Source organism: Triticum urartu, chromosome 4, assembly GCF_003073215.2.
Source record: "Triticum urartu cultivar G1812 chromosome 4, Tu2.1, whole genome shotgun sequence".
NCBI classification, from domain to species: domain Eukaryota; kingdom Viridiplantae; phylum Streptophyta; class Magnoliopsida; order Poales; family Poaceae; genus Triticum; species Triticum urartu.
Window position 1 is genome coordinate 225,851,247 of NC_053025.1, and position 72,089 is coordinate 225,923,335.

Consider the following 72,089-nt stretch of genomic DNA (forward strand, 5'->3'; position numbering starts at 1 on the left):
TTACTCCACTCAATAATTTATTATAAAATTTCTATAAGGACACTTTTCACTGGACTAAGGGAGTAAGTACAAGACCAACCTACATGGAGGGAGTATATATATTTGTGGGACAACCAAGCTTATATATGGAGTATTCAAAATTGAGCATTACTACATGTCACGAGTTCAAAATGAGAAAGTGGAACAAGTACAACACGCCTGTGCCATTTGCGTCGCAACCCACACTTTCATTCCGGCCTGCCACTCAACACGCATTGGCTTGGCATTTTCTATCTACAAGTTAAAAATGTAGAGACTACCTTGGCATTTTCTATCTACAAGTTATAAAGGTAAAGACTGCCGCGTTCGCCTTGCACCCCCACACGGTCTGTCGAGCACGCCGCTCATGCTAGGGAATGCTTGTTGTCTTAGCAGTTTCACTCTCACGTGGGGCCGTAGTTGAGCAAACTGACTATCGGCAAATCCCCACCCCACCTACCACGCGTCGGCTGAGTTAGAACTAGAAGAGAGAAACGAGGGACAAGAGGTAGCTATAGCACGGACGTTGTTTTCCGATGCCACTCGTGTTGACAGAATAGGAGTACCAAGTACTCGTATGTCTAGTACCACTAGTTGGGTGCGTGCAACCTATACATGTCATCACTTTAGGTCTCCTTTTCGAACCGCAGCTACGCTTCATAGTACATATTTTCTCATGCATTTTTCCTCCTATATGTACTCCTAGGCTATTTCGACGTGATTCCTTTCGCCGACATGTGAGACATAGAGCATCTGGGTCGTTGGGCATGCATGACTTGGGATCATATGCAACCATGTCATCGTACTTTACATTTCAGACCTCACGAATTACATGCAAACCCCTTGTAGAAGAATAAATAAATAAATGAATTACTACATGCAAACCGGATTATTTTCATAGAAACGGGAGCACGTTCACTAAAAATACTAGACCTAAACCAGTCTAAGGGCCTCTTTGATTCGCAGGATACTGAAAACACAGGAATGGGGAAACTAGGATGGCGATGCACCAAGAGGAGGAGGAAGAGGACTAGTACTGTACTTACATGCTAGAGACTGGACTGTAGTAGGAGTACATTGTCTTTTATGGCCATATCACCACATTATTTTCTATGGTCACCATTGTAGTTTGTGCCAAATTTTGACCAAATATTTAGCTAACAAAATGCTAATGCATGTAAAAAAATAAGTCGTTGGATTCATATTTGAACATAGTTTTGAATGATATAATTTTTGCTAACATGCATGAACATTTTGTTAGTTCAATCCATAGTCAAAATTTGACACGAAATACAATGGGGACCAATATACCACATGATTCTTTGCTCCTTCTTACGTCACCGACATGTGGGAGACCTAGCACCCGGGTCGATGTGTCATGCACAAGATTAGAGTGGGGAACGAAAGGGGACTCACCCTAGTCGTAGGGTCGCAGTAATAATGACTATAATTAGCAGTCCTATCACAAGACCCCATCTTTCCAGCAGTAACGAGCCGTCAAATCACACAGCAATGCCTTTCCATTAGTAAGTTGAATCCACTAGTCCCTCACTCTCCTCGCCTCACTGTCAAACCGGCTATGTGAAAGCTACCGCATGTACTACTCGGGAAAAGCCCCGGCCTCAACTTTTAAATACTCCTAGTATAATTTTGTATCGACGAATTGCGCCATGGAGTAGAAAACCAAAATAAAAATGTGGTACATATAAACAAATACAGTTCAAGATCTAGCTAGTAATTCGTGATGTAAACCATGCATGTGTTTATACATATAGGTTACTTTAAACTACCGAGTCCATTGATGCAATGTGGTCAAACTATACCGTCGATATCTGAAAGCCAAAATAGTTCGAGCTTGTTTGTTCTATATGTACTAGTACTATATGTTTATTCACCCGCGGGGTTGCTCAATGAATGGATGGTCGGGGATCACAAGTGAACAATATAATACTAGTAGTACTAGTAACTAGAACTAGTACGTACAGTACAAAGTGCGACGTGCAATTAGTCACGTTAAATATAGAGTTTCTTTTCTTTAATGCCACCTATACAAATTGAAACGCTTGTTGTGGAGAGAAAAATATAATCACTCCACTATATATATAGACAGGAGCCTGAGCGCTAGCTTTACTAGAGTTGCTATCTTCATTCTCTCATCCTCTCCAGATCTAAAGAAGACAACGGTAGGGACTCTCTCTCTCTACTCACCGCCGGTCACAGATCCGGCTGGATCCCTTCGGTTGGGTTGTGTAGGGGACTAGGTATATCATTCACGCAGTCATCACCGCTCAGGGAGGAAACCCACAGCTTCCTGTGGGTCCTGATGCTCTGCCCGTGGTGTTCTCTTCGACACAACGCCAGCTCGGGAGGTCCTCGGACCGCTTCTTCCTCCCTGTCGTATTGTGAGCAGATCCAACCTCCTGCCGCCCTCCTGGCCACATCCCGATGACCCTGAGGTATAAGTTCCTTCGAAATGGCCTTGCTCTACTGCTCGAGCACCCCACGAGGCTGTATGTGGATCTTTTTCTACTTCCATCACCTCTTGCAAAGCCACCTAAGTTTTTAGTATTAATAGAGGCAAAGCTACTTCATGTAGTCGAGTCTAGGACTTGGTTCAAATAGCTAAGGGGGGAAAGTTGTAGCATGAATATAGGACTTGATTCAAAGAGGAAATAGCAAGGGGAAAGTAGTAGAGACTTGATACCCGACCGGTCTCTTGGTTGAAAAGGGAAATAAAGGGAAAAGGGAGTACAGAATGGATAAGGAATATATCTATTATTGGTTGAAAAAAAGATAGAAACTGCCGACTGGTGGACAAGTCAACAGAGTATGTCCAGGATTAGATTTGCTGACCTCACATAGTAAAAGATCTCCATGATTAGATTTGCTGCCCTCACAGAGTATGAAGAAACTCGGCATCACCACTTTATGCCTCCCTGTAGGTACATTGTGTTGATGAGTCCACAGTCGCATGTCCTTATACCAACTTTTTGCTGTTGGTAATGTAAGGCAGCATGTAAAATGAAGCAATCACACTGTTACCATAAGGACATGTCTATCCAATGTTAATGTTAATCCAATGCGTCCAGTTATATGATGCAATTAAACTGTGTAACAAATGGTACTCCTGCTATTTTCCCAGTATGATAAGTAAGTTGCTTCTTTACGCTGTTGAATATCCTGGTGTCCCCACTGTCCCATGGCCTAAAACCAACTCTTTAGCTATTGTTGATCTACCGTATCTGCTAAACAAGCAATGCCACCATTAAAGTAATCCCATATTTTACGAATGTCATTGTTGATCGTAATGTTTCTAGTAACGTGAAGCAATGCTACCGTTTTAATATTTCTACTGTCCTTGAGTGATTGCCATGAACATAATCAAGATGCTTCTTTTCATTTCTTGTATGTTTCCTATCTTATTATTGACCAGTAACTATTTTCTTTCTATCTTTTTGTGCGGATAGGGTAATCCGTTTCACCTCGTTGCTATTGTGACCTTTTGGTGAACTTCACAAAACACCTTTTTTGGAATGAGTGTCTTGTGCAGTTCAACTAAAATGTCACGTGGGCAACGTCTCTCAATTTTGGTGGAACTGCACGAAATATTGATTGGAGTTTCCAAAATCTTCATCAAACTTTGATGGTAATCTCATGCAACATTTTCTTAGCCTTTGCAAGATGAGCCGTCACTGTCACCACAATGGCACTTTATTTTAGAGGAACTGCACAAAAGGATAAGAAAATTATAGTTCCACATTGCATGATCAGGACAAACAACCTTAATGTTGCTCAATTTTAGTGCAACTACTAAAGAAGAACATGCCAGCTCATGAGAGCAACTACTTCTTGCTAGCCGAATGATGCAATATTTGCATCATTTAAGGTGAACTGCAGAAAAAGTCGCATGAATTGAATCATCAAGTGGATCTGCAGGTTGACCACATCGAGTCGTGGCGGCATAGAGGACCATCTCTCAGTTATGCTTCCCATGATCGGGTATGTTCCTTTTTGGTTGATTTTGACTCTGCATCTAGCTAGTGATCTTGTGCTACTGTTTTGGAACTACTACTGCCAAAGATAAAATGAAGTAATAATACATTTAAAATAGAGCTATTGTCTTAGATACCATTTCATTTCCAATGTAGATATCTTGCAGAAGACCTATCCGGCAGAATCAAGTCCATGTGCACTGCATCAATCACATAGCTGCATTGAACTAGTTGAGTCCATCCCGACTACTGTTGAGGTGGCATGGGCCCTCTCTAACTGGAGGGCGCCATAATTTTAGTGGAACTGCACAAAAAAACTGATTGAAATGATTCGACACTCCTCCTTCTTATGCCACACTGAGGTGTTAATGGATGTCAATGAATCACCTTCATGGCAAGATACGGGGACATGAAGAATAACTTGATCTCCCAAAGTCATCTCACAAAGGTTAGTACTGTCCATTTATCAACATGATTGTGCTTTGTCATACTGTGCTAATGTAGTATTTTTTAAATAAAGCTATTCTATCACAATCTTTTCTCGTTTTCTAAATAAAGTTTGCTTCAACTAGTGTCACTATTATAGTAATCATGCTCTTTCTTATCTGTGTATATAAGAATACTCAACTACAGATGTTGTGATGGTCAAGAGCATCCACCAAATTCTTGGGTTGTATGACATGGCTAGCCAAGATGGCTTTAATCCCGAGATTCACTTTATCCAAAGGCTCTAATGGGTTGGTTCTGAATCTTGCAAGATGGGAATCAGTGAGATGTGTAGGAATCTTTCTTGTACTTATTATTTGAATCTTATTTGTTGGTTCTGAATCTTGCAAGATGGGAAACATGGCATGATGATGCAGAGGACAACAACCATAACAAGTTGTTCAAAGTTGGTAGTATTGTCTGTGTAAAAGTGCGGCAAATGTGGTGATCATGTGCATCCTAAGGATAATAATTCTAATTGATTTGCATGTTGATCCTGTGGCACTGATAGAACGAGGCAATGCTTGGCTTGTTTTAAGAATAAATTTTAATTAAAGCTAATTAAATTTAAGTAAAGTGAGAACTAACACTTGTTATTACAGTACTAATATAGACCCGCTCATGAACCGACGCGTGGCCGGAATAGGTTTCTTAATGGAGGAGTTTGAATGCGCCGAGGGTGCATGTTCTGCCGAGCGTGCAACGGGCGAGGCAGGGGTAGTAACTGTTCTCGCCTGTACACACTCAGTTTACTGTTGAATGCAGTTCCCCAAGAGCTGAAAAACGAAGTGCTGCAGCCGCCTGCCCACTCGTTCACTTGAAGAGACTGCAATGGCTATCCGAGGGGTGAGCCTGCTGGATATGAAATTCAACAAGAAGTTCACCTTTGAGTTTGCCGTTCAGACCCATGGAAGCACCAAGTTGAATGTGATGTACACCAACAATCCAGACTCGGTAAAGCTCTGCCTCGCCAAGTTCATGATGAAGACATCAATACCATTGTTACACCCATAGCCCCTGCTGCTATACATACTGGACCAATTACTAGAGCTCGCGCACGCCAATTGAATTATCAGGTACTTTCGTTTCTTGGTAACAATTCTAATGTTCATGAGAATATGATGCTGCCTAAATTGGATACATTTGTTTTGCTTAGAAATGAAGTGCCTAGCTTGGACAAGAAAGATGAACCTTGGAGCAAGTTCAAGCATGGAGATGATGGCATGCGCAAGGGGATCAAGAACGGAGTTACAAGTGATGATTTCAGGACTTTGAAGCCACCATAAGGAGTGCATGAAGCCTTGGACGAAATATACAAGATGCCACTTCATAAATTTCATCTCGAGGCTATTCTAGGGGCTGCGTCACCTTATTATTGGGCCAGGCCCATGTATTTTCGAAATACTTAAGTATATGCTATTTTTAGAGTCTGTATGTGTGGGGAAACAAAAGTTAGGGTTGGTTTCGGACCCCTCATCCAAGGGCCACGAAATGCCTCCCTCTTCCTCCATATATACAGGCCTTAGGGCATCGTTTAGACTTTGGGTTTTGTTTAGATTAAAAGTCCGCCATAGCTGCAACTTCGCGTACTTCGTTTGTGTCCAACGACCAGACCAAGACGTCACAGAACCCCACCTTCATTAATAAAGCTTTCCTCTTTTATTCACAATATCCAGATTGCAATCTCAGTTTCTTGTTTGTTCTTCGTTTGCTCGCAGGAAATAGACTCTCGTGGTCAGGTTGATCGTGCTCCGGCGTGGTCAATAACCCTCGGAAGTTGGTTTAGCGATTGCTAAGGCGCGATGTCTTCACACGTTCGTAGTTGGATCGTCAAAGTCGACTCCCACAGAAAACGATATCTATCTCATCGAAACATTTGGACACTTTCGCCTCTATCATGTGGTATCAGATTTCCAGGTTGCTCGGTGAGATTTTACAGTTTTTCGTAGTTTAGATCGAGTCTGTTCTTCATACCTACAGTCCATGAAAAAAAATTCAAACGAAAAATTAGGGTTAGTTCATCATATCCGAACCAATCTGAGCCTTTGCATAGTCTTTTCAGTATTTTGCTTTGTTGAATTTGTGGTTGCATCGTCGTGTCTAGTTGCTGGTCTTAGAGTCTAGTCTCTTAGAGTTTCGAGTTCTGGTCATAAGTTGTCACGCCGCCGCCGCACCATCATCATCGCCCGTGCCGTCTACCACCACCGCTTATCCGCCATCGATCCGTCTCCATATACAATCACCAATTTGTATCCATATACCACCACCAATCCGTATCCATATACCACCACCGCTGCCATATCCTACCACCATATATCCACCACTAATCCGAGTTCCTTTCATATTAGGTTTGTTTTCCAGGTCCGTCTAATTTTCGATTCGTGTTTCCTTGCCTGAGTAGGTTTCGGAATAAAAAAGTCTGGAGACCCCCGGGCAGTTTTTAGGCCAAAATTTTCATAGGCAATTTTTTTCCCTATCCTATATTTTTGGCTTTTCTGAGTCTTTTGAGCACATGCCATCATAGTGATTTTTTGTCACACTTTTTCGTCGTCGCTACCCTGATTTCCGAAAAAAGTCAAAAAAAATTCGTGCCCATCTTGTCAGTTTAACGAGGGAAAAGTTTTGAGACACTTGCCATTATAGTGATTTTTCACAAAAAAAACAAAAAGAGGAGCGCCAAAAAAATTAGAGCGAAAAAAGGTCCCAGAGTGTGCGTTTCCCTTGTTTACGTGTAGAGCCGTGATTTTGTTAGTGTTCTAGGCTCGCATCTCTAGCACGGTCTAGCCTAGGACCAGCACAGTACTGTCGTTGAGCGTTTATTCAACTTTGCATCTCTGAATAGATTATTGCTGACCCTTTTTGCTACCATATTATAAGCCTTCCCAGCTTCACATACATCGACATCGTGCGATTGATTTGCCCTGGTAATCGCTCTATCCAAGCGTTGAGAGTTTTGAGTACGACGGTTGCCGATCACCGCCTGCTGCTGGGTAAGAACTGGTAAGAATTTGAGATTTGCTTGACGGATTTGTGACACCCACCACCACTTCTTGTTAGTAGTCTGTAGGATCATATTCTTGTGTGTTTCTATTGCTGCTTACCATGGCAGGATCACAAGCCGACGATACTGACTGGGAGAACATGACGAATAAGGAGTTGCATGATAAATTTCAGCAAATGATGAGTGCACAGGTGCAAGATGTGCTAAACAGATTTGAAGAGGCCATGGAGAAGATAGATGGCATGGACAAGATGTTCGAAACAATACTCGATAACAAGTTTAATGAATTGCTCGCACGTCTTCCACCACCACCACCGGCTGCCCCTAACGCACCTCTACAACAACAACAACGTCGCTTTCCAAATCAAGTGGGACGAGCACAGCGCGTTCCCATTGACCCTGGGCAAAATTCTGGTTCCGCTGTTGATGCTTCTGTCGCTCCTGCTGCTACTGCAGAGGTGGAGGACCATTACGAGGATGAGGTTGATCAAAATCAGAACTATGTGCAACCACCAGCAACACCACCACCAGGTCGTCCTCAGGTATATCATCGCAACGGTAGGGCTGCACCACCATATGAGGTACGAGATCATGACCATCTTTCTAAACTGAAATTGAATATTCCACCATTTGAGGGTAGATATGTTCCTGATATATATCTTAATTGGGAGTTAGAAACTGAACAGCGTTCTACCTGTTTACAATATCTAGAGGAGAGACGTGTTCCTGCTGCTGTTTGTGCTTTCACTAGCTTCACATGTGTTTGGTGGTATGAACATTATAGATTATATCATATTCCAACTACTTGGGCTGCTTTGAAAACTGCTATGTGTACTCGTTGGGTTCCACCATATTATCAACGTGAATTACTTCAAAAATTGCAGCGTTTAAGACAAGGAAAAAATTATGTAGAAGAATATTATCAGGAATTACAAACTGGCATGATTAGATGTGGTATTGTTGAGGAGAATGAAGCTATGCTTGCACGTTTTATGGGTGGATTAAATAGAGAGATTTAGACCATTCTAGATTATAAGGAGTATACTAATATTACTCGTTTATTCCATCTTGCTTGTAAAGCTGAACGTGAAGTGCAGGATCGACAGGCATTGGCGCGAACTAACTTTTCTGCAGGTCGATCTTCATCATGGACACCACGTGCATACTCTACTTCCACTACACCAGAACCTCCATCAGGTGCCACCTCCAGCCATGATACAAGAAAGCAGGCACAACCACCACTATCTGCCAAGAGCACACCTGCCGGTCCTCCACAGAGCTCTTCTTCGTCCATGGCATCAACAGGGCACACAAGTGATATTATTTGTCATCGTTATAAGGGAAGAAGACATTTTGCGAGAGAATGCAAATCTTAGCGTGTCATGATTTCTACTGAGGATGGTGGGTATGAGTCCGCTAGTGACAATGATGAGGAGAATTGGCTCTTATTACACATGAAGAACACGGTGGAGATGATTCTGATCATGAGACGCAGTACATGGCTGCTGAAGACGTTGACAGGTATGAATGTTTATTTGCTCAACGTGTTTTGAGTGTGCAGGTTACACAAGCTGTGCAAAATCAGAGGCATACTTTGCTCCATACAAAGGGAGTTGTGAAGGAACATTCTGTTCGCGTCATCATAGATGGAGGGAGCTGCAACAACTTGGCTAGCATGGAGATGGTGGAGAAGCTATCTCTCACCACAATACCACATCCACATCCTTACTACATCCAATGGTTCAACAACAGCGGCATGGTTAAGGTAACATGTACTGTTCATGTGCATTTTAGTATCTCTACATATGCTGATTATGTTGATTGTGATGTGGTACCTACGCAAGCATGTTCCTTATTACTTGGTAGGCCATGGCAATTTGATAAAAAAATTGTACACCATGGTAGAAACAATCAGTATACTCTTGTTCATAAGGATAGAAATATTACTTTGCTTCATATGACTCCTGATTCCATTTTGAAAGATGATATTAATAGAGCTAATAAAGCAAAACAGGAGCAAAGTAAGAGTGAAAATCAGATTGGGGCAAAAGAATTGGAGCAACAAATGAAGCCTAATAATAAACCATCTAGTGTTGCCTCTGAAATTAAATTGAAAAGTGCATGTTTACTTGCCACCAAATATGATATTGATGATCTAGATTTTAAAAAATCTGTTTGCTATGCTTTTGTGTGAAAGAGGCATTATTTTCATTCAAGGACGTGCCTTCCTCTTTGCCTCCTGCTGTCACTAACATTTTGCAGGAGTTCGCCGACGTCTTTCCACAAGACGTGCCACTGGGATTACCACCTATTCGAGGGATTGAGCATCAAATTGACTTAATTCCTGGTGCATCATTACCCAACCGTGCACCATACCGTACCAATACAGAGGAGACGAAGGAGATTATGCGTCAAGTACAAGAACTGCTCGACAAAGGTTATATACACGAATCCCTTAGTCCTTGTGTTGTTCTTATCATTTTAGTGCCAAAAAATGATGGTACGTTGCGTAGAAAAATGCGTTGATTGTAGATGAATTAATAATATTACTATTCGTTATAGTCATCCTATTCCTAGGCTAGATGATATGCTTGATGAATTGAGTGGCTCTACAATATTCTCCAAAGTTGATTTGCATAGTGGATACCATCAAATTCGTATGAAATAGGGAGATGAATGGAAAACAGCATTTAAAACTAAGTTTGGATTATATGAGTGGTTAGTCATGCCTTTTGGGTTAACTAATGCACCTAGTACTTTCATGGGATTAATGAACGAAGTTTTACATGCTTTCATTGGATGATTTGTGGTAGTTTACTTTGATGACATATTGATTTATAGAAAATGTTTGGAGGAACATTTGGAACATTTATGTGCTATTTTTATTGCTCTACGTGATGCACGTTTGTTTGGTAACCTTGGAAAGTGCACCTTTTGCACCGACCGAGTATCTTTTCTTGGCTATGTTGTTACTCCATAGGGAATTGAAGTTGATAAAGCCAAGATTGAAGCTATTGAGAGTTGGCCACAGCCCAAAACGGTCACACAAGTGAGGAGTTTCCTTGGCCTTGCTGGTTTCTATAGGCATTTTGTGAGAGATTTCAGCACCATTGCTGCACCTCTCAACGAGCTTACAAAGAAGGATGTGCCTTTTGTTTGGGGTACCGCACAGGAAGAAGCCTTCACGGTATTGAAAGATAAGTTGACACATGCTCCTTTACTCCAACTTCTTGATTTTAATAAGACTTTTGAGCTTGTATGTGATGCTAGTGGAATTGGATTAGGAGGTGTGTTATTACAAGATGGCAAACCTGTTGCATACTTTTCTGAAAAATTGAGTGGGCCTAGTCTGAACTATTCTACTTATGATAAAGAATTATATGCTCTTGTTCGGACCTTATAAACATGGCAACATTATTTATGGCCCAAGGAATTTGTTATACATTCTGATCATGAATCTTTGAAACAAATTAAAATTCCAGCAAAACTGAACCGTAGACATGCTAAATGGGTTGAATTCATTGAGACTTTCCCGTATGTCATTAAACACAAGAAGGGTAAAGAAAATGTTATTGCTGATGCATTGTCTCGTCGTTATACTATGCTTTCACAACTTGACTTTAAAATATTTGGTCTGGAGACCATCAAAGATCAATATGTGCATGATGCTGAATTTAAAGATGTATTGCAGAATTGTAAGGAAGGGAGAACATGGAACAAGTTCGTTCTTAACGATGGATTTGTGTTTCGTGCTAACAAGCTATGCATTCCAACTAGCTCTGTTCATCTTTTGTTGTTGCAGGAGGCTCATGGAGGAGGATTAATGGGACACTTTGGCGTCAAGAAGACGGAGGATATACTTGCTACACATTTCTTTTGGCCAAAGATGAGACGGGATGTTGAGCGTTTTGTTGCTCGCTGCACTACATGTCAAAAAGCTAAGTCACGACTCAATCCTCATGGTTTATATATGCCTTTGCCTATACCTAGTGTTTCTTGGGAGGATATATCTATGGACATTGTTTTTGGTTTACCTCAAACAAATAAGGGGAGGGATAGCATATTTGTTGTCATGGATAGGTTCTCGAAAATGGCACACTTTATACCATGTCATAAAAGCGATGATCCTGTTAATGTTGTTGATTTGTTCTTTCATGAAATTATTCGCTTGTATGGTGTGCCAAATACTATTGTTTCAGATCGTGATACTAAATTTCTTAGCCACTTTTGGATATGTTTATGGGCTAAGTTGGGGACTAAACTGCTTTTTAGTACTACTTGTCACCCCCAAACTGATGGACAAACTGAAGTAGTCAATAGAACATTGTCTACTATGGTTAGGGCTGTTTTGAAGAATAATAAGAAAATGTGGGAAGAATGGTTGCCTCATATTGAATTTGCTTATAATCGTTCATTGCATTCTACTACTAGGATGTGCCCTTTTGAAATTGTGTATGGTTTCCTACCTCGTGCACCTATTGATTTTTTGCCTCTTCCACCTTCGGAGAAGGTTAATTTTGATGCGGAAGAACGTGCTGAATTGATTTTAAAAATGCATGAGTTAACTAAGGAAAACATTGAGCGTATGAATGCTAAATATAAACTTGCTGGAGATAAGGGTAGAAAACATGTTGTGTTTGCACCCGGAGATCTTTTTTGGTTACATTTGCGTAAGGATAGATTTCCTAATTTGCACAAATCAAAGCTAATGCCACATGCTGATGGTCCTTTGAAGGTGTTAGAGAAAATAAATGATAATGCATATAAACTTGAGCTGCCTGCAGATTTTGGGGTTAGTCCCACTTTTAACATTGCAGATTTGAAGCCTTATTTGGGTGAGGATGATGAACTTTCGTCGAGGATGACTTCATTTCAAGAAGGGGAGAATGATGAGGACATCAATACCATTGTTACACCCACAACCCCTGCTGCTATACATACTGGACCAATTACTAGAGCTCGCGCACGCCAATTGAATTATTAGGTACTTTCGTTTCTTGGTAACGATTCTAATGTTCATGAGAATACGATGCTGCCTAAATTGGATACATTTGTTTTGCTTACAAATGAAGGGCCTAGCTTGGACAAAAAAGATGAACCTTGGAGCAAGTTAAAGCATGGAGATGATGGCATGCGCAAGGGGATCAAGAACGGAGTTACAAGTGATGATTTCAGGACTTTGAAGCCACCATAAGGAGTGCATGAAGCCTTGGACGAAATATACAAGATGCCACTTCATAAATTTTGTCTAGAGGCTATTCTAGGGGTTGCGTCACCTTATTGTTGGGCCAGGCCCATGTATTTTCGAAATACTTAAGTATAGGCTGTTTCTAGAGTCCGTATGTGTGGGGAAACAAGAGTTAGGGTTGGTTTCGGACCCCTCATTTAAGGGCCATGAAATTCCCCCCACTTCCTCCATATATACAGCCCTTAGGGCGTCGTTTAGACTTTGGGTTTTGTTTAGATTAAAAGTTCGCCATAGCTGCAACTTCGCGTACTTCGTTTGTGTCCAACGACCAGACCAAGACGTCACATAACCCCACCTTCATTAACAAAGCTTTCCTCTTTTATTCGCAATATCCAGATTGCGATCTCAGTTTCTTGTTTGTTCTTTGTTTCCTCGCATGAAATAGACCCTCGTGGTCAGGTTGATCGTGCTCCAGCATAGTCAATAACCCTCGGAAGTTGGTTTAGCGATTGCTAAGGCGCGACGTCTTCGCACGTTCGTAGTCGGATCGTCAAAGTCGACTCCCACAGAAAACGATATCTATCTCATCGAAACATTGGGACACCTTCGCCTCTATCAGTTCAAGTAGTACCTACAGGAGGAGAAAGCACAAGGTCGCAGGACTAGGCCTTGTGCCCATCCATTCGTCTCCTGGTAGGGACCAACAGATCGCTGTCGCCCAGGTATGTGTGTGGGACGAGGTTCTCGTCTACCGCTATTGTAGGGCCATCAGAAGTTCTGGAGCATTTACCCGTTTCATCGGCAGTGCCGACTGCACCTTCGCTATGGTGGAGAGAAGGAAAAACGCGATGATTCGGCCATCTAGTGCAACAAGCTTGTCAACATCCAGAAGCAATACAAGATCATCGGCAACGGGCAGGAGAAGGACTCCGTGGTTGACCTGGCCGCGACGATCATTGACCCCTGCTATGCCAACATGAAAGAAGATGTCGATACCAAGAACTTGAACACGTGGGAGGTACCTCTAAATCTAGCCTACATAACCTACGCGGCCAGGGACGCATACACATGCCACGACATGTACAGGCGGATCTTTGACATGAGGGCGTGTCTGCTTCCCGTAACCGATGAGTACACGGACAGCCACAGCGTCATGATCAAGCATGCTAGGAAGGTCTAGATGATGTAATTTATCTGTTTATAAGCATCTTTATCATGTGGGTGTTTCGTGCATTAGCCTATGTGTCGTAATCATCTGTTTTGTCAGAAATATTTCATCTAAGAACCCAATTAACCTGTTTGCTTTTTTGAGTGGCTATTTACTTATGTAAACGGGCTTTAAATTCTAACATGTTTGCTTTTTTGAGTGGCTATTTGCTTATGTAAACGGGCTCTTTGTCAGAAATATTTCATCTAAAACGCAAATGGGCTTTAAATTCTAACATAATTTATAAACGGGCTACATAGACTCTACATCATTGTTTCACCCAGCCCACCAAATGGATCAAACAAAACCAAACGGACTGGCTGACATGTGGGCCAGTAGGCCAAAGCCTAAGCACTTTCGCAAAAAATATAGAAAGTTCGAAGCCTAATCAAGGTGTTGGATTTACATCCAACGGCCGACATTCTTCTTCAATTTCTCGTCTTCTTCCTCCAGCACTGTCGGGACCGCCTGCTCCAGCCTCCAGCGTCGAGCGGCATGCTACGTCCATTTTACATCATGTTCTCCTACTATTATTTATATTGTTTTTATCCATAATAATGCTATTCGGAGTAATTCTAGCCTTTTCTCTCTCATAATATGCAAGGTACACACAAAGAGGGCGAATTCCGACAGCTGGAAATCTGGACCTGAAAAAGCTACGTCAGGCTACCTATTGTGCACAACTCCAAATGATATGAAACTTTACGGAGATTTTTTATGGAATTTATAAGAAATATTGGAGCTAATAATTACCAAAGGGGCACCACCAGGTGGGCAGAACCCACCTGGGCGCGCTAGGGAGCCCAGGTGCGCCCTGGTGGGTTGTGCCCTCCTCGGCCCACCTCCGGTGCCCCTCTCCTACTATATAAGTCGTTTTGACCTAGAAAAAATAAGGAGAGAAGTTTCGGGACAAAGCGCCGCCGTCTCGAGGAAGAACATGGGCACGAGCACTTTTGCCCTCCGGCGGAGCGATTCCGTCGCGGGAACTTCCCTCCCGAAGGGGGAAATCATCGTCATCATCATCACCAACAACTCTCCCATGTTGTGGAGGGCAATATCCATCAACATCTTCAATAGCACCATCTCCTATCAAACCTTAGTTCATCTCTTGTGTTCAATCTATGCACCAGAACTATAGATTGGTACTTGTGGGTGACTAGTAGTGTTGATTACTATATGGTTAATTTGGAGGAAGATTATATGTTCAGATCCATTATGCTATTTAATACCCCTCTGATATTGAGCATGATTGTCGTTTGCGAGTAGTTACTTTTGTTCTTGATGTCACAGGAGAAATCTTATTGCAAGTAATCATGTAAACTTGATATGTGTTCGCTTAGTGGTGTCATGTGAACATCGCTTACATGATAGTTCACCATATTTGGGCCTAAGGGAATGCATTGTGGTGTATTTATTAGATGATGGGTTGCGAGAGTGATAGAAGCTTAAACCCTTGTTTATGCACTATTCCATAAGGGACTGGTTTGGATCCCAAAAATTTAATGCTATGGTTAGATTTATTCTTAATACTTCTGTCATAGTTGCGGATGCCTGCGAGGGGGTTAATCATAAGTAGGAGGCTTGTTCAAGTAAGAACATCACCTAAGCACTGGTCCACCCACATATCAAATTATCAAAGTAGTGAACACAAATCAAACCAACATGATGAAAGTGACTAGATGAAATACTCGTGTACCCTCAAGAATGCTTTTCTTATCATAAGAGACCGTTTTTCCTGTCTTTTGCCTCAAAAGGATTGGGCTACCATGCTGCACTTTTAAAACCATTACTGTCACTTGATCATTACAAATTATCTTGCTAAAAACCGTTTGTCATTTCCTTCTGCTCCTCGTTGGGTTCGACACTCTTACTTATCGAAAGGACTACGATTGATCCCCTATACTGGTGGGTCATCAAGGCCCTTTTCTGGCGCTGTTGACGGGGAGTGAAGCGCTCTGGGTAAGGAAAAATTATTACTACGTGTTGAAATTTATGGTCACTTGCTACTATGGAAAATAATTCTTTGAGGGGTTTGTTCGGGCTATCTTCACCTTGACCGGAACCACAATTAATTACCCCTCAACCTACTGCACTTACTGAAAATATTGGTTATGAAATTCCTTCGGGTATGATAGAACAACTGCTAGCTAATCCTTATGCAGGAGATGGAACCGAACATCCTGATATGCACTTGATATATGTTGATGGAATTTGTGGATTACTTAAGCTTGCAAGTTTACGAGGAGATGAAGCTAAGAAGAAGGTTTTCCCTTTATCTTTGAAGGGAAAAGCATTGGCATGGTATACGCTATGCGATGATATTGAATCTTGGAATTGGAATTCCACCAAAAAATTATCCTATGCATCTAGCTCATCGTGATCGGAATTATATATATAATTTTTGGCCTTGTAAAGGAGAAAGTATAGCTCTAGCTTGGGGGAGGCTTAAGTCAATGTTATATTCATGCCCCAATCATGAGCTCTCAAGAGAAATTATCATTCAGAATTTTTATGCTCGGCTTTCTCGTGATGAGCAATCCATGCTTGATACTTCTTATACTGGTTCTTTTACAAAGAAGACTATTGAATTCAGGTGAGATCTTTTAGAAAGAATTAAACGTAACTCGGAAGATTGGGAACTTCACGAAGGTAAAGAGTCTGGTATTAAGCTTAAGTATGATTGTGTTAAATCTTTTATGAATACCGATGCTTTTCAAAAGTTTGGCACCTTGAGTCTGAGATAGTAGCCTCCTTTTGTGAATCAGTTGCTACCCGTGTTGATCTCCCTAAAGAGAAGTGGTTTAAATATCACCCACCTATTAAGGAAGAAATTAAGGAACCGGTACCAGCTAAATATGAAACTATTATCTATAATGTTGATCTGGTTGTTCCTACTGCTTATATTGAAAAACCACATTTCCCTGTTAAGATAAAGGAACATGCTAAGATTTCAAGCGTGGTCAATAAAAGTAATATTAGAGCACCTAAACATAGTGTTTCTATGGTTAAAGATTTCCTGGTTGAAAATTTAGATGGACATGTTATTTACTTCTATGATGAAGCTGGTAGAATTGCCAAACCCGATGAAAATGATAAACATAGACCTGTTGTTGGCATGCCTGTTGTCTCAGTTAAAATAGGAGATCACTATTATCATAGTTTATGCGATGTAGCACTACTGCAGGATACTGCTAATGCGACACTACGATCAGAGACCCTTTGCCGAAACTGTGTGCGATGCAATAATCACAAACGGTGGTGTAAAAAACCGCAAAAAAGTTGCAAAACGTTTGCAACGGCGGAGCCATCAAACATGGTTCAGATTTTAGTTGCGTGTGCGATGCAAGACGCACAGTTAATCCATTCAAACTATCTGCGATGAGGCGGAACAACAGAAACGGGCAACCATAACAATGTGTGTGCGATGCAGGACACACATTTAATCCATTCGAACTGTTTGCGATGAGGTAGAACAATAGAAACAGGCATCCGTATCAATGTGTGTGTGCGATATACGGCATACAGTTAACTCGGACGAACTGTTTCTATCAGGGAACACAACAGAAAACGGTTCAACTTAACAAGTGTGTGTGATATGCGGCATACAATTCACATGGATGAACTGTTTGCTATGAGCCAAAAGAACACAAACAAGTCGTATAAACAAGATGTGTGTGATACGTGGCAAACAAGCAACTCAAATGAACTGTTTGTGATGAGAAATTACAACACAGACGGTCAATGCAGTTATTTCGTGTCCGATTTTGTGTGTACAAAAAACTTCGAAAAATGCAAACTAGTTGGTTGCAGTGGACACTACTAGAAAAACAGATATAGCCAATATGGACACTAATGGCGCACTATACATTTGGTGCCCATTACTAAATAGTAATGGCGCACCATGTGTAGGTGCGCCATTAGTAACCAAAACAGTAATGGCGCACCAGGTGAAAAGTGTGCCATTACTAGGTTTGACCAAGGTTTGACCCAGTCATACACATAGTAATGGCGCACTTTGTATAGGTGCGCCGTTACTAAGTTGACATAGTAATGGCGCACCTTTACAAAGTGCGCCATAACTATGTGTATGACTGGGTCAAACCTTGGTCATACTTAGTAATGGCGCACTTTGCATAGGTGCGCCATTATTATGTCAAACTTAGTAATGGCACACCTATACAAAGTGCGTCATTACTAACTTTGACCAATGTTTGACCAAGTCATACACAAAGTAATGATGCACTTTGTGAAGGTGCGCCATTACAAAATGCACCCCCCCCCCCCCGTGGACCGCCTTTTCAGTTTTAAAAAAATAAAAGAAAATGATGGAAACGTCAAAAATAAAACAAAATAAGTTTCCCATGTGATATGTGGTCTAGTTGTTTGGAAAATTTACAAATATGAATTCCGACTTTATTTGCAAAATCTCTCTGGAATTTAGTAAAATGGGCATAACTTTTGCATACGAACTCGGATTAAAAAGTTTTTTATATGAAAAATCATCTACTCGAAAAGTTACATCCAAATTCAAGGGGGGACCCCATTGAAGATTTTTAGAATCCCCAAAAACCTAACAGAATAAAAGATACGGGGCTTTTAAGATCTAGAGGGGGGAAATCGAGAAAATTTCAAACTTAGTAATGGCGCACCATTTGCTAGGTGCGCCACTAGTAATAGAAAAAAATTGGTTTCGAATTTTTTTTGGGAAAAAACGTTGAAAATATGAGACGTAATATGACCGGGAAGTTTGAAATATTTTTTCAAAATTTCATCACACTCATGAACATGAACAAAGTCCTAGACATCAATAGGGTTTAATAGGATTGATATGATAGATATATGAACAAGTGCCTGTTAAGTGAGCTGGTGCTGGGGTTGGATAGAACTCAGAAGTTAAGCGTGCTGGGGCTGGAGCAGTGTGAGGATGGGTGACCTTCTGGGAAGTTTGAACACGGAGTGCAATTTGACTTGAGATTAAGCATATTGACCCGAGATTAAGCCATAGTGACCCAAGATTAAGGAAAAATTGAACAAAAAATTGAAAAAAATTGTTAGTAATGGCGCACTTCTATGTGGTGCGCCGTTACTAAGTCAGATAGTAATTGCGCACTTCTAGGCATAGTAATGGCGCACTATGTGGTGAGCCACTATTACCTGGGATACTAATGGCGCACCAGAGGTGCGCCATTACTATTTGTTACTAGTGGCGTGTTAATAGTGGCGCACCTATAGTGCGCCATTAATAGCAAAAACTGGTGCGCCACTAACAACCTTTTTTCTAGTAGTGGGAAGAGTATCGCTCATGATGCGTCTGCGAGTACTCGTGTGCGAGGATGGGTGACCTTCCGGGAAGTTTGAACACGGAGTGCAATTTGACTTGAGATTAAGCATATTGACCCGAGATTAAGCCATAGTGACCCAAGATTAAGGAAAAATTGAACAAAAAATTGAAAAAAATTGTTAGTAATGGCGCACTTCTATGTGGTGCGCCGTTACTAAGTCAGATAGTAATTGCGCACTTCTAGGCATAGTAATGGCGCACTATGTGGTGAGCCACTATTACCTGGGATACTAATGGCGCACCAGAGGTGCGCCATTACTATTTGTTACTAGTGGCGTGTTAATAGTGGCGCACCTATAGTGCGCCATTAATAGCAAAAACTGGTGCGCCACTAACAACCTTTTTTCTAGTAGTGGGAGGAGTATCGCTCATGATGCGTCTGCGAGTACTCGTGTGCGATGATTAGTATGTTACACACACGTTTCCTTATGTTAACGTGTGTGAATTTGCAATATGGTCAGTTAATATGCAAATCCCTTCTGGTCATCGGGAATACGCTTAAACTCAATGAACTGTGTACGATACTAATACTTTCCTTGAAAATTTATGAACTTGGGTAATAGCATTTGAGTAACATATATATATAGTGGTTACACTATTAGACAAAAGGAGGATCTTCGTAACATGGTTTTGACAACCATATGGTCCATATCTACATACTTAACATAGTAACAACTATCACATTTTAAGAGGCTAAGGGCCAACAACAATATGGTCCATATCTACATACTTACCATATATAGTAATAGCTAGCACATTTTAAGAGGCTGAGGGCCAACAACCACAACTATCCACTGGAAGCAGCTTGATCACGGCAACTCGGCATCTCGTCAATGAACAGGAAGAGCCCTCCTGTGCCTTGGTAGATCATGAGTAGAACAGTGTCTCAAATTTTCCAATATGGATGCATTGCCACAAGAAGTGAGAGCTTGTTAATTTGAATGGTTCCATTTCTGCACGAAATGTAGTACCTTGCAATCACTTTGGTGTTATTAGCAAGCACAAGTGTAATTCGACCATGCCGGGAAATCGATCCAGGAACTGCTACAGGAGGCAATTTCTGCTGACATGTAGAATAAAAACAATTGTAACATATCGTTGAAGATATATATAGTTTATGAGCATCAACATTGAAATAAGACTTTTAACTAGCGTTTTTTGCACACAATTGGTCTTGTTTAGTGTGTGCACCATAGGTCTAATTAATCCCATCCAAAATCCAGCGTACATACACTGTGCTATCTCTGTCAGATTATCAACAAAGTTTATGACATGCTTGAAGTCCATCCAGTGAAATTTGGTACGCTTAGTAACATACAGATCATTCACTATGCATCCAACATATCCTGCTTAAAAGGTGGAAAGGTATTATTTATTCAGAACATGGCAGAAGAATATATAGTGCGCCTAAAAGGTGGAACGGACTCAGAATATGTTATCACAATTGGTTGCTTAAATAGTCATCAATTGGTTGCTTAAATAGTAATATGATAGAAAGGAGAAAGTTGAAAGGACACTAACCTCGATCAGACTTTGATCGGCTGATGACGTTGGGGAAGTTAACATCCATGTTAATTAGACCAGGCTGTGGTGCACGCTCTAGAATTTTATTGCCAGCTTTCAGTTCATAACACTTAGACATTTTTCTCCAAAGGTCCGCATTAAAATAGGAGTGACCATCTTTATCAGGTTTTACGCTAACCAACATTGTACATCCATGCTGTGTTGTCAATATGACATCCTGGGAGTCATCAGCAAAGTAAAGCCCAAGATTTCCTTCTACTCCTGTTCTTGCAAAGCAAGGGATGTACTGCTTGAAATGAAAATTAAGATCGTAAATTAGATATATTGAAATAACAGAGCAAGATGCACATATGGGAGTAACTGATAGAACAGATCCATATATATAGATGAAAGCAAAGTACAAAAATATAGAATTAAAAATAGATAATGTAATAAAGATTTGATGCAAATATATAGATAATGTAGCAACAGACGGTATATGTTCAAAATTTTAGGCCATGCCGACCGTGGTAGGTTGAGATTGAACATACCGAGCGCTCCCTGAAGTCATCCGGAATGGTGAGATATAACTTTGTTTCCGACTGGCCACGACCATAGTTACCTGATTTGTGCTCGCATTGTGGACACATGAATGAACACCCATGAATCAGCTAGAACAAAAATGATTCCATGGCGATTTCCGCCTGCTGATTAACAGCGACGGACGGACTTCGATAAGAGATGGGTGAATATTTCGCTAATTAAGTTGATTACCTTCTCCATGAGAAAAAACCCCAGTCGACCAGAGCCCAGAATATCGGTGCAGATAGGCGGCGGAAAGCGGTGGAGGCGAAATCCGGTGCCGTTTGGAGCGCGACCTACGCCCGCCACCAACAGCCGTCGAGCTTAGGGTGCAGAGTTGCGGAGGAGTCCGTGGCGAGTGAGTGGGGACGAAGTGGGTGAGGGTTTTCTTTTCCTTTTGCATCTGTGACTGAGCACACACGGTTCACAGAGGCGACGGAGATGAATCGTGTGCGATAGTAAATCACCGAGATTGAATGGGAATCCAAATTTCCTTTGCCCTTCATCCATGGGTTTTTTTCTACGATGAACATAAACCCTGCTAATCACCGTGTTCTAATTTAACACTTTTCCGGGTTCATTTACAATATTTAGGGGATTATGTGCATTTTGTAGGCATTAACGCACGCAATTCAAACAATCGGTGCATGAAAGGGTGCACAAGAACGACCTGGAAAAACCATACTCGTGGTATTTAGTAATTTCTCAAGCCTTTTACAAGGAATGGGAAGAGATTTCAATGGAATGTGTGGCAATAGTCAACCACAAACTCGTCATTTACTGGGTTTTCAACTATAGAACAATGAAATATGTGCTTGAAAAATATGACGGCTGGCACGGTGCCATGGTATGGCCTCACAGCGCCATAGTTAAAGGCTGAGAAGGTTTGATTTATGTCTTCATGCATGCCCTTCATAAATCGAATCATCACCGAGGAAGTTCAATCCTTTCGATAGGGAAATCACCAAGATTGAAGGGGAATCCAAATTTCCATCCTAGTTTGTCTTCCAGTTTTTTTCCAACGATCAACATACCGCCTCAAATGCAACGTGTTCAAATTTGACATTTTTGCGAACTCATTTACCATACTTAGGGGATTATGCGCAATTTATAGGCATTAATTATGCACATAATTCAAATTTGAACAATCGGTGCATGAAAAGGTGCACAAAATCGGTCTGGGAAACCATGCTCGTGCTATTTAGTACATTCTCATGCCTTTTACAGGGAATGGGGAGATATTTAAAGGAAATGTGTGGCAATAGTCAACCATAAACGCATCGTTTACTGGGTTAACTTCTATACAAAAAAGAAATAGATGGTTGAAAAAACATGACGCCTAGTGTGGTGCCATGGTATGACCTCACCGTGTCCTGGTAAAAATGTCGTCATGCACTCCTTTCATAAAAGAACCATCACCGAGGATGTTTCATGGTTTCGAGGGGGAAATCACCAAGTTTGAAGGGGGATCCAAATTTCCTTTGTCCTTTTTCCATGAGTTTTTTTCTATGATGAACATACAACCTGCGAATCACTGTGTTCAAAATTGGCACTTTCCAGGTTCATTTGCTATATTTAGGGAATTATGTGCATTTCCTAGGTATTAATGCACATAATTTAAGTTCAAACAATCGGTGCACGAAAGGGTCCACAAGAATGGCCTGGAAAACCATGCATGCTCATGCCATTTAGTAAATTCTCATGCCATTTACAAGGAATAATGGATAGATATTTCGATGAAATGTGTGGCAATAGTCAACCACAAATGTTTATCTGTTGGGTTTTCAACTATAGAAAAAAAATGAAATAAATGCTTAAAAAATATGACACCTGGCGTGGTGCCATGGTATGACCTCACCAAGCCCTCGTAAAAATTTGAGAAGGTTTGGTTTATGTGTCGTCGTGCACGCCCTTCATAAATCGAACCATCACCGAGGAAGTTCCATGCTTTCGAGAGGGAAATCCCCAAGATTGAAGGGGAATACAATTTTTTGTCCTAGTTTGTCATTCAGTTTTTTTCCAACGATCAACATACCGCCTCAAATGCAACGTGTTCAAATTTGACATTTTCCCGGGCTCATTTACCATATTTAGGGGATTATGTGCATTTTCTAGACATTAATGGACATAATTCAAATTCAAACAATCGGTGCATGAAAAGGTGCACAAGAACGGTCTGGAAAACCATGCTCGTGTTATTAAGTACATTCTCATGCCTTTTACAAGGAATGGGCAGATATTTCAGGGAAATGTGTGGCAATAGTCAACCATAAACGCGTCGTTTACTCGGTTAACAACTATACAAAAAATGAAACACATGGTTGGAAAACATGACGCCTGGCGTGGTGCCATGGTATGGCCTCACCATGCCCTGGTAAAAATTGGAGAATGTTTTCCTTATGTCATGATGTGCGCCTTTAATAAAATGAAGCATCACCGAGGAAGTTTCATGGTTTCGAGGGGGAAATCACCAAGATTGAAGGCGGGTCTAAATTTCCTTTGTCCTTTGTCCACGAGTTTTTTTCTACGATGAACAAACAACCTGCAAATCACCATATTCAAATTTGGCACTTTGCCAGGTTCATTTGCCATATTTATGGGATTATGTGTGTCGGGGGAAACGACACCTATGGGATCACTGGGATCCCTTTTTGCTATTGTTGGCGGGCGCGAGGTTGTTGAAAGAGCGGGGCTAGAAGCCAGCACGAGGATCGTTTACCCGGGTTCGGGCCGCGAGGATGCGTAATACCCTAGTCCTGCTTTGTTGTATATTTGAGTGTTCTTGAGTTCTTGAACTAGCTACGATGCGTGCGTCGTCCAAAAAATCTGAATCCTTCTCCAGTATGCCTCTGGCCCCCTTTTATAGTCAAAAGGGGCTGCCACAGTGGCACACAGGAGGTGGAAAGGTATACAGTAATTGAGCCTATCTCCTGGCATCGTAGGACATATGCATTTAATGCACTACCGACGAGCCCTTCTTGCTTTCTCGAGAATGACAAGGCGTGTAGTGCCACATTGGCTTGCTGCTGAGTTGGTGCTTGTCGAGTCATCCTAGAGGTCGCACGTCGCCACGCATGCGCCTGCCTAGCTGGTGGGCTAGCAGCTGCATGGGAACGGCCATGGAGTCTTGGCAGATGTGGGCCTGGCTGCGGCCCCGTGGATGTTTTTGGCAAGAGTGTAGCCGGGGCCCCGACAAGGGTCTTGCCATGGCATCTTGGTCGTCCCCGGCAAGGGTCTTGCCAGGGGTCTCGTGGGTATCCTTGACAAGGATCTTGCTGAGGATCGTTGTCTTCTGGTCATCATCTAGTGTTGTGTGCTTCTGGTTGCCACAAAGATCTTCATGAAACCATGCAGGCACTTCCTGAGCCTTGGTTTCAATGCTGTTGATGGCGTCGGAACTCTCAGGCTCAAGGGTGGCTGCGATGTTGGTGTTGGGCAAGTTGCCCCGGCAAGGTTCTTGCTGGGGCTGCGGAGGCCTCCCCGGCAAGGGCCTTGCCGGGGAAGTCCACCTCGCCCCTCTGCTCTTCGTGTTTCTGGCTTGGCGTTGTTCTGGTTGTCTTGTGGCTTTGCTTCCTTCCTCTTCCCCGCTAGGTGTGGCGCAAGCGCCGCTCCAACTGCCCGCGCACAAGTAAAGGGGTACAAAATAGGACCCCTCCTTTTGTGCACCGTCAGGAGCCCCCGGGCATGGGTCATACATAAGCGCGACGCGTTGTTGGGCTAGGCCCAAAATTGTGCGCGGGCATGCGGGGCCAAGTTTTACTGCTGTAACTCCCTCTCCTGTCGCGCTTCCCCATGATCCGCATTGAATGCGCGACATGGGGGTCGTGCGTGACATGAGTGAGGGAGTCCTGGATGAAGGGGTCCTCTGACGTCCGGCATGTTATCCATGGGCCAGACTAATGGGATGTGAAGATACGGAGACCGAAGACTGCACCCATGTCCGGATGGGACTCTCCTTGGCATGGAAGGCAAGCTTGGCGACCGGATATAAAGATTCCTTTCTTTGTAACCTACATTGTGTAACCCTAGATCCTTCCCGTGACTATATAAACTAGAGGGCTAGGTCCGTAGATAGGCTGAATACTCATTACCATAGTAATACCAGCTAGACCTCTAGGGTTTAGCCATTACAATCTCGATGTAGATCAACTCTTGTAATACTCGTATTCATCAATATCAATCAAGCAGGACGTAGGGTATTACCTCCGTAGAGAGGGACCGAACATGGGTAAAACATCGTGTCCCCTGTCTCCTATTATCATCGACCTTGGACGCACAGTTCGGGACCCCCTACCCGAGATCCTCCGGTTTTGACACCGACATTGGTGCTTTCATTGAGAGTTCCACTGTGCCGTCGACGAAAGGTTTGATGGCCCCTTCAATCGTCGATCGTGACGCGGTCCAAGGAGAAACTATCCTCCCCGGACAGATCTTCGTGTTCGGCGGCTTCGCACTGCAGGCCAACTCGTTTGGCCACCTGGAGCAGATCGATAGCTATGCCCCTAGCCATTAGGTCAGATTTGGGAGTTGGAACTACATTGCAGACATCCGTGGAGATTTAATCTTCGCCGGATTCGAGACCGCGGCGACCGCTCCCGGTCACCCCGATGATCCTGACCTAAATCTGTCATCAGACTGCATCCAGGATATCGCTCCTATAACCGCTCTGGCCGTAGAGCCAGAGGAGACTGCGCCACCCGAGGACAGGAGGATCAACCCCACCACGGAGGCCACAGATTCCACGACGTTGGAGCCGCACATAGAGTTACCCTCTCACGACGTCTTTGTCATCGGAACTCTGGACTCATCTCCGGCCATAAGTTCCGAACCACATGAGCCCGTGGACGCGAAATTTGATCGCTTATCGATCTTCGAGTTCCGCACCACAGACATCTTCCAGCACTCGCCTTTGGACGATGTGCTAAACTCGTTAAAGAACCTTTCCTTGGCGGAGGACTCACAACCGAACTATATCCGGTTCGAACTAGGGGTTGGTGGTGGAGAATTTTTCTTCCCACCCGCCACATACTTCATAGCCACAGTCGAGGATTTGACCGACACACTTGATTACGACTGCGAGGACATCGACGGTATGGACGACGATGCCAGAGAAGAAGAGGCCTAGAACCCGCCATTCACCGGATGCTGGACGGCCACTTCCTCGTATGATGTATACATGGTGGATGCAACAAAGGAGAATAGCGGCGATGACAAGGAAGATCCAACTAAGGATAAACCTTTCGAAATACAATCCAAGCGCCGGCGTCAGCGGCGCCGCTCTAAGTCACGCCGCAGCAAAGACAGTAACACCGACACAGGAGAAGATAACACACCAGAAGGTGCTGAAGACAACGAAGATCCCATTGAAACAGCTAATGAACAAGATGAACGGGAAGATGGGCAGGCTAGCCCTGGTAAGCAGGCCACTTATGAAGACTCAGAGGACGGAAGTTATATTCCGCTCCCGAGGATGAGGTGAGCCTCGGCACGGATGATTTCATCATGCCTGAGGAACCTATAGAGCAGGAGCGCTTCAAGCGCCAGCTAATCGCCACTGCAAGGAGCCTAAAAAAGAAGCAGCAGCAGCTTCAAGCTGACCAAGATCTGCTCAATGATAAATGGACCGATGTCCTAGCAACCGAAGAATACAGCCTCAAGCGCCCAACCAAAACCTACCCAAAGCGCAAATTGCTACCTCAGTTTGACGAGGAGGCGCCGGAATACATACCTCAATCGTACAATGTGGCTGACCGACCACCACGTGGTCGGGACAAAAACAGCAACTCATGCGGAACACCTGCCAGCCCCGCCTCATTGCACAGGTAGAGGTAAATTAGCCCACGGTCATACATATAACCTCAGGCAAAACCTGAACAATAAAGCAGGACATACCAGATCAATCTACGGATCGCGAGGACATGCCTCAACACGCGACGACGGCCACCTATTCGGACGTCACAAACTTGGTCATGCATGGACTGAAAACCGCAGACGGACTCCATCAGAGCTACGTCACGATACGGCCCGATATAGAGGCGCCGCACACCCTCATTTCTTCACTGATGAGGTCCTAGATCACGCATTCCCATAAGGGTTCAAACCCATGAATATAGAATCATACGACGGAACCATGGACCTGGCGATGTGGATCGAAGACTTCATTCTCCACATTCATATGGCCCGCGGCGATGACCTCCACGCCATCAAATACCTCCCATTAAAATTCAAGGGGCCAGCTTGGCACTGGCTCAACCTTCTGCCTGCAAATTCTATTGGCAGCTTGCAGGACTTGGAAGAGGCCTTCCTCGATAACTTCGAAGGTACATACGTTCGACCTCCGGACGCTGATGACTTAAGCCATATAGTTCAACAGCCCGGAGTGTCCACCAGGAAATTCTGGACAAGGTTCTTAATTAAAAAGAATCAAATCGTTGATTGTCCGGATGCCGAAGCCCTAGCAGCCTTCAAACATAGCATCCGCGACGAATGGCTTGCTCGCCACCTCGGCCAAGAAAAGCCAAAATCCATGGCAGCCCTCAGCGGCACTCATGACCCACTTTTGTGCGGGTGAGGACAGTTGGTTGGCCCGTAGCAAAAACAATGCAAGCGACGCCGGCACCCCTGAAGCTAAAACTAGCGAAGAAAAGTCTCAACGCAATTGATACAAGCGTCGAAACAACAGTGATAACACCGAACACACGTCAGTCAATGCCGGATTTAGGGGCTCTAAGTCCGGTCAGCGGAAGAAGCCGTTCCGAAAGAACAATTCAGGCCCATCCATCTTGGACCGCATACTTGATCGTCCGTGCTAGATTCATGGCATCCTAGGCAAACCACCCAATCATACAAATAGAGATTGCTGGGTTTTTAAATAGGTCGGCAAATTAAACGCCGAGAACGGGGAAAAGGGATCGCAAAGCAAGGACGATGATGAAGCGCCCCAGCAACCAAACACAGGGGGACGGAAGTAGTTTCCCCCGAGGACAAAACGATGAACATGATATACGCTACCCATATCCCCAAGAGGGAGCGCAAGCGTGCGCTCAGGGACGTCTATGCGATAGAGGCAGTCGCCCCAAAATTTAATCCATGGTCGTCATGCCCGATCACTTTTGATCGCCGGGATCATCCGACCAGTATCCGTCACGATGGCTCAGCCGCACTGGTCCTAGACCCAATAATTGATGGGTTCCACCTGAGTCGCATCCTTATGGACGGAGGTAGCAGCCTCAATCTGCTCTATCAGGATACAATGTGAAAAAGGGCATTAACCCATCTCGGATCAAGCCCACCAGTACTACCTTCAAAGGAGTCATACCAGGTGTAGGGGCCTGCTTTACGGGCTCAATCACACTAGAGGTTGTCTTCAGATCTCCGGACAACTTCCGAAGCGAGGAGTTAATCTTCAATATCGTCCCCTTCCGCAGCGGCTATCACGCACTACTTGGACGAACTGTGTTCGCTCGATTCAACGCAGTACCACACTATGCTTATCTCAAGATCAAGATGCCCGGTCCACGCAGCGTCATAATAGTCAACGGAAATTCGGAACGCTCCCTCCGTACTGAAGAGCACACAGCTACCTTAGAAGCAGAAGTACAGAGTGCCCTTGTAACATCCCAAATTACCAATTTGGAATGTTATACATTAGATCATCATTGCATATCATATTTTATTTTGCATTTTGGTTTATCCTAGAAATTCTACGCAACTCAATGACCCACTCAATGACCCACGGAGAGAGTTGGGGATTTCGTTATTTTCATATTTGAGTTTTCTCAAATTTTGAGAATAGGATCATTTGATTTTATTTATTTTATCATCAATTATTTCTATTACAAAAATATGAGAGAGGGAATAAAATGAATTTCCCAAAATAAACAAATATTGAGGATTTAATAATAAAATCAAATAAGTTTTTATTTCGGAGGTTTTCAGTGTTTTATTTGAATTTAGGAAAAATGTGTGTTTTTCAAAATTGCATTTAGGTCCCAAATAAATGTTCACCTTGTGCGACTTGATTTTAGAAGCCCGTGAAAATTTATTTCGGAATTTTTGGAGTCCGTTTAGTATTTCTTTTTATTTTTCTTCTGCGCGTAAATATTAAAAAAAAATGAACCGACCTAGGGCCGTGTCCGACTAGGACTCCTGGCCCGTTAGGCTATTAAAGCCGGGGAAGAGTCCCAGCCGGGAGAGCCAGCGCCCAGCCCCGAAACCCTAGCCGCCCGCCGCTCCCGCCGCCGCTGCCGCACGCTCGCCGAGGTTCGCCGCCGCCTCGAAATCGCGCCGTTTTTTTAATTTTTTTCCAAAAACGTTCGGTTTTTCCGTCGGTTTTTTTAGATTCGGTTTTTAAATAGATCGGTTTTTCCGGTTATTTAAATAGTGAGCGTTCGTCATTCGTTCTTCTAGCGAACTTCGTCATTTTTCTTTTTCTCGGATTAAATCCACGATTTTTCTGATCGCGATTCCTGATCCATTTTCGTTTTAGTATAACTTTTCGCTCGTTTATCGGAATCAGGCGATTCAAGCGCCTAGAGTTTCGTCTCGAAACCCTCTATCCTTTAAACAACTTAAACAAGTTTTTGTCACTGTAAAATTTACCCTATATCCAGATTAGTAGAACGAATTTGTTTCCTTTCGCCGTTTGACTTTCGTTGCTTCGTTCGATTTGATTCTTTTTGCCAACCGGAGTTCTTAAGTTGAACCTTCTGGTTAGATCTCTTATTTGAGTTTTACCTGTGCATTAGATGAGTACTTATTGTATGCTTGTTTGTTTGTCTACGATAGAATACCCAGAGTGCGCCGCTTGTTACTTCGAATCTCTAGGTTTCGCGGATCATCAGCAAGGCAAGTAACACTTTGATCATACCTCTTTCATACCCAGTTTTTATTGCATTAGATCAAACCTCAAACATTGCATGATTAGGATCTAATTAAATTGTGGGATGGGAAGTTGTTGAGGTAGTACATATTACCTGTTTATTACCAAACCTTTGGGAGTTACTTCCGCGTTTGCTTATTATGCCATGCTAGCTAGTAGACGTGGATTGGGTGAGTGAAATCCATGACAGATGTGATTTTTGTTAATTAATCGTTTATCTAAGGTGGCAACTCAAACACACATCTGGGTGGATTGAGGCACCTGGCTATTCCAGGACATGCCTGTTTTCTTTTGGACCGCCACCCAGGCTCAAAGGGATCATGAGACTATTCATACTAGAAACTTCCGTGTGCAGCCACAAGCTATTATGGGCTCTAGCATAGTTGACTAGGTCGTGCGAACTCTTACAGTGGTAGACTAGCAGATGTAGGGGATGTAGGTGGTACGGTCTACCCGATCGTAAGGTGCTAGCGCTTCTGAAAGACTATGTCTCGGTCATCCGTCTTCTCAAACACCCTATAGTGCGAGAAACCCAACGGAGGCACTCGAGTCTTGTGGGGAAAAGTGCGCAAACCTCTGCAGAGTGTAATAAACTAATCATGACTAGCCGTGTCCCCGGTTATGGGACATCTTGAGTATCTAGTACCTGGATTATCATGTGAATCTCAACATGTTACTCTAAATTAATTTTGTTGGTTTGTTTAATGTTTTGTTTAATGATGATGCTTAATTGGGATTGAGAATGTTGTCAACCATTCTCAATGTTTAACAACTACCATGATAGTAATTAAATTTTATTCCTTTGAAGTAGGGAAAAATTGGCTTTACGCAAAACTGTAACCATAGAGCTTTCCACCAGCCAAATATGCATATAGTATAGCTGTTTCATTCCATTACTCTCTATGTGTTACCTTGCCAGCATATTCCATGTGCTGACCCGTTTCGGGCTGCAACGTTAATGTTGCAGACTTTTCAGACGACGATTAAGGAGTTTTAGGTCGTGATTCTATAATCAGTGATGCCGTTGGAGTTGATGGACTCACTTATCTTCCAAGCCTTCCGCTGTTATCGTTATTAGATGGCCTTAAGCCATATTTATTGTAATACGTTCTCTATTGAGACACTTGATGTAATAAGTGTGTGATTGCTACTCTGCTATAAATCCTCCGAGTACTGTGTGGTGTCAGCATTACTGATCCAGGGATGACACCGGAGCACAGAGATCAGACTGTTTGAGGTCTGGTCGCTACAGAGATGGTATCAGAGCACACGCTGACTGTAGGACACGACCACTAAGCTAAAAGACCTAGATCACTATCCATTCTCTTCTCTTCTGACTTCTCATCTTTTCTACTCTTTAGGATGGCGGATTCAAGGAACAAGTTCACGCAACCGGATGAAGATACACCCTTTGGACGTCACTTGAAGGAAGTCACTAGATACCTGAACATAGGAGTACCAAGCTTCATAGGAATCTACAATGCCACTTTACCTGAAGAAGAGCGCTGGATGATTCAAGTTCAAGTTCCAGGAAGGACGTTCATGCCAGTCACTGAGCCCATAGAGTTTTCTTTTGATGCACCAACTTGGAGTCTAGGAAAGAGCATGGCAGCTCACACCGCCATGGGACGCATTGGAGAAGTCTACCGCAAGGATCTCAAGGATACTATCTACCAGATTTGTGGGCGCCGAGATGAACACTAGGAGATGATCAGCACCAGGAAGGATAGATCAATCGCAGCTTTTATCCAGGAGTTAAACCGGCACATTCGACGATAGGAGAACCAGATGTGCGCCGACATGATAGATCTGAAGAAGGCTAAGACTAGAATCAAGGAACTGGAGGAAGAACTCAAGGCTACACATGAAGATTATGAAGAGGAAATTGAAGTATTGGTGGAGAAGAATGACGACCTAATCAAGAAGATTGGAATATTTATGGGAGGCCCTACGCCAGTAGAGGAAGATGAAGAACCCAAGGAGATTGGCCCGGAAGACTATAGCATCATCGACGGCACTGATTCAGATCCGGATAGTAGCGATGATGACTGTGTTGATGAAGCTGGAGCAGATATCATGGAGTCTGCAACCGAAGAATATTTTTAGTAGACCACCTCATCAGTAGTAGTAGTCCACCATGTAAATATAGCAGTCCGAGCACTTCTGCGATAGATAGATCGATTGTATGCCCTTGTTTGATTGATTGAAGTGAATTGTTTGCTTTTGCCTCATGTGCATATGGGTAGTGTTTTCTCTTTAGACCCCCTCTATTCTTAGATCTCATCTTTTCTAAACCCTCAGATGCCTCCGAGACTTGACCCCGGATTTTCCTTTCCACCGGAGCTCACCCAGTTGATCCAGCAGCAGAACACCTTGATGCAGTTGCTAGTCGAGAATCAGAATCAGGGGAACAACAACAACAACCCACCACCACCACCACCTGTTGACCACTTAGCCCGTTTTCTTAGGCTGAACCTGTCGGTGTTTTCCAATAGCACCGAGCCGATAATAGCAGATGATTGGCTCCGCAACACAGCTAGGGAGTTGACCACAGCAGGATGCACGGATGCGGAGAAGGTGAAGTTTGACGCACATCAGTTAGAAGGACCGACAGCATCATGGTGGGAGAATTTCATAGCCACTTTCCCAGTCGACACTGTCACATGGGACCAGTTTCAGCAGGCTTTTCATACTGCCCATGTTTCAGCAGGAGCTATGGCCATGAAGAAGCGTGAGTTTCGCAACTTGCGCCAAGGAGGAAGGACAGTTGGCCAGTATGTGGAGGACTTTAGTAAGTTAGCACGTTATGCCCCAGATGACATTGCTACGGATGCAGCAAAGCAGGAGAAGTTTCTGGAAGGACTGAATGATGAGTTGAGCATGCAGTTGATGGTAGCCACTTTCAACAACTACCAGGAGTTGGTACATCATGCTCTTATGATTGAAAGGAAGCAGCAGCAAATTGAGAATCGCAAGAGGAAGTATGGACAAGGGAAGTACAATTCAGGAGCTCAGCAGAAGCCACGTTTTATCCCTAGACCGGGAGGACATTTTCAGCACACCCATGGAGGAGGTAGCTCGCACAATCACAATGGCACCAAGAATGGTAATGGCAATGGAGGAAGCAACGGCCAGAACCGCACCAACCCATCAACCCCAGCCAAGAAGGACCTAAGCCAAGTCACTTGCTTTAAGTGTCAGAAGACTGGACATTATGCTAATGAATGTCTTGAAGGCCAGAATGGCAATGGAAGTTCTGGGAAGAAGCCGAACCCTTTCAACAGGGGACATGTGAACCACGTTAACATGGAGGAGGTTGAAGAGCAGCGGGATGCCGTAATCGGTAAGTTTTTGGTTAAGTCATTTACTGCACTCGTTCTTTTAGATACTGGTGCATCGCATTCATACATATCAAGGGGATTTGTGGATAAGTATAAACTGCCCACTAAGGTTCTTAGGACACCTATGCTAGTAAGCTCACCAGGAGCGGAGTATATGGCCAGTTAAGGATGTTTTCAAGTGCCATTGAGTATAGGTAGGCATGTGTTTCCCTCGGATTTAATCATTTTGGAATCACAAGGATTGGATGTAATTCTGGGTATGGATTGGCTGTCGATGTATGGAGGAAACATCGATTGCGCTACTAAGTCAATTTTGCTTACCACCCCGGAAGGGAGAAGGATCAAGTATGTATCCCGACATGTGCCAAAGAGGACTCAAGTAAATTGCTAACAGGAGTTGTGCAGGAGGAAGTACCAGTGGTAAGGGATTTCCCTGAAGTATTTCCAGAGGAGTTTCCAGGCATGCCGCCGGATAGAGATATTGAGTTTTTGATTGAGCTATTGCCAGGCACAGGGCCAATATCAAAGAGACCATATAGGATGCCGGCAAAGGATTTGGTGGAAATTAAGAAGCAGATTAAGGAGTTACTGGATAAGGGATATATCTGCCCAAGTTCTTCGCCTTGGGGACAGCCAGTACTACTAGTGGAGAAGAAAGATGGATCGTTAAGGATGGTTGTTGAATATCGAGGATTGAATGAAGTAACGATCAAGAACAAGTACCCACTACCAATGATCAATGATCTGTTTGATCGATTGCAAGGAGCTAAGGTATTTTCCAAGATCGATCTGTGATCAGGATACCACCAGTTGAAGATTCGAGAATAGGATATTCCGAAAACAGCTTTTACCACCAGGTATGGGCTGTACGAGTATACCGTTATGTCATTTGGTATGACTAACGCACCTTCCTATTTTATGAACATGATGAACAAAGTATTTATGGAGTTTTTGGATAAGTTTGTCGTGGTGTTCATTGATGATATCCTGGTTTACTCGAAGAGTGAAGAGGAGCATAAGGAACATTTGCGACTAGTACTTGAGGAGCTTAGAGAACATCAATTATATGCCAAGTTCAGCAAATGTGAGTCTTGGTTGAAGGAAGTAGGATTTCTCGGACACGTTATATCTGGAGAAGGTATAGCAGTTGATCCCACTAAAGTTGATACCGTGACCAAGTGGGAAGCCCCAACAACAGTTGGAGAGATCCGGAGTTTTCTTGGACTCGCAGGATACTAGAGGAGATTTATTGAGAATTTCTCAAAGATTGCGAAGCCTTTGGCTGAGTTGTTGAAGAAAGATACCAAGTTCATATGGACGGAGGAATGTGAGGCTAGTTTCCAGGAGTTGAAGAAACGCTTGGTTACCTCACCAGGGTTGATTTTGCCAGACCAGACCAAAGATTATGAGGTGTATTGCGAGGCTTCACGTCGAGGACTTGGAGCAGTGCTTATGCAGGAAGGGAGAGTTGTTTCATATGCCTCAAGACAACTGAAGCCTCATGAGTTGAATTATTCCACGCATGATTTGGAGTTAGCAGCCGTAGTGCATGCATTGAAGACTTGGAGACATTTTCTGATTGGAAATCATTGTGAGGTGTACACGGATCATAAGAGTTTGAAGTACATTTTCACACAGAAGGAGTTGAACCTCAGACAAAGGAGATGGCTAGAGCTCATCAAGGATTATGATATGAGATTGCATTATCACCCCGGAAAGGCTAATGTAGTAGCTGACGCATTAAGCCGTAAGAGCCATGTCAATACATTAATGATGGGAGAAATACCAAGGGAGCTAGCAGAAAATCTTCGTGAACTATGTTTGGAAATATTTCCGAGAGGCTATGTAGCAGCATTGGAAATTCAGTCAACTTTGATGGATAGAATCAGAGAAGCTCAAAGGACTGACAAAGAGATTGCCTCCATTAAGGAGAAACTTAGTAAAGGAAAAGCTAATGGATTTCGTGAGGATGAGCACGATACCCTATGGTTCGAAGACCGCGTTTACGTGCCCAATGACCTGGAGATCAGGAAGTTGATACTGCACGAGGCACATGACTCACCGTATTCAATTCACCCAGGAAATACCAAGATGTACTTGGATCTGAAGGATATTTTCTGGTGGACCGGAATGAAGAAGGATATTGTGGAGTATGTAGCAGTTTTGATGTATGTCAGAGAGTAAAGGCAGAGCATCAGAAGCCAGCAGGATTGTTACAACCATTGCCGATACCTGAATGGAAGTGGGATAAGTTAGGCATGGATTTTATCACGGGATTACCCAGGACTCGTTCAGGCTATGACTCGATTTGGGTTGCAGTCGATCGATTGACGAAAGTAGCTCATTTCATCCCAGTAAAGACCACTTACACCAGTGCTAAGTTGGCAAAGATATACATGACCAAGATCATATGTTTGCATGGAGTTCTGAGGAGTATCGTATCAGATAGAGGAACCCAGTTTACCTCCAAGTTCTGGAAGTAGTTGCACGAAACTTTGGGTACCAAGCTAGAATTCAGTACAACTTTTCATCCACAGACAGATGGACAGACCGAGAGAGTTAATCAGATTTTGGAGGATATGCTGAGAGCTTGTGCGCTAGATTACGGATCTAGTTGGGACGATAATTTGCCATATGCAGAGTTCTCTTACAACAACAGTTACCAAACCAGTTTAAGGATGGCCCCTTTCGAAGCCTTGTACGGAAGGAGGTGCAGGACACCATTATCGTGGGACGAGGTTGGAGACCGCCAGTTGTTTGGACCTGACTTTATTAAAGAGTCTGAAAAGAAGGTGAAGTTGATTCGCGATAGGATCAAGGTAGCCCAGTCCAGACAGAAAAGTTATGCAGATTCTAAACGGAAGGAGACAGTTTACGAAGTCGGAGATAGAGCTTATCTTTGAGTATCTCCACTTCGGGGAACAAAGCGTTTTGGAGTTAAAGGGAAGTTAGCGCCACGATTTGTAGGACCATATTGAGTTTTGGAGCGTACGGGAGAAGTGGCCTACAAGTTGGAATTGCCTGAAGGATTGTCAGGAGTTCATGATGTGTTCCACGTTTCTCAGTTAAAGAAATGTCACGCGGAGATGGCTGACATACCGTTGAGAGACACAGTGCCCTTGGAAACTATTCAGTTGGATAACGATTTGACGTACGAGGAGAAACCGATTAAGATTCTCGAGTTTGCCAGTCGAGTCACTTGCAGTAAGGTTATCAAGTTTTGCAAAGTTTAGTGGAGCCACCACACGGAGGATGAAGCCACCTGGGAGCGAGAGGAAGATTTGCTCAAAGACCACCCTCACCTATTTTCTAGCCAACCCGAATCTTGAGGGCGAGATTCATCTTAAGGGGGGTAGGTTTGTAACATCCCATATTTCCAATTTGGAATGTTATACATTAGATCATCATTGCATATCATATTTTATTTTGCATTTTGGTTGATCCTAGAAATTCTACGCAACTCAATGACCCACGGAGAGAGTTGGGGATTTCGTTATTTTCTTTTCATATTTGAGTTTTCTCAAATTTTGAGAATAGGATCATTTGATTTTATTTATTTTATCATCAATTATTTCTATTACAAAAATATGAGAGAGGGAATAAAATGACTTTCCCAAAATAAAGAAATATTGAGGATTTAATAATAAAATCAAATAAGATTTTATTTCGGAGTTTTTCGGTGTTTTATTTGAATTTAGGAAAAATGTGCATTTTTCAAAATTGCATTTAGGTCCCAAATAAATGTTCACCTTGTGCGGCTTGATTTTAGAAGCCCGTGAAAATTTATTTCGGAATTTTTGGAGTCCGTTTAGTATTTCTTTTTATTTTTCTTCTGCGCGTAATATTAAAAAAAATGAACCGACCTAGGGCCGTGTCCGACTAGGACTCCCGGCCCGTTAGGCTATTAAAGCCGGGGAGGCCCAGCCGGAGAGCCAGCGCCCAGCCGCCGAAACCCTACCGCCGCCCCGCGCCGCGTCCCGCCGCCGCCGCCGACGCTCGCCGAGGTTCACCGCCGCCTCGAAATCCGCGCCGTTTTTTTTGTTTTTTTCCAAAAAACCGTTCGGTTTTTCCGTCGGTTTTTTTAGAATCGGTCTTTTAAATAGATCGGTTTTTCCGGTTTATTTAAATAGTGAGTGTTCGTTCGTTCGTTCCTTCTAGCGAACGTTCGTCGTTTTTCTTTTTCTCGGATTAAATCCACGATTTTCCTGATCGCGATTCCTGATCCGATTTTCGTTTTAGTATAACTTTTCGCTCGTTTATCGGAATCAGGCGATTCAAGCGCCTAGAGTTTCGTCTCGAAACCCTCTATCCGTTTAAACAACTTAAACAAGTTTTTGTCACTGTAAAATTTACCCTATATCCAGATTAGTAGAACGAATTTGTTTCCTTTCGCCGTTTGACTTTCGTTGCTTCGTTCGATTTGATTCTTTTTGCCAACCGGAGTTCTTAAGTTGAACCTTCTGGTTAGATCTCTTATTTGAGTTTTACCTGTGCATTAGATGAGTACTTATTGTATGCTTGTTTGTTTGTCTACGATAGAATACCCAGAGTGCGCCGCTTGTTACTTCGAATCTCTAGGTTTCGCGGATCATCAGCAAGGCAAGTAACACTTTGATCATACCTCTTTCATACCCAGTTTTTATTGCATTAGATCAAACCTCAAACATTGCATGATTAGGATCTAATTAAATTGTGGGATGGGAAGTTGTTGAGGTAGTACATATTACCTGTTTATTACCAAACCTTTGGGAGTTACTTCCGCGTTTGCTTATTATGCCATGCTAGCTAGTAGACGTGGATTGGGTGAGTGAAATCCATGACAGATGTGATTTTTGTTAATTAATCGTTTATCTAAGGTGGCAACTCAAACACACATCTGGGTGGATTGAGGCACCTGGCTATTCCAGGACATGCCTGTTTTCTTTTGGACCGCCACCCAGGCTCAAAGGGATCATGAGACTATTCATACTAGAAACTTCCGTGTGCAGCCACAAGCTATTATGGGCTCTAGCATAGTTGACTAGGTCGTGCGAACTCTTACAGTGGTAGACTAGCAGATGTAGGGGATGTAGGTGGTACGGTCTACCCGATCGTAAGGTGCTAGCGCTTCTGAAAGACTATGTCTCGGTCATCCGTCTTCTCAAACACCCTATAGTGCGAGAAACCCAACGGAGGCACTCGAGTCTTGTGGGGAAAAGTGCGCAAACCTCTGCAGAGTGTAATAAACTAATCATGTTAGCCGTGTCCCCGGTTATGGACATCTTGAGTATCTAGTACCTGGATTATCATGTGAATCTCAACATGTTACTCTAAATTAATTTTGTTGGGTTTGTTTAATAATGATGATGCTTAATTGGGATTGAGAATGCTGTCAACCATTCTCAATGTTTAACAACTACCATGATAGTAATTAAATTTTATTCCTTTGAAGTAGGGAAAAATTGGCTTTATGCAAAACTGTAACCGTAGAGCTTTCCACCAGCCAAATATGCATATAGTATAGTTGTTTCATTCCATTACTCTCTATGTGTTACCTTGCCAGCATATTCCATGTGCTGACCCGTTTCGGGATGCAAGGTTAATGTTGCAGACTTTTCAGATGATGATTAAGGAGTTTTAGGTCGTGGTTCTATAATCAGTGATGCCGTTGGAGTTGATGGACTCACTTATCTTCCAAGCCTTCCGCTGTTATCGTTATTAGATGGCCTTAAGCCATATTTATTGTAATACGTTCTCTATTGAGACACTCGATGTAATAAGTGTGTGATTGCTACTCTTCTATAAATCCTCCGAGTACTGTGTGGTGTCAGCATTACTGATCCAGGGATGACAACGGAGCACAGAGATCAGACTGTTTGAGGTCTGGTCGCTACAGGCCTTCTCAAGCAGAACCTTAATTCGGCTGCCGAGCCCACGGACACCATTAAGAGGGTCCGAACTACTATGTAGCAAGAGAGCTCTGCTCGTCAGGAGCTCGACTAGCAATCCGGCCTCCGTCTCAGTCCTGATCAAGTGGTGGCATTCGTGCCGCGCGTACATAACTACGCACTCAAAATCCCATGGGCATCGACGGAGGCAAAGCTAGCTTGTGGTCCATAGTACGGCTCAACCGACATCGGATACACACATACTTTCACTTTTACTTGTTTCCTTTTCTGGTCTCAATCCCACAGGCACCACTGGCGGTCTGGTCATCGGTCCTCTTGAAGGATAAACACACCAAGAGGGTGAGAAACGCAGACATATGGGGGACTTTTTAGGTGATTCCGTTAACGATAACTCTACCTGTTTTTCAGGACCCACATGCAGCTCTCCCTTGGTTTCGGCATGTCAAATAACCTGTTGCTTATCGTACTACTTGTATCAATGCGCCTTGACGTACTAATTAAACTACAATGAGAACAGTTTGCGACTGGAGCTGTAAGACTCCAGCTTTTTACCTTCATACCTTTTCTGTTTTCTTTCTCTTTTTCAGCTCCCCTGTGGATAACCCTATCAGGTAGCACCCGTACACTTTGGTATGCTTGATGTTTGCCAGGGGCTTCATAGCACCCCACATTACGGCAACAAAAGTTCGAACACTTTATAAGTATAGTTCAGCACCCCGAATTTAGCATTATATGCATTGGCTCCAAATCATGTCTTTGGTCAATAGTTGGGTTGCCCGGCTCCTGTGCTGGCTACCTTACGTTCCGGTATATCGGCTAAGGTAGTGAAGGGAGAACTACTGCGATTGTGCCTTGGTTTATCCAAAGGAGCACCTTAGTAGAGAAAGCCGAAAACTAACTGTCATGATTCGGCGAGAGCCGGTCAGCTGTTCGGAGGACGCAAATCATTGGATATTTCTTCCGCATTACGCGAAGGATTGGTACTTCCCGATCAGACAATTATAGCACTCTAATTCGGATACTAGGGGTTGTGCCCATGTTTTTATTGTCGCACTCCTATGGCTAAGTGAGGGCGTTACAGCCGCATAGTCTGGTTGCCTGGTTTGTTGCACTAAACAAATCCTTCAAGGACCATCTAATTGGATCAAGATTGTTTAGATTCCATCCCGAACACCCCCATACTACCTACGTGGGGGCAGAAGGCGACGACTGGTTAACCCTCAGATTTCATACAACACAGCCGCATAGGAAGTAAAAAATTTAAAAACATAACAAGCATTATGATACGTATCCAACGTATCTATAATTTTTGATTGCTCCATGCTATATTATCTACTATTTTGGACATTACTGGGCTTTATTATCCACTTTTATATTATTTTTGGGACTAATCTATTAAGCGGAGGCCCATCCCAGAATTGTTGTTTTTTGCCTATTTTAGGGTTTCGAAGAAAAGGAATATCAAACGGAGTCCAAACGGAATGAAACCTTCGGGAACGTGATTTTCTCACCGAATACAACTCAGGAGACTTGGACTCTACGTCAAGCCAACTAACAGGAGGCCACGAGGTAGGGGCGCATGCCTGCCCCCCGCCCCCAGACGCACCCTCCACCCTCGTGGGCCCCCTGTTGCTCCACCGACGTACTTCTTCCTATATATACCCACGTACCCCCAAACGATTAGATACGGAGCCAAAACCATAATTTCAGCGCCGTAACTTTCTGTATCAATGAGATCCCATCTTGGGGCCTGTTCTGGAGCTCCGTCGGAGGGGGCATCGATCACGGAGGGCTTCTACATCAATACCATAGCCTCTCCGATGAAGTGTGAGTAGTTTACTTCAGACCTACGGGTCCATAGTTAGTAGCTAGATGGCTTCTTCTCTCTTTTTGGATCTCAGTACAATGTTCTCCCCCTCTATTGTGGAGATCTATTCGATGTAATCTTCTTTTTGCGGTGTGTTTGTTGAGACCAATGAATTGTGGGTTTATGATCAAGTCTATCTATGAATAATATTTGAATCTTCTCTGAATTCTTTTATGTATGATTGGTTATCTTTGCAAGTCTCTTCGAATTATCAGTTTGGTTTGGCCTACTAGATTGATCTTTCTTGCAATGGGAGAAGTGCTTAGCTTTGGGTTCAATCTTGCGGTGTCCTTTCACGGTGACAGTAAGGGTAGCAAGGCACGTATTGTACTGTTGCCATCGAGGATAACAAGATGTGTTTTTCTTCATATTGCATGAGTCTATCCCTCTACATCATGTCATCTTGCTTAAGGTGTTACTCTGTTTTTAACTTAATACTCTAGATGCATGCTGGATAGCAGTCGATGAGTGGAGTAATAGTAGTAGATGCAGGCAGGAGTCGGTCTACTTGTCTCGGACGTGATGCCTATATACATGATCATACCTAGATATTCTCATAACTATGCTCAATTCTGTCAATTGCTCAACAGTAATTTGTTCACCCATCATAGAATACTTATGCTCTCGAGAGAAGCCACTAGTGAAACCTATGGCCCCCGGGTCTATCTTTATCATATTAATCTCCTACTACTTAGTTATTTACTTTGCCTTTATTTTACTTTTCATCTTTATCATAAAATTACGAAAAATAGTATCTTTATCATATCTATCAGATCTCACTCTCGTAAGTGGCCCTATAGGGATTGACAACCCCTATTTGTGTTGGTTGCGAGGATTTCTTTGTTTTGTGCAGGTACGAGGGACTCGCGCGTAGCCTCCTACTGGATTGATACCTTGGTTCTCAAAAACTGAGGGAAATACTTACGCTACTTTGCTGCATCATCCCTTCCTCTTCGGGGAAAACCAACGCAGTGCTAAAATAGGTAGCAAGAAGGATTTCTGGCGCCGTTGCCAGGGAGGTCTACGCAAAAGTCAACATACGAGGTACCCATCACATACCCTTATCTCCTGCATTACATTATTTTCCATTTGCCTCTCGTTTCCCTCTCCCCCCAATTCACCCTTGCCGTTTTATCCTCCCTCTCTTTCTCTATTTGCCCCTTTTTTGTCTGCTTGCTTTTTGTTTGCTTGTGTGTTAGTTTGCTTGTTTGTCGTGATGGCTCAAGATAATAATAAATTGTGTGACTTCACCAATACCAACAACAATGATTTTATTAGCACTCCGATTGCTCCTCTTACCGATGCTGAATCTTGTGAAATTAATACTGCTTTGCTGAATCTTGTCATGAAAGATCCGTTCTCTGGCCTTCCTAGTGAAGATGTCGCTACCCATCTAAATAGCTTTGTTGATTTGTGTGACATGAAAAAGAAGAAAGATGTGGATAATGATATTGTTAAATTGAAGCTATTTCCTTTTTCGCTTGGTTTTCGTCTTTGCCTAAAAATAGTATTGATACATGGAACAAGTGCAAAGATGCTTTTATATCTAAGTATTTTCCTCCCGCTAAAATCATCTCTCTTAGAAACGATATTATGAACTTTAAGCAACTTGATCATGAACATGTTGCACAAGCTTGGGAGAGAATGTAATTCATGATACGTAATTGCCCTACTCATGGTTTAAATTTGTGGATGATTATACAAAAAAATTATGTCGGATTGAATTTTGCTTATAGAAATCTTTTGGATTCGGCCGCGGGAGGCACTTTTATGGAAATCACCTTAGGAGAAGCTAATAAACTCCTAGATAATATTATGGTTAATTATTCTCAATGGCATATTGAGAGATCTACTAATAAAAAGGTGCATGCGATAGAAGAAATTAATGTTTTGAGTGGAAAGATGGATGAACTTATGAAATTATTTGCTAATAAGAGTGTTTCTTCTGATACTAATGATATGCCCTTGTCTACTTTGATTGAGAATAATAATGAATCTATGGATGTGAATTTTGTTGGTAGGAACAATTTTGGTAATAATGCGTATAAAGGAAATTTCAATCCTAGGCCTTATCCTAGTAATCCCTCTAATAATTATGGTAATTCCTACAACAATTCTTATGGAAATTATAATAAGATGCCGTCTGATTTTGATTCTAATATTAAAGAATTTATTACTTCGCAAAAGAATTTTAGTGCTATGATTGAAGAAAAATTGCTTAAGATTGATGATTTGGCTAGGAACGTTGACATAATTGCTCTTGATGTTGATTCTTTGAAACTTAGATCTATTCCACCTAATCATGATATCAATGAGTCTCTCAAAGCCATGATAATTTCCATTGACGAGTGCAAAGAAAGAACCGCTAGGATGCGTGCTAAGAAAGATGCCTTTATAAAAGCGTGTTCTTCTAGTTGCTATGAAAATAATGATGAAGATCTAAAAGTTATTGATGTGTCCCCTATTGAATCTTTGTTTTGCAATATTAATCTTGATAAAGATGGGACTAAATATGATCCACCTTTACCTAGAAGGCATTCCAAGAATTCTGAATCTTTTGATCTTGATGCTAAATTTGATAAAAGTGGGATTGAAGAAATTAAAACCCTAGATGTTGCTAAACCCACTATTATGGATTTCAAGGAATTTAACTATGAAAATTGCTCCTTGATTGATTGTATTTCCTTGTTGCAATCCGTGCTAAATTCTCCTCATGCTTATAGTCAAAATAAAGCGTTTACTAAACATATCGTTGATGCCTTGATGCAATCTTATGAAGAAAAACTTGAATTGGAAGTTTCTATCCCTAGAAAACTTTATGATGAGTGGGAACCAACTATTGAAATTAAAATTAAAGATCATGAATGCTATGCTTTATGTGATTTGGGTGCTAGTGTTTCCATGATTCCAAAGACTTTGTGTGATTTGTTAGGTTTCCGTGATTTTGATGATTGCTCTTTAACTTGCACCTTGCGGATTCCACTATTAAGAAAACTATGGGAAGAATTAATGATGTTCTTATTTTTTCAAATAGGAATTATGTTCCCATAGATTTTATTGTTCTTGACATAGATTGCAATCCTTCATGTCCTATTATTCTTGGTAGACCTTTCCTTAGAACGACTGGTGCAATTATTGATATGAAGGAAGGGAATATTAGATTCCAATTTCCATTAAGGAAAACCATGTAACACTTTCCTAGAAATAAAATTAAATTACCTTATGAATATATTATGATAGCCACTTATGGATTGCCTACCAAAGATGGCAATACCTAGATCTATTCTTGCTTGTTATGCCTAGCTAGGGGCGTTAAACGATAGCGCTTGCTGGGAGGCAACCCAATTTTATTTTTATTACTTTCTTTTTTCTCCTGATTAGTAATAAATAAATTATTTAGCCTCTGTTTTGGTTGTGTTTTTTGTGTTTAATTAGTGTTTGTGCCAAGTAGAACCTTTGGGAATACTTGGGGAAAGTCTTGTTGAACTTGCTGTAAAAAACAGAAACTTTAGCGCTCACGAGAACTGCTGTCATTTTTATTTGGAAAGTGCTATTTAGTTAATTATTTTTGAAGATGATTAATAGATAAATTCCTCACGTCCAGCAATTTATTTTAGAATTTTTGGGGTTCCAGATCTTGTGCTAGCTACAGATTACTACAAACTGTTCTGTTTTTGACAGATTCTGTTTTGCGTGTGTTGTTTGCTTATTTTGATGAATCTATGGCTAGTAAAATAGTTTATAAACCATAGAGAAGTTGGAATAAAGTAGGTATAACACCCATATAAATAAAGAATGAGTTCATTACAGTAACTTGAAGTGGTCTTTTGTTTTCTTTTGCTAACGGAGCTCATGAGATTTTCTACTGTAAATTTTGTGTTGTGAAGTTTTCAAGTTTTGGGTAAATATTTGATGGATTATGGAACAAGGAGTGGAAAGAACCTAAGCTTGGGTATTCCCATGGCACCACCAAGATAATCTAAGGACATCTAAAAGCCAAAGCTTGGGGATGCCCCGGAAGGCATCCCCTCTTTCGTCTACTTCTATCGGTAACTTTACTTGGAGCTATATTTTTATTTACCACATGATATGTGTTTTACTTGGAGCGTATTGTATGATTTGAGTCTTTGATCATTAGTTTACCACAATAATCCTTGCTGTACACATCGTATGAGAGAGCCATACATGATTTGGAATTTGTTAGAATACTCTATGTGCTTCACTTATATCTTTTGAGTTATATTATTTTGCTCTAGTGCTTCACTTATATCTTTTAGAGCACGGTGGTGGATTTGTTTTATAGAAACTATTGATCTCTTATGCTTCACTTAGATTATTTTGAGAGTCTTGATATCATGGTAATTTGCTTAAAATCCTAATATGCTTGGTATGCAAGATTAATAATAAATCTTTCTTATGAGTGTGTTGAATACTATGATAAGTTTGATACTTGATAATTGTTTTGAGATATGGAGATGGTGATATTAAAGTCATGCTAGTTGAGTAGTTGTGAATTTGAGAAATACTTGTGTTGAAGCTTGTGATTCCCGTAGCATGCATGTATGGTGAACCGTTATGTGATGAAGTCGGAGCATGATTTATTTATTGATTGTCTTCCTTATGAGTGGCGGTCGGGGATGAGCGATGGTCTGTTCGTACCAATCTATCCCCATAGGAGCATGCGTGTAATACTTTGCTTTGATAACTTGTAGATTTTTGCAATAAGTATATGAGTTCTTTATGACTAATGTTGAGTCCATGGATTATACGCACTCTCATCCTTCCACCCTTGCTAGCCTCTCTAATACCGCGCACCTTTCACCGGTATCATACACCCACCATATACCTTCCTAAAAACAGCCACCATACCTACCTATTATGGCATTTCCATAGCCATTCCGAGATATATTGCCATGCAACTTTCCACCGTTCCGTTCATGACACACTCCATCATTGTCATACTGCTTAGCATGATCATGTAGTTGACATAGTATTTGCGGCAAAGCCACCATTCATAATTCTTTCATACTTGTCACTCATGCATCATTGCATATCCCGGTACACCGCCAGAGGCATTCATACAGAGTAATATCTTGTTCTAAGTATCGAGATGTAATTGTTGAGTTGTAAGAAAAATAAAAGTGTGATGATCATCATTATTAGAGCATTGTCCCAGTGAGGAAAGGATGATGGAGACTATGACTCCCCCACAAGTCGGGATGAGACTCCGGACGAAAAAAGAGAGAGAAAAGAGGCCATAAAAAGAGAAAAGGCCCAAATAAAAAAAATAAAAAATAATAAAAAAGAGAGAAAAAGAGAGAAGGAACAATGTTACTATCCTTTTACCACACTTGTGCTTCAAAGTAGCACCATGATCTTCATAGTAGAGAGTCTCTCATGTTATCACTTTCATATACTAGTGGGAATTTTTCATTATAGAACTTGGCTTGTATATTCCAATGATGGGCTTCCTCAAAAGTGCCCTAGGTATTCATGAGCAAGCAAGTTGGATGTACACCCACTTAGTTTCTTTTTGAGCTTTCATATACTTATAGCTCTAGTGCATCCGCTGCATGGCAATCCCTACTCACTCACATTGATATCTATTGATGGGCATCTCCATAGCCCGTTGATACACCTAGTTGATGTGAGACTATCTTCCCCTTTTTGTCTTCTCCACAACCACCACTCTATTCCACCTATAGTGCTATATCCATGGCTCACGCTCATGTATTGTGTGAAGATTGAAAAAGTTTTGAGAATGTCAAAAGTATGAAACAATTGCTTGGCTTGTCATCGGGGTTGTGCATGATTTAAATATTTTGTGTGGTGAAGATAGAGCATAGCCAGACTATACGATTTTGTAGGGATAACTTTCTTTAGCCATGTTATTTTGAGAAGACATAATTGCTGTGTTAGTATGCTTGAAGTATTATTATTTTCTATGTCAATATAAACTTTTGTCTTGAATCTTTCGGATCTGAATATTCATACCACAATTAAGAAGAATTACATTAAAATTATGCTAAGTAGCACTTCGCATCAAAAATTCTGTTTTTATCATTTACCTACTCGAGGACGAGCAGGAATTAAGCTTGGGGATGCTTGATACGTCTCCAACGTATCTATAATTTTTGATTGCTCCATGCTATATTATCTACTGTTTTGAACATTATTGGGCTTTATTATCCAATTTTATATTATTTTTGGGACTAACCTATTAACCGGAGGCCTAGCCCAGAATTGCTGTTTTTTGCCAGTTTTAGGGTTTCGTAGAAAAGGAATATCAAATGGAGTCCAAACGGAATGAAACCTTCGGGAACGTGATTTTCTCACCGAATACAACTCAGGAGACTTGGACCCTACGTCAAGCCAACTAACAGGAGGCCACGAGGTAGGGGCGCGCCTACCCCCCAGGCGCGCCCTCCACCCTCGTGGGCCCCCTGTTGCTCCATCGACGTACTTCTTCCTATATATACCCACGTACCCCCAAACGATCAGATATGGAGCCAAAACCCTAATTCCACCGCCTTAACATTCTGTATCGACGAGATCCCATCTTGGGGCCTGTTCCGGAGCTCCGCCGGAGGGGGCATCGATCACGGAGGGCTTCTACATCAACACCATAGCCTCTCCGATGAAGTGTGGGTAGTTTAATTCAGACCTACGGGTCCATAGTTAGTAGCTAGATGGCTTATTCTCTCTTTTTCGATCTCAATACAATGTTCTCCCCCTCTCTTGTGGAGATCTATTCGATGTAATCTTGTTTTTGCGGTGTGTTTCTTGAGATCGATGAATTGTGGGTTTATGATCAAGTCTATCTATGAATAATATTTGAATCTTCTCTGAATTCTTTTATGTATGATTGGTTATCTTGCAAGTATCTTCGAATTATTAGTTTGGTTTGGCATACTAGATTTATCTTTCTTGCAATGGGAGAAGTGCTTAGCTTTGGGTTCAATCTTACGGTGTCCATTCCCGGTGACAGTAAGGGCAGCAAGGCACGTATTGTATTGTTGCCATCGAGGATAACAAGATGGGGTTTTCTTCATATTGCGTGAGTCTATCCCTCTACATCATGTCATCTTGCTTAAGGCGTTCCTCTGTTTTTAACTTAATACTCTAGATGCATGTTGGATAGCGGTCGATGAGTGGAGTAATAGTAGTAGATGCCGGCAGGAGTCGGTCTACTTGTCTCGGACGTGATGCCTATATACATGATTATACCTAGATATTCTCATAACTATGCTCAATTCTGTCAATTGCTCAACAGTAATTTGTTCACCCACTTTAGAATACTTATGCTCTTGAGAGAAGCCACTAGTGGAACCTATGGCCCCCAGGTCTATCTTTATCATATTAATCTCCTACTACTTTGCTATTTACTTTGCCTTTATTTTACTTTGCATCTTTATCATAAAAATACCATAAATATTATCTTTATCATATCTATTGGATCTCACTCTCATAAGTGGCCCTATAGGGATTGACAACCCCTATTTGTGTTGGTTGCGAGGATTTGTTTGTTTTGTGCAGGTATGAGGGACTCGCGCGTAGCCTCCTACTGGATTGACACCTTGGTTCTCAGAAACTGAGGGAAATACTTACGCTACTTTGCTGCATCATCCCTTCCTCTTCGGGGAAAACCAACGCAGTGCTAAAAGAGGTAGCACATTATATTGCATAAACACTGTGTTTCATCACACAAGGCAGAGGGAGATCGAATACATTCATTCAAAGATAGTGTCTTTCGCATAGTGATCCGCAACAATGCGGGATCCCTCCAGGACACCATCAAAATACAACTCGGGTCGGCGGTGCTCCTTGCCCTCAGGCGCCCCCTCGGTCATTAGCTTGGCATCCATCTTCGCCCAGTGCGTTTTGACGCGGGCAAAGGCCATCCATGCACCTTTAATACAGACCGACCGCTTTATAACCTCAAGCCGGGGGCAGGCATCAACAAGCCGCTTCACAAGTCCGAAGTAGCTGCTAGGTATCAGCGCGGCATGCCATAGTCGGACTATCAGCTCCTTCATGGGCAGCTCGGCCGCCTTGTGCAGCTCGACCAGCTGTTTCAGCTGGTCGCCGAAGGACACCGGATGTTCAGGTCCAAGATATTGAGACCAGAACAGCTTCTCTGTAGAACTCCCTCCCTCGGCTCGATAGAACTCAGCGACGTCTGATATGCTGCGCGGCAAATCCGTAAATGCCACTGGAGAGCTCCAAATTTGGGTAAGTAAAAGGAACGCTTCCTTCACAAACTTGCTTTGCATAATGAAAGCCTTACCCACCGTGATCTTCCGGGCTTCCTGGATTTCCTGAAGGGCGCTCTAGGCTTCGGCTCGAGCCTCTTGTGCACTCTGGCGGTCTTTCGCATGTTCAGAAGCTTGCGTCTTAGAATCACACTCCAAGGACTCGTACTTCTTGACGGCGTCCTAGAGCTCTTGCTGAACCTCGCTGATCCGGGACTCGTGCATCTCGCGCGCGGTGCGTTCCTTGGCCACTTTGTCCTCGGCGTTTGCTAATGCCTTGTTGAGGGCCGCCACCAAGTTCCTAGCCCCTAATAAAGATCATGGCACTTTAGTCAGCACAAACCATTCATCCTTCCTAAATATACACGCAGGTTATTGCATACCTTTGCTGTCCTCCAGCTGCTTATTCATGAGGCCGAGCTCTTTGTCGGCCCGCTCCAGGTTCTGCTTCAGTCCGGAGACCTCCGCAGTATGAATGGCAGCAGCCAGCAGCGACGCCCGCTTATTCACATAGACATCTTATGTTAGACTCCTGCAAAAATTACTTGGATCGCCTGTTCGGCTTTTCCTTTCCAGACACCAAACAGAGCATCAGGGGCTACTGTCCATGTTGTGATATTTTTCTACAATTGTTACCTCAAAGCCTGTTAAAAGGCTAGTGCAGGCCTCGGTTAGTCCGCTTTTGGCGGACTGAACCTTTTCGATCACTGTACCCATAGGGACACGGTGCTCATCCATAATGGAGGCGCCTCGCAGCGCTTCCAACAGATTATCCGGTGCCTCTTGTTGGACAGAGGTCACCGGTGGAACAGGCACACCTCCTCCTTTCGGGGAAGGCCGTTCGCTGTCTCCGGAGCCCTGTAGGTCTCCGGAATGGTATCCGGCTGAGGGCCGAAGGGAACTTGGCCCCCATTGCCAGTCCCCATGGGGGCTTTTTCCCCCATGTGTCCGGCAGCCGAGGAGTCATCTTGGGGCGCCACCTTAACGATTTCTGGAATCTCCCCTGGTTTGGGAAGGTCCTTTTGGACGCCATCTCGTCGTCACCCTTGGGTGAGGCAGAGTAAGCAGGCGGCGGAGACATGCTAGCCATCTCCTTTGAGTCTAGCGAACCCTCTGTCGAGGATCGCGGGGAGCTGTCGCGGGTCGGACTGTAATGGCATAGTTTAAACATATTAATATTATAAACTAGAAAGGCCAGGTATTGGGAGGTGCATAGGGTTTCGGTACTTACGAGGCAGCCCGAGGCTTGGTCCGGGGCATTCGCTCCGGACTGCTTTCGACATCCCATGCGGAGTTATCCGCAAGGGGGCCCTTTGTGGGGACCCCGACTCATAAGTCGTGATCACCGAATGCACGTGTACAGTGATCCCAGAGATCAATGCTCACTGAACACACACAGAAGCTGAATAACAAGAGTATTACGTCCATACATACCGTATTACACAAGTAGGACCATTATGGTCAAGTCTTGAGTATAACATCGCAGCGGAAATCTTCGTCGATAATTTGGACCCATGCCATCTGCCTTAACCCTACAGGCATTCTGACTGGGAAGCGTCCTAGCTCGCATGTTCGTCACCAAGGTACTCTTCTTCATATCATGTTCTTTCATGCCTGGCCAATAAAATAACCAGTGGCAAGCCAATGAGTACTTTGAATGTACTCGCAAGCAACCCAAGGGTGATAATGATGAGGACATGACTACCTTGGATACGACCAAAAATATTGCATAGATGCATATTTGTCAGGTGATTTCTAATGCAAACTATTCAATAATCTATTTATGTTATCCAGAACAAAAATACTTCACACACTTTTGTGTTTTGTCTAATTGCAGGTGTATGGGACATTTGTACAATCCACATATGAAGACAAGGGAAAAAGGAGAAGTTTATGTTGTGTTGAAAAAGTCCTCTCACGTCACTTTTGGGCCAAAAGAAGATAGAGTCCAAGTCTCTCACGTTCTGGATTCAGATTCGGACTGCACAGACATACCTGACTCAAAACGCCAACAACTTTTTCATACGGACTCCGAATTGGGTGATTCTTTTTTTGTTGGAAACTAGATTTCGTGCTCTTTCCAACCCAATTGGATTCACCTTCAAATTCATCCGGAGCATTGAGTTATGGACGAAACAATCTGACGTTGCAGCAGAATCCGAGTCAAACTACAAGCCCAAAGGTGTTGCATCACCTCCACTTGGGCCCATGAGCCTTGTACGACCTAGGGTTAGTTTTAGGCTGCCTTGGGACGTCCTCCCACCTCCTTGGCCGCCACCCCTTGCTCCTATATAAGTAGATCCATCTAGTAACTTTTTCCTTGGGATTTATTTAGTTAAAAGTTAGCCATTGCAACTTCGTGTACTTCATTTGTGTCCAACGACCAGACCAAGACCGCTTCCGGATCCCCACCATTATCAATACTTCATATATATTTGCAATATTCAGATTGCTTTATCATATTCTTGCTCGTTCTTCGATTGCTTCTAGGAATAGACCTTCGTGGTCAGGCTGACCGTGCTTCCGGCATCGTCAGTAACCTCAGGAGATTGGTTTAGCGATTGCTAAGGCGCAACGTCGTGCACGTTTGTAGTCGGATCATCAAAGTCGTCTCCACCAAATCGATAGTTATCATCTCATCGAAAGATCGGGACCCTCGCCTCTATGAAGTGGTATCAGTTTTCAGGTTGCTTGGTGAGAATTTCCAGTTTTCCTAGATTAGATTTATTTTCTTACCTATTGTCCAAGAAAAAGCCACAAAAAAGAGTTAGATCTACTCATCCTTGGTCCAAGCCAGTCTGAGCCTTTGCAATTTTCTTTTCATTGCTTGCATAGTTGAATTATCGGTTGCATCGTCTTGTCGAGTTGCTGGTCTTAGTGTCTAGTTCGTTTAGAGTTTCGAGTTCTGTTCACATTAGTCACGCCACCGCTGCATCATTATCTCTTCCGCTGTCCACCACCCATCCATCAATTTCCACCACGTGCTACCCACCATTCATTGTCATAATAATAGTTGAGATCGTTCACATCTTCACTTGATCCAATCTGCATCTTATCTAGTTTGTTTTGGAAAGAGGGAGAAACAAAAGAGAGAAAAAAAACGAGAGAAAAAAAGGAGAAAAAAAAAGTCAGAGAAAAAAAAGGAGAGAAAGAAAAAAAGTGTGAGGAAAAAAAAGAGAGAAGAAAAAAAAATCGGCACAAACTTTTTCAGAGGAAAGTTGGAGACAAAGTTGTTGATATATCCTGCTTGGCTGTTGTTTCACCTCATTATCTTTACTGCTGTTGTGATCTTCACTTATATCTTGCTGTCCAGAGCTACTTAGTATCCTTCATTGATGCTAGTTGTGCTACGACGTGACCTCATTAGTGTTCTAGGCTCGCGTCTCTAGTTCGGTCTAGCCTAGGACCAGCACAGTACCGTCGTTCAGCGTTTATTCAACATCGCATCTCTGAATTGATTATTGCTAATCTTTTGCTACCACATATAGCCAACCCAGCTCCACATATTTCTACACCGTGTATACGTACGTTCCCCTGGCAATCGCTTTACACAATCTTCAGAGTTATTTGACACCGCTGGTTGCCTGTCACCACCTGCTGCTTGGTAAGAACTTGTAAGATATTGATATTTGCTTTACTGTGAGCGCTTTACCACCACACCCTAGTAGTTCATAGGAACATTATTCTTGAATTTTTTTTCTTGTTTCTACTAATCATGACAGGTTCCGAAGATAGAAGTTCTTGGACGACGGACACATCTTCACCATCACGAGAGTTGGGACAACACACACAAGCACATGGTCGGGTTATCTTTTTACCGTCATTTGAGGGTAGATTTAATCCTACTACTTATCTAGCTTGGGAGCTTGAAGTAGAACAAGTTTTTAGTCACCATGACTTTTCTGAACTTGAGCGAGTGCGAGCAGCCACTAGAGCATTTACTGATTTTGCTTCTGTTTGGTGGAGTGTACATTGTAAGAAAAACATTGATAACCAACCCACAACTTGGAAAGTTTTGAAAGCTGTAATGAGACAACAATTTTTCCCTCCTTATTATCGTCGTGAATTGCTTCGCAAATTTGAACAATTTAAACAAGGCAACAACACTGTTCATGCTTACTACCAAGAGTTCAAATCTTATATGCATCATTGTGACATAGAAGAATCTGAGAATGATACAATGAATAGATTTTTTGGTGGTTTGAACCATGATATTCAGGCAAGATTTCAGTATATTCCTCATTGCATTACTGGTATGTATGTCCGTGCTTGTACCTTTGAGAGACAGATACAGGAGGATGCATTAGGTGACTACAACAACTACTATTCCAGTTCATGCTCACCACCGCCGGTGGGTTCCTCCATCATTGCACCTCGGATTATGAGCGCGGGAGTTATGGACGAAACAATCTGACGTTGCAGCAGAATCCGAGTCAAACTACAAGCCCAAAGGTGTTGCATCACCTCCACTTGGGCCCATGAGCCTTGTACGACCTAGGGTTAGTTTTAGGCTGCCTTGGGACGTCCTCCCACCTCCTTGGCCGCCACCCCTTGCTCCTATATAAGTAGATCCATCTAGTAACTTTTTCCTTGGGATTTGTTTAGTTAAAAGTTAGCCATTGCAACTTCGTGTACTTCGTTTGTGTCCAACGACCAGACCAAGACCGCTTCCGGATCCCCACCATTATCAATACTTCATGTATATTTGCAATATTCAGATTGCTTTATCATATTCTTGCTCGTTCTTCGATTGCTTGCAGGAATAGACCTTCGTGGTCAGGCTGACCGTGCTTCCGGCATCATCAGTAACCTCAGGAGATTGGTTTAGCGATTGCTAAGGCGCAACGTCGTGCACGTTTGTAGTCGGATCATCAAAGTCGTCTCCACCAAATCGATAGTTATCATCTCATCGAAAGATCGGGACCCTCGCCTCTATCAGATAACAGAATAATTATGCAAGGCACTACTGCTAATTTTGGCATTTTTGTGGAAAGCTATTTTTTCTCATGCAAGTATGATCAACATTTATCAAGAATATGAATGCGTCTGCAACAAGTATCAGGAGGTTATAGACATCAACATCGAGAGAGAGTTATGAACAACTCATGCTCAAGCTCATCGTGACTACCTCACGAATCACGTCAATATTTTTACCAAACCGTGTTGTTTGTCAGAAACATATGGACGTAGTCTAAGCAGCACCACCCAACTATCCTTGACCATGGACACGGCTATTCGAATAGTTTTACACTCTGCAGAGGTTGCTCACTTTACCCACAAGATCCGGGGAACTTTCGTGTCATCCACGACCCGCGGTACCTCAAGTACCTGGGGTAAGCACCCGATCACTATCTTTCCCTAGACGACACTAACAAGGAGTCCACTCATTGTTCCGTATCTTCTCGATATACATCATACGAGACTCACTCGAGATTGTAACATCCGAGAGGGGACACAACGGTGTATCCGGTGCCCTGTGAAAACAGTCATGGCCGCCCTACCTGGCACGACCCCGTCCCAAGAGAGCGCACCAACAACTCTCCCGTCACTAGTAATGTGGGCTCCAAGCTAGTATCGGCCTAGGTAATCAATAATGCCCTTTCCCATATAAGGGTAGAGTGGTTGCGCATGTAAGGTTGGGACAGTCGACAAATCTTAAATCTAATCCGTCTCTGTAAACAACACTTTTCTCGAGCCTCGGTACACTACTTCTCCACCAAGTAGTGACCTAGTTCATCATCATCTCCCAGGGGCATTAGTGGCACCCACTGGGCTATTTGCAAGTATGTCAAACCACACTTGTTTCTTTCCATGCATAACCCTGACCCACTTTGCATAGCCATTAACTATAGCATATTTCTACAACCCACCAACACAACTCTAAGCAAGGGTAGAGTCATGAAAAATGCAAGTATCAATGGAGTATACAATGGAGACAAGCCTAGCAAGGTTGCCATTCAAGGTATATCATGCACTCGGTGAAGCAACGAAAATGCCATCATGATGTAAAATGGTTCATCATGGTCAAAGGGCTGCTTGCCTGTTTTAACAAAGTCTTCTAGGTCTTCAAATATCTCTGGTCCAACTCCGAGCATTTCGTGTACTTCGTCAACTATCGTTGAAAGCAACCATAATAAGCAACACAACAAGGCAGAAATAAAAGTGCTCCAAAAATATTGATTTGACTTTTCTAGGACATCTATGGTTATATGAAAATTAACTAGAGTGGTTTCATTGGAATTGGGTCAGTGGATATTTCTAAACATTTTGATATGACGGAATCAAGGGGTTTATGGATTTGCAAGAAGTGTACAGAAATATATTTTTGAAAAATGAGAAAAGGCAACCATTTAACAAATCATGATTTTAGAAGCATCTAGGAATTGGTTTCACTGGATTTGGAGTTTAAATGATTTTCCTATGAATTTACAAGGTTGACAAATATGAAGAAATGGCTCATTATTTTGTGTGGTACAGAAAGTATTGAGAAAAATGTTCATAAACTAAGTTATGAACTTAGAAGCATCTAGGAATTTGAATCATGGCATTTGGATCAATTTTGAGCTCTCTGTGATTTTCTAAAGTTTATGACAGAAATGGAGAAATGGGATTTCATAAATGTTTGTGAAGAAAATCTTTATGGAAAAATGTGCAAATTGCACCATGTGATAGATCGGGAATTTATGAACCTACAGAAATTAGAATCATCAAATTTGGAGTCTATTTGAATTATTTAGGAATTTTACAATATTTATGAAAAGAAAAAGGAAGAAAGGGACTCAACCTTATAAAGCGCACTGCGCGAAGCCCAGCTAAACAGCGCCTACTAGGCTCGGCCCAGTGGCTCAGCTGCACGAGGGAGGAGGTGACGCCGAAGGCGCACTGCGGGAGGGCGCTACCCAGCGGGGCAAGCGGATCGGCCCGAAGCCGTTTCCACTTAACTCGACTGGTGGGCCGGCTCGGTCGCCTTTGCCTCTGACGGGCGGGGCCCCCATGCCAGCTGGCGGGGCAGTCGTCCTCTACCTCCCGCTCGAGGCAGAGCAGGGGAGGCAGAGCGCACGCCGGCGCTCGTCCGGCGATAGCCGGCGCCTCCGGCCGTCTCCCGTGGCGCTCCGCCTAAGGGCGAGCTCAGCGCGGAGCGGCGCATCCGCTGGTGCAGGTCACGGCCGCCGGAGGGGGCCGAGGTGACCGCAGCTTTGACGGTGGAGAGGGAGGTCATCGGCCATCCGTGGCTCTCGACCTTCGAGCATCCCCACGACGGTTCGAGGAGGTGGGGAGGTTCGCCGGACCACGGGGAGTCTTTGTGTGGAGGAAAGGGAGGGAGGTGTGCTCGGCATTGCTCGAATTTGAGCGAGGCGAAGCGGCAGCCGTGCGGTGGTAGGAGGAGAAGGGAGGCACGGGAGGAGGATCTGGATGCTCTAGGAGGTCGCTAGGGGAAAGAAAGAGCGAACGGTGCCCAGAGAAGGGGCTCGGGATGGTCGTTTAAGGCGGGGTAACGGTGCACCGTGGACGAGTGCGCCGGCGAGGTCGTTGCCGTTGCTAGGGGTCATGGGGGCTCATGTGTGCATGTCCTGGGTGTTTGTAGATATGGTCTATGGCCAGGGGAAGGGAGAGAAGGAGCGGGGGAGGGCCAGAGCATCGCGCGTGTGAGCTCGGCCATTGGAGCTCTCGGGCGGCCGGTGCGCGTGCGAGCAGTGGCAGGAGAGAGAGGGAGGAGGGGGCCGACCAGCTGCCATCTCCCAGACGCCGAGGCGTCTCGTCGGGCGCGCTAGGGAGGCCCGAGGTGGCCGGAGGTGCTTGGCAGGGGGCGGCTACAGTGCGGGAGCGCACTGTAGCGCGCTCCAGAGCGTGCAAATGGCCGGCATGCCATTTTTTTGGCAAAGTGGGCACGGCTAAGCATGTTTGGTAGCTCTAGGGAGGAGTAAATAATATGGGGAAAACCTTGGATGCCTTGGGTGGCCACTGGAGTGAGGAGGGAGGTGAGGAAGAGGGGTGCAAGGGCTGTCCAGAAGGGTAAAAGAGGTGGTTTCACCCCTCAATTATTGATCTGAGATGCAGCCATTGCTACTGGAGGTAGAAGAGGTCTAGGAGGGGCTGTGGTAAAAAGTGGAGGCCATGGAGAAGAGTGGAAGAGGTCAAAACAAGGGTTTTAGTAAAATGGCAGAAGGTGTTTGATGCTGGTTTGGGCAAGAAAATTAATTCCACTTGACATGAGAATTAACAGGATGGAATGGCACATAGAAGTAGGATGTTCCACCGAGTTTGAGCTCATTTGGGCAAAATAGCCAATGTAACTTTGGTAAACCCTAGAAATCAACAGAAATGGCTTTACCAAGATTTAGTCATGCAAATCTATTCTCCTTGATGCACCACTTGGTGTAGTGTCATCATTTGAGGTTATGAACATGTCCACAAAATTTGAGATCAAAAGGAGAAAGTTGCCAATGTAGAGTTGTTCAAATTTGGTTCTGAACAGGAAGGGTTTTGGGGCACTTTGAGCAAGATAACATTCTCTCCAACTTGTGCCATTTGGTCTAGATGAATAATTAGACCATTTGAGCATGTTCACAAGGTTTGAGAACATTTGGACATGTTTGGCAATGTAAAGTTGCTCAAACTTCAAAATGGACAGAAATGGTTTTGGGGAGATTTCATGGGGTTATACTATTCTCCATGACATGATACTTGGCAAGATCATCAAACATGTCATATGTCACATGCTAGAATTTTCTTGGAATTTTTGGGGAATATTTTCTTTGTAAATATTTCAAAATCTTGAAATATCCAGAAAGGGTTTTTGAGGGATTTGACCAATATTTTGAACATGACCATGTGTTGAAACTCTTATATATGGAAAATATATGTCCACTGAGTTTCCCTGATTTTTGTCAAATATTTTTGAAACAATAAAATATTTTTTTCCTATTAAAGACCATTTCTGGCCTTAAGAAAAAGCTTTTAAATAAAATAGGAAAATAACTTTTAAAATTATATTTTTATGGTTTCTGGGTATCCTATATCTAATAGGAGTCAAACATATTTTTGGAAAGATTTTTTTACTGCCCTGAATTAAGTACTTGCGGTACAAATCTTAATTCAGGGGTTTTTGGAAAACTAATTTTTGAAAATACTTTTTCGCCAAATTATTTTTGTAAGAAAATACTATATTGATTTATTTGAATTTTAGAGCACTTGCAAACAACAGACAAAATCCAAACAAGGCAAGGTCCAAAACACTCAAAAGTTTTTGTCAAACCACATTTTATCATGATTTATTAGCTTAAGTGTTGTGGCATGAAAAATAGGGTGTGACACCCTTCCCCCTCTTGGGCACCTCCGCCTCCAGATTCGTGGAGGCCTCTCCCTTTTCTTTCCCCCCTCCGGGGGGAAGCCGCCTTCTTCCTCCACCTCGCCGTCGTCTTCGGTGGCCGAAGAGTTAGTCTCGTCTTCGGACGACATGTCCGAAGCACCCTTTCGACGAAGGCCACCCCTGCTCCCTTTGGCCTTCTTCTCCGGCACATCATAAGGCGCCGAAAATAGCATCTTCGTTAGGAGTGGGGTTTCCTCATCTTCGGGTAGTGGAGCTGGACAATTAATCCGCCCCACTATGTTGATCCAGGCCTAAAAATTGATAGGAAGGCTTAGACTCCTTCTAAAAAATATGCCAGTAAAGAACTTACCGAATTGGCCCCGCGTTTTAAGCTGAGCCCACGATCTTTGGCCATGGGCGGTGGTGTCTCGCCGGCCTTGAAGAGCACTTTCCAGATATCTTCGTGCGTTGTGCCGAAGAGCTCTAGTAGTGTCTGGTGCTTGGCCAGATCGAACTCCCACAAATAGCAAGTCCAGCATTGGCACGGAAGGATCCGGCGAATGAGCATGACCTGGATCACATTGACGAGTTTGATCCTCTTGGTTATCATGTTCTGAACGCACGTCTGGAGCCCAGTCAACTCGCTTGAAGAGCCCCAGGCGAGGCCCTTCTCTTGCCAGGAGGTGAGCCGCAGCGGAGCTCCGGATCGAAATTCGGGGGCCTCCGCCCAGTTGGTCTCGTGCGGCTCAGTGATGTAGAACCACCCCGACTGCCAACCCTTCACCATCTCCACAAAGGAGCCTTCGGGCCATGTAACGTTGGGCATCTTGCCCACCATGGCGCCTCCGCACTCTGCCTCTTGGCCTCTCACCACCTTCGGCTTTGCATTAAAAGTCTTCAGCCATTGGCAAAAGTGAGGCAGGATACGGAGAAAGGCCTCGCAAACGAGTATAAATGCCAAGATGTTGAGGATAAAGTTGGGGGCTAGATCATGGAAGTCCAGCCCGTAGTAAAACATCAGTCCGCGGACAAATGGGTGGAGAGGGAATCCCAGCCCGCGGACGAAATTTATGAGAAACACAACCCTCTCATGGGGCTCTGGGGTAGGGACGATCTGTCCTTTGGCCGGGAGATGGTGAACGATCTCCTTGGCCAGGTATTTGGCCTCTCGAAGCTCCTTGATGTCTTTCTTCATAGCAGAGGAAGCCATCCACTTGCCACCAGCTCTGGATTCAAACATGGTTGGAGTGTTTTCTCCGGTGGGGGAAGCTAGGGCTTGGGTGCTGGAGCTCAAGAATGGATGGGTAGAGGAAGGATAAGGCAGGGGTGAGTGAGGACGAATCCTTATCTCCTTATAAAGGCCATGAATATCAAATGCCTCCCTGCTCGCCTTAAAACTCGCCTATTCCCAAGGGCTGTGTAAATGGCACGGTTGGGTTACCCACGCTCGTATTGATGAGAATCCCGTAATAAGGGGACACGATCTCTCCTTTGACAAGACATGCCGATGGCAACCGCATCTCGAAACGTGGAACGGCAGACATAAAATGGTCTGAAATGATGGTCGGGTGGACGTGATGTCATTTTGTAACAAGTTGTCAGCGGATTGGACTCGTGGAATATTATATTCTCTCTGCGGTTGTGTGTGGTGTGTGTAACAGGTCCGAATACTATCATAGCGTCTGGAAATTATCTTGGAGTTCGGAAAGAAGGGAACCTGCCTTGCAATGCCGAAGACAAATCTACGCGCCGAACTCCTCGTCATTGAAGCCAGGTTCAGGGGCTACTGAGGGAGTCCTGGACTAAGGGGTCCTCGGATGTCCGGCCTATTAGCCATGGGCCGAACTAATGGGCTATGAAGATACGGAGACAGAAGACTACACCCGTGTCCGGATGGGACTCTCCTTGGCGTGGAAGGCAAGCATGGAGACCGGATATATAGATTCCTTTCTTTGTAACCGCTTGTGTAACCCTAGATCCTGCCCGTGACTATATACACTGGAGGGCTAGGTCCGTAGATAGGCCGAATACTCATTACCATAGTCATACCAGCTAGACCTCTAGGGTTTAGCCATTACGATCTCGAGGTAGATCAACTCTTGTAATACTCATATTCATCAATATCAATCAAGCAGGACGTAGGGTATTACCTCCATAGAGAGGGCCCAAACCTGGGTAAAACATCGTATCCCCTGTCTCCTGTTACCATCGACCTTAGACGCACAGTTCGGGACGCCCTACCCGAGACCCGCTGGTTTTGACACCGGCAATGGGGGTCATGCGTGGGGCCATTGCTGCCCTCATGCATCACATCGATAAATGGTAAAGAGGCATCCTGCGTCTTCCCCATTAAAAAAAGGGGAAACCGAGGGCGTGCTGCTCATTTACCCTCCGCGTCTCTCCAATTTCGGAACCGCCGTCCCCCCTTCTTCCTCAAGCAAAAAAGCCGAAACTCCCGCGTCCATCTGCCGCCGCCGCGCCCCCATTTCCCTCAATCTCCCATTGCTCCAGACTCCTCACCTCTTTCCCGACCGCCATGGCACCCAAAACCAGTAAGGGCAAGGGAGTGGCCAAGGACGCCGGGGAGAAGGAGATGCCGGAGAGCGAGTTGGCGGTGCTTCGGACGCAGCTTGCCTTCTTCCCCTTGATGGTTGATGTGGTCCACCTTAGGGACTACTTTAGGCCTCTGTGGGGGGCGAAGATGACGGGGCATCCGGCCACGCACATCATCCCCGCCGATTTTGCCAAGGCCGGCCCGAATCGGTATCCTTTCTTCGTTTACTACTTCTCCTGCGGGCTCTGCCCCCCTTTCTTTGACTTTTTCAATGATGTCATGCACACCTACGGCTTCCATCTTCTTGATTTCACTTCGAATGTCGTGGTGTGCATGGCCCTCTTTGCCCACCTCTGTGAGGGCTTCGCCGGAATGGTTCCCAGCACGACATTGTTCCGCCACTACTTCTATCCCCGTATCCAGGCGGGGGGTGCCATCTCCGACTACATCACCTAGATCCCACGGACCCAGGAGAAGGGCACGTATCCGAAAGGCGCCTAGAAGGAGAGGTGGGAGGAGTGGCGGGGTCGGTGGCTATGGACCGAGGTGGAGGACCCGCCAGAGTTCTGCCAAGTTCGTCAGAGCCCAGCAGTCCACCGCAAGGACTGGAGCGTGGCACCCCGGCTCAGAGAAACCAGAACGCCCCATATTCCAGCCCAGAGACCGGGGAGAAGTCTTATGGAATACGGCACTGCTTAGCATAGAACAAACTAGCTCTGTATTGTAAGCTATATTGGGTACAAGGGGATTACATCAGCACGGCGACACTACGCCTATCATAAACTGAAAATTTGGACAGAACCAAAGAATTGATGCTCAGCTCACATGGTTGCATTGTAGGAGATCAAATCTTGTGGAGAGCTTTTATTTGACGATATGGAAGACCATGCAACATTCAACTCAATTGGATTAACCTAGCTAGTACTTCCTTCACAACCAATTCCCTCAGATAGGAACTTTGAAAAATTGCTCAGGAATATTTACTAGGCAAGTTAAGTTGAAATTTGTCATGAGGCAATTATTTATACATTAAAAAGATGTCCAAGAAGTTTGGATTCAATTGGGCACAGATAAACGGCACTTGCTTCACAATCTGCCATTCAGGACAGAATAGGAAATGAACTATTTGAGCATATTGGGAAACATGGCCAATGAAAGTTTTTGCCATATTTGAGGAATATATGACCCAAAGAATTTATGAGAATTATTTGGGATTTTTAGGAGTGACAGAAATATAGGTTGCTTCGCAACCTAGGGCAATTATGGTCATTCCTTTGATAGAATAGGAATATTCCCAATAAAAAGAATATTGGGATTTGGGCTATGATGAAAATGGAAAGGTCTAGGGAAGGATTTGAGATTGCCAAGCCACTCTGGAAGCAAAGAAGAGGTCATCTTCTTCCGTTTCCAGACCACAAAGCCATGGAAGAAGAAAACTCAAGCAAAAATCTCAGAAAAACAAAAGAAAAGAAAGGGCCAAAATCAGGCTGTGACAAACCTTCCCCCCTTAAAGAAATATCGTCCTCGAGATTTGGTTGCTCAGGGAACAAGTATGCATATACTGACTTAAGGAAACCGTTGCCAACTCGGGTATCCTTTTTCCTTTATGGATAGTTCCCATTAAATTCTTCATCTGACTTACTTGACTAGCTCTGGGGTGGTTTGCTTCACTGTATCCATATCCGGACAACGCTTATCTCAAATTTTCATGGTTATACTGGCTCCAATTCTTTTCATACCTGCTAACTTATCTGAGATTACCACGACTGAAATATCTGCCTATCTCACAAATCTGAGAGTGATTTCCGATTGCTGTATCTGTACTGAAAACTGTCTATGAATTGGTGATCATATTTTCTTGATGAACACCCAAGCTCTGACTCCTTGCATTGGGTTCCTCCACTTATCTGCGGGTCCTTCGGGTTCCAAACAGCGAGGTGAGGCATAACCATTTTTCCTGACAGCTTCTGACTTATCGCAGGAATTTCTGAATCATGTTGACTGGTTCCACTGTCTTGAGTACCAGATCTGTACCAAATATTTGATTGTCGCATGTCGTGGCCATCATAAGGGGTATGACCTCATCCTTGACTGGCAGTGGTTCAAAATTAAGTAGACCCCTTAGGCGAATATCCATGGCGATCGATACTGACTCAGACTGTCTGGGGTATCTGCACCATGTGGGTCATGCAAAAATTATCAGTCTTGCTCCTTCATTACCGCTTTCTTTGTTTGGATCCTTGGCTGAAAGAGCTTGGTCCTATTGCTTCTTCGTGAGACCATAGATTCTGTCAGGTGCAACATTCTGACAGGCGTACTTTTATCCTCATCTCCTAACATGGTAGCATCATTGGCACGGCAGGTTCATCACCTCTCAAGTTTTGACCTTATGGAAAATGACCATCTGAACCATTGCAAGAAATCGGCAAATAAATCAGTAGCCACCAGAATGGTCTTTACAACGCAAATCTGGGACATCACTGAAATAGCTCAACCACGGCTCAAGACGGCTGAAAAGCAGCTCAGAGCATGAGACCGGGTCGATAAGAAGAAAGTGACAGCTCTCTAAAATAGCCAAAAGCAGCTATAGGGCTACTGTCACAAAAATAAACTCAACAGCTATATGAGACGGCCAAAAAGTAGCTCAGAACTCGTGACAGTTATTGAATAGAGAAAATAAAATCGGCATCCACCCCGGATGACCAAAAACGGCTCAGAACACAGGCATGGTGCCGTTATCAGAGAAAAGAAGACAAGGGCTCATCAGGATCATATTCCAGCTTCACCGGTACTTATACAGAGCTCAGTGTTGTCGTCAATCTTCATAGTCCTTGGCCACACTAAGGTGTATATCTGGGTTCCTTCACATATATCTGAGAATCTGATTCCTGAGGCAGACTTGTGTTCGGACTGATTCTTGCTTCTGACCAACAGTTGCGGATCTGATTCTGACATCTGTTGTCAATTCACAATGTTCTATCTTGCACCAATGTCATATTAAGGACGATTGGATGGCTTATGCTAAAAACCATCGAGAGTATCTTGCTGAGGAAGACTGGGTTTTGTGCTGAAACAGGAATTGCTGGACCATCCTCCTTTCTGAGTACGTGGCACATCCGTGATTTCTTCCAGGCATATCATGTTTCCAAATCATCCTCCATGAAGAATCAAACCTTGTATCTGAACCATACCTTTGACTGAAATTGCACTGTTGGTCTTGCACATAGCTTATCTTCTTGTTGATCTGATCATTTCTGTCATGAAGAGTGCACACTGAGGCAAACTTGATTATCCGTATTGTTGTAAGGAGTGCACGCTGATACAAACATGATACTGATTGTCCATCCAGGATTCCTTTTGCATTCAGACGAGATATTCCAAATTTGACTGCAGTCTGTTGATAACTTCATTCCATTTATCTGAGCTTCCAAGTATTTGAATTCCTTACAGATTCTTTAGGTCCGGTGTTGGTTGACGAGTAACTTTAATGAGGGTAAAATAATGCCACACTGAAGGCCCAAAGAAAGAAGCAAAAGAAACGACAAAAACAACCAAACAAACACACAAGCATACAAATAATATAAATAATCAAGCAACATCGCATATTACTGCTATTCACACAATAATATGCATGCACACCTAACCACACAAGTCTCACGGAAACTCCGGTATTGTGATCTAATATGTTGTGGCGGTGTGCACGAAAGTGAGTTCACGTGTGGAAGGAGTTGGCGTAACCAAGGCTACACCAAGCGCTGGTTGAACACCGGTCGCAATCGGGTGGATATGGGGCGAGGACAGACTTGGTGATCAAGTAGCGAGACACAAGGTCACGATCGCGCCATCATCAAGCATACGATGGGGAACCGTACACGTCCAAAGAATTAGGATGACAGGGCAATATAGGGGAGGAAAGCAAGGCTTGATGGCATTGCCCTTTTCTGATAACAATTATCAGCAAGGGTTGCTGAAGGGACGAGATGGATGGTACGATTCGGGATAGAGGCAGGTCTATCAATGAAATAATATGGGTGGGTGGGGGAATGATATCGATGCGATACCTGAGCATTACTCTTGCAAATGGTGTCTGGAACACTTGGCACCAGGGCATCACTCTGCTGGGACAGAGATGACGCCAAACACCGAAAAGCAGTCATGCTGAGAAGGAGGGTGCAGGTAGTGGATCAAAACCAATACCGCCTACACTCACAAGATTAACCGTTAATGACAAGATAATAATCTATATGCATGCTATGCACCAAACAAATGCAGCAATCAAGTGCAACAAATCAAAGGGGCTCTATACTACCGCATTCTAACGTTCGCGCGGGCAAGGGCATCCTACAGCCAGACCTGCTCTGATACCAAGCCTGTGGCACCTTGGCTCAGAGAAACTGGAACGCCACGTATTCTAGCCCGGAGATCGGGGAGAAGTCTTCTAGAATACGGCACTTCTTAACATAGAACAAACCAGCTCTTTATTGCAAGCTATATTGGGTACAAGGGGATTACATCGGCACAGAGACACTACGCCTGCCACGGTTGCTCTATGTAAACAGCAAAACAACTCGACTCAATGGAATGACTACTGGCAGCGGAACAACAATGGCGGTGATGAACTCCACTCCGCAGGGACTCTCGCTGGAATGCTTCTCCTAGCACACAAACTAGGGATCCACGGCAAACAAGCAATCATATCCGGCATGACCTGCAAACTGGCATGACACGCTAGGTCAGTACGTGGAATGTAATTGCAAGCTCACAGCAACCTAAGCAATCAAGATAGAGGACAACATGGCAATTACAGGTTAACAAGGATTACATGATACTATCAGATCAATCATAGCATGAACAAGATGATACAGCTAGAACAATACGAGCATGTCATAAACATATGAACATGATGAGACTAGCATGCAACATAATGAAACTATCATGCACCAACTTACTCTGCTCGGGTCATCTCGTAACCATCACATGCACAAACTTACCATCACGGACATCCCACGATCATCTCAGGATCCAATCAAGCTTGGTATTAACAATATCGTAGTAATCATTCATGACCACAAGGAGCTTGACTTTTACCCTTGACTCTCGCATAACACCACAAATATGCACAACCCAGTATCCTTGATACCACGGTGATCCTCTTGTGATCACATAAATATCAAACAACTTCTTTCATCATCGAACCGGAGTTGTTATTAAGCACATTATTATTACTGTTGAACCATAGTGTGACCAACTACGAACTGGGCCCTTATCGGCGGGCATGACTATCGATAGATTTAACACATACACTCTGCAGAGGTTAGCACACTTTACCCACACCAAGGAACCATGGCCTCGCACTCCCATTCGGGTGGACCAAAGCGTTCCGAAAAAACCGTCCTACTGCCATGACACCCTCCCGGTCACTCTGACCAACTCCCCTTTGGGCTAAGTCCTGGGTGGCCCCGTGCCTACCAAAGGCACCAATGGCCACCGTCGTGGCAAAGCGGTCCCAAACGGGGACAAGGATCCATACTCAACAACGGCACACAAGGCTTATGCCATCCTACCTGATCAGGGTAGCGCCCGCACATAACCTTCCCTCGCGGGAGACACCGGTGAGAGGCATGACAATAGACCCAGTTAGGACCCCCCCATAGGGTAAGCGTGGTTGCACTTGTCAGATCGATATGGTGGCACCATGACTCAGCCAACAATTGTTCAAGTCCAATTTAATCCGGTTAAACTTGAATGCAATATGCTGAGCCATGATAAAAATAACATGATGCAACTATAATGCATGAACATGATATCAACATAAGCATGGGGGTGTATCACAAACAATGAGCATAACACCAACATTTAACCATTTATCCAGATGAGCATGGCATACTGACGAGCATGAATATCACAACTAGAACACTACTCATAGCATAACATGACCACGAGCATCAATAATAAATACCATGCAATAACATAACGATAATCTACCATGCAAGCATTTAACCAACTGGATGCAAAGAAACATGCATACGACGGTATTCGGAACAGACGATAGTCATGCACCGAAGACCATCACCAACATGTACTACTACCAAACATTGCCAATATTAAAGTAGTACTAGCATGAAGAACATAATAACAGAGTGCAAGAAAACATAGCAGGATGGTAAACACTGATCCATAAGCATAACCGAAATACCAACAGCAGTAGCAAAACAATCAAACAATTATTAAAGATTCAAGTTGGAAACCAATGCTTCTGCATGGCTATCATGCAAATGGTGGTTGTGGCTTGCCTGGGTATGAAGAAGGCTCCGGGGAGAAGTGTGGAAAGATCGTGAAAACATTTGCCGAAAAGGGTTCTCTCTCGAAGGGGGGCTGATTAGGGGCAAGGACAAAATGATCATTTCCAGTATGTCAAACCATAGTGAAAATGATGGGAACGGAATAGGCTCGATGAGACGACGACGTGGGCATTGGATTCACCTCAATCGGAGTTACAGTTGCGGAGTTATGAGGTGTTGAACACTAGGGACCAATCTGTGAATAAAACTTCAACAAACAAGTCCCTAGAGGCAAAAACTGAACGCGCCTTCGGCTGAGTACGTTTTCCGAAAAGGAAAACATATTTTGAGCTGAAGTTAAAGGAAATACGCTTTCCAGAAGGGAAAGGACATTTTGGTTATAAGAAGGGATTATACGCTTTCCAGAAACGGAAACGTATTATTGCGAATACGCTTCCGCTTACGTAACTAGGCAGAGGCGGGGTTGGCTCGCGTGACGCTGACGTGCAGGTCCCATGGGAAGTGGGGCCCGTCACTTATCCACATCAGCAGGGGGCGGGCCGGGGCTTAAGTAGCTGACACGCGGGGCCCGCGGGGTCCACGCTGCTGGTCAACTCCCTCCTCCTGCTCCTCCTCCTTTCCCCGATGCTGCACGTAGACCAAAGATAGGTCACCGGCACCGGTGCTTGCCTGGGCTGCTCTGGCCATCTTCGGTGATGCCCAGGCCACTGGAGTGACCAGGAGAGCTAGACGCACCCATCCCCGCACCATACGGACACCGAGGAGCTTAAGGCGGAGACGAACGTGGTTCGCGGCGGAGGAAGGCTTCGGCCAGAGTCAAGGTCGTGGCAAACGGCCACCGGAGGAAGAGGAGGGGTGTTGGGGTGACTCCAGGGGACGTGGGGAGGCTACTGGTGGTGGTAGAAGAGAGGGGGAGGGCTCGGCTCGGGCGGATTTAGACGAGGCCGTGCGGCGGCCATGGCGGCAAAGGAGGGTAACGGGAGCTCCTCGAGCTCAGGCTAGTGGCTAGGCGGGACCAGAGGAGGAGCTTGGTGAGATCGGGAGGCGAGGGGAGGGGCTTAAATAGCCACGGCGTCGAGGCCGTGGCCATGGACGCGTGTCCGCGGCTCGGGCACGTCTGCGTATGCGTGTGCACGCCAGTGAGCTCGACGGACGGCGACGAGGAGCAACAGGGAGAAGCTCATGGGGTATATGAGGTCAAGGGGCACGGGGAAGAAGCAGCCAGGGCGCCATTAAATCCTTGTCAGCACAGTGTGCCCGTGGACGCTCACTGTTCAGCGACGGGGACGGCTCACCGAGAAAGAAGACGGAGGGGGAAAGCGCTCCAGAGGGACGGCGACTGCTCGGGGAAGGCTCTGGACATAGCTAGGTGACGGGGAGACAAGCGCGCAGCGAGGGAGAAGAAGACAGAGGCGCTAGAGCGCGAGAAACGCCACGCAAAAATTCAACTCAATTGGATTAACCTAGCTAGTACTTCCTTCACAACCAATTCCCTCAGACAGGAACTTTGAAAAATTGCACAGGAATATTTACTAGGTAAGTTAAGTTGAAATTTTTCATGAGGCAATTATTTGGACATTAAAAATATTTCCAAGAAGTTTGGATTCAATTGGGCAAAGATAAATGGCACTTGCTTCACAATATGCCATTCAGGACAGAATAGGAAATGAATTATTTGAGTATAATGGGAAACATGGCCACTGAAATATTTTGCCATATATGAGGAAGATATGACCCAAAGAATTTATGAGAATTATTCGGGATTTTTAGGAGTGACCAAAATATAGGTTGCTTCACAACCTAGGGCAATTAGGGTCATTCCTTTGATAGAATAGGAATATTCCCAATAAAAAGAATATTGGGATTTGGGCTAGGATGAAAATGGAAAGGTCTAGGGAAGGATTTGACATTGCCAAGCCACTCTAGAGGCAACGAAGAGGTCATCTTCTTCCGTTTCGAAAACACAGAGCCACGGAAAAAGAAAACTCAAGAAAAAATCTCAGAAAAACAAAAGAAAAAGAAAGGGCCAAAAATTAGGCAGTGACATGGAGCGACCTCGACGCCGACGACAAGAAGCTCGCGATCGCTACTACCAGAATCCATCGCCTCACCATGGCCGGGCTCACCCTTGAGATGCTTGGGGCCGATTTCATCCGCCGCCGAATCTCCCCGCTGCATAACAAGGGGAGGCCGGCCTGGATCTTCAGGAACGCGGCCGATATCATGAGGCTTCGCCCTGGCTTGAAGCACAACTTCCCAGTGATGGGGCACACCCATTTTTGTTAGAGGCTTTTTCAGCTCAATGTGGGTGATGACGGCAGGGCTGAGAGAGCCGGCAAGGCCGCGAAGGCCAGCAAGGCCGTCAAGTGGCCTTTGTTCGGGTTGCCGAGAGGAGTGGTCCCGCTGAGCAACAACTCTCGCCAAACCGACATCATCGCCATGATGCCGGACTTCAACGTGCACGACCTTGACCCAAATTGGGCCGAGCCGGAGGCGGAGCAGGTGAAGGAGTTCTTTGACAACCTTTCGGAGAGGTACATCCGCGATGAGCCACTACTTATCTAGGACACCGCCAAGGAGGAGCTAGACTATATTGCCGCCAGGGCGGCGGAGGCAGCGCTTGCCAGGGAAGCTGGCAGCGCCGGCCACGTGGAGGACGAAGCCAAGGTGGCCGCGGAGGAGGAGCTTGCCGGATGGGCAGAGTCTGCTGGGGAGGCTAGCAGCGCCAGCACCTGGGCCCCTCTCATCGAAGATGTGGTCGAGGAGTCAACCGAGGAAGAGGCTGAGGCTGACGACCTTCCAGCTACGGGGGAAAGGCGTGTCCTGCAGCGGGCCAGCTCCGGCGAGCCGGTCCGGCCTGGCAGGACCGAGCAGCGGCAAGAGGTCCAAGGGGAGTCCGTGTGCCTGATGAGGGCCGCGGCAGCGAAGAAGGTGGTGAAGGCCGTGGTTGGGAAGAATAAAGCGACCACCTCTTCTTCGTCCAAGCATCGCCGGACTCCATCCCCTTCCCCTCCACCCGCAGATGTCGACACGGAGGTCGCCTTCGATCTTGGGTCTCTCAGCCCAAGGAGGAAGAGGAAGGCAGCGGAAGAGGAGGTGGAGGATGAGTAAGCATCTTGCCCTTCATCATCCCCGTCCCTTCAGACCGCGGTGGTTTTCTTGACTTGTTTTTATTCTTGCAGGGATATGGAGACGCTGGCCCAGAGGGTGGCGAAGAAGCCCAAGGCCTCGATGGGCGACAAGCCCCCGGCGGGTACTTCACGTACGCTGTTGTTGGTGGAGAGCAGCCCGGACATCAGTCCCCGTTGCAGCCCCCAGCGTAAGCTCACCACTCACTCCTCCACTGATCAACATTGGGTTGTGAATCCTCGATGCTGACCTTGCCGGGTTCGTTGGTGAAGAACGATGGCAGGAGGAGCCGCTGAGGGCCACGCCTAGCAAGCAGCCCCTCTCGACTACGCCGCCTCGAGGGGCGTCCCCGGCGAGGGCATCCACCACTGAGCCCACTCATATGGAGGAGGAGACGAACTTAGGTGCCGAGGGTTCTGCCCCGACAACAAATGCTGGAGGGGAGGGCGCTACTTCTTCCCAGCTTGAAGCAGGTAAGTCGTTTGCTTTCTGTCCTCGCTCTTTCTCTTTCTTACCGAACCTTGACCTTGGCCCCATCTCATCCTCTCTTCTTCGTATCCAGATCCTTCCTCGACGGACCAGGAGGATATCGACACCGTTATCGGGGAGGTCGCCAGGGACACTGAGGCCGAGGCCAACAAGATCACCACCGAGGAGGCTGCCAAGACCACTGCTTAAGAGGCAGCCAAGGAGCCTGCCGGGGAGGCCGGCAAGGCCGCTGCAGAGGAGGTCGGCAAGGGCCCTGCCGGAGAGGCCGGCAAGGCCGCTGCTGAGGAGGAGGTGGTTGACGACCAACCTTCCTCCTCTGCTACCTCCGGCTTAGGCAAGTACTTGAAGGTGGGCGACGACCTATTTGTCCACCTTCCAGGAATGGCAAGCACCAGGGCGCCAATCGAAGGGGAGGCGTTCGACGACGAGGCGCTCGCCTCCGCCGGGCTCTAGGTCATTGACGAACCGAGCACCAGCGGCGGCGGTTCCCAAGAGGAGTAGCTGCTTCGGGCCATGAGCACCAACTTCTAGAAGCTCTAGGTGCTTCGCCGTGCCCGCCTGGACAAGGCAAAAATCCAAGATGTCGGCGGTGGACAAGGCGGAGGCGGATCTTGAGGAACGCATTGTCGAGACGCAGGCCTGGTTCCACCAAGCCCACGAGGAACTAAAGGTCGCTCAAGACCTGTTGGCTGAGCGCAAACAGGAGCTCATCCTGAAGCAGGCCGATGTCGAGAAAGCCGAAGAGGAGGCGAGGGAAT